Source organism: Entelurus aequoreus, linkage group LG22 (assembly GCF_033978785.1).
Source record: "Entelurus aequoreus isolate RoL-2023_Sb linkage group LG22, RoL_Eaeq_v1.1, whole genome shotgun sequence".
In the NCBI taxonomy this organism is placed as follows: domain Eukaryota; kingdom Metazoa; phylum Chordata; class Actinopteri; order Syngnathiformes; family Syngnathidae; genus Entelurus; species Entelurus aequoreus.
This window is the reverse complement of record NC_084752.1, coordinates 9,643,519-9,715,607: the sequence shown is the minus strand read 5'-3', so window position 1 is coordinate 9,715,607 and position 72,089 is coordinate 9,643,519. Positions and strand designations below refer to the sequence as shown.

The following is a 72,089-nucleotide window of genomic DNA, read 5'->3' as shown; positions in this document are numbered from 1 at the left end:
GTCACTCTTGTTGTAGACCTTGTCAAACGTTCAGAATGCGGAGTATGAATTCCTAAATGAAGACAAAAGGTTAATTCAAGGCGAGTCAGCACTCGGTGACCATGTGACGGGAGGTGTGCTTCAAAGTTGGAAACAAGTGCAGAGGAAACTGAGGGATCTTCTGACTGAAGGTGACCATACTGAAACAAATCCTTGCAGTGAATATGTACGTGAGTACACCTCACCCCCTTGGCACCCGAGTCGACTGCTCGTTCAGGAGGACCCAGGTTTGAACCTTGTTTTGGTGGAATGGAAGCCGAGGCTGGACCAGGAGGTCTACATCTTTAACTGCATTTTTCCTGATGTCATTTTTGATCCATCTTATGTACCCTGGCTGTGTGCAGGACACGCTGGTGTTAGCACCGATCAGGACAAACTGCTGACTCAGCTGCATGCAGAACTCAAAGAAAGTCAACAGATTGTCAAACTACAACAGCAAATTCTGCAGGTACATAATACATATCATCCAATGTCAGTTTTAGGAATAACTGTTTTCCAATAACCTTGCTGTTTTCTAGTAACATGTATTAGTATTCAAATTTTAAATGCAATACAAATAGTCTATTATTATTATTAATCATTACTATTTCAAACTCTGGTACTGTTATTCACAGTAAATTGTGGCACACTGGTATGTAATATGTACAAAACCACCCACACTCTTTTGCTCTGAAGCCACACTGTTGTAACACGTGGCTTGGCATTTTCTTGCTGAAATAAGCAGGGGCGTCCATGATAACGTTGCTTGGATGGCAACATATGTTGCTCCAAAACCTGTATGTACCTTTCAGCATTAATGGTGCCTTCACAGATGTGTAAGTTACCCATGCCTTGGGCACTAATACACCCCCATACCATCACAGATGCTGGCTTTTCAACTTTGCGGCCATAGCAATCCGGATGGTTCTTTTCCTCTTTGGTCCGGAGGACACAACGTCCACAGTTTCCAAAAACAATTGGAAATGTGGACTCGTCAGACCACAGAACACTTTTCCACTTTGCATCAGTCCATCTTAGGTGAAAGTCGGCAGCGTTTCTGGGTGTTGTTGATAAATGGCTTTTGCTTTGCATAGTAGAGTTTTAACTTACAGATGTAGCGACCAACTGGAGTTACTGACAGTGGTTTTCTGAAGTGTTCCTGAGCGATATCCTTTACACACTGGTGTCGCTTTTTAATGCAGTACCGCCTGAGGGATCGAAGGTCCGTAATATCATCGCTTACGTGCAGTGATTTCTCCAGGTTCTCTGAACCTTTTGATGATATTACAGACGGTGAAATCCCTAACTTCCTTGCAATAGCTGCTTGAGAAATGTTGTTTTTAAACTGTTGGACACTTTGCTCACTCATTTGTTGACAAAGTGGTGACCCTCGCCCCATCCTTGTTTGTGAATGACTGAGCATTTCATGGAAGTTGCTTTTATACCCAATCATGGCACCCACCTGTTCCCAATTAGCCTGTTCACCTGTGGGATGTTCCAAATAAGTGTTTGATGAGCATTCCTCAACTTTCTCAATATTTCTTGCCACTTGTGCCAGCTTTTTTGAAACATGTTGCAGGCATCAAATTTCAAATGAGCTAATATTTGCAAAAAAATAACGTTTACCAGTTTGAACATTAAGTATCTTGTCTCTGAAGTCTATTCAATTGAATATAGGTTGAAAATAATTTGCAAATCATTGTGTTCTGATTTTATTTACCATTTACACAACGGTTTTGGGTTTTGTACAACAGATGGTCAGACATATTTCATTTCTACTTAAGGAAGATGCTCATTAATAGTGCTAGCAATAACAAACTATTCTCTGAACCAGTTAGAATATATTGATTACTCAACATGAAAATGTTATTGTAGAGTTGTAATTCAGACTAACACATGTAGACACGCAACTATTAGACTACTGCAACACACTTCTTGTCGGGATCCCCAGCAAGAACATCCAGAAGCTGCAATACATACAGAATAGTGCTGCTAGGATCCTGATGAGGGTGCGGAAATATGACCATATCACACCAACTCTCAAATCCCTTCACTGGCTTCCTGTTCCACTCAGGATTGAATTCAAAGTCTCCCTACGAACCCACCAGTGCCTCCAACTACTCACCCCCAAATCCTCCACACGACACCTCCGCTCCGGACAGGCTAACCTCCTCCAACCTCCGAGGACAAAGCCACGAACAATGGGAGACCGGGCTTTCTGCTCCGCCGCTCCCAGTCTGTGGAACGCTCTCCCTGACCACCTGAGGGCACCACAGACTGTGAATGCTTTTAAAAAAATGCTTAAAAACCCTTCTTTTGAAAAAAAGCCTTTTTTTTTTATATATGCATACTAGTTTTAGCTATTTGGCTGTTCTAGTTTTTTATTTTTGTATTATCTTTATTTTTTTTAATACACTGTAGCACTTTGAGGTTGTTTACTCAATGTAAAGTGCTTTTTACAAATAAAATGTATTATTATTATTATTAGTATTGCTAGTAGGGGTGTCCCATACAACCTTTTTCATTTCCAATATGATACTGATTTTGGAGCCACGAGTGTTGGCTGATATATTAACCCAATATGATATCAGCAGGAAAAATAGTAGTACTATTCGTACTTGGAGTGTGGAATGTTATAAAGGTTTGATCAGTGAAATTAGTCAGAAAAAACACTTATGGCAAAGCTTAATTTGTGTTTGGTGACACATTGCATACCCAGTCACAAACATTACATGATCGACTAATCTCATTCAATGATTCTCAATGCAGTATGGCAATAATTGTTATCCAACGAATAATCCATGACTTTCACAGTGGTGACATGTCATTGTTTATTTGCAGGACAGTCTTCCATCGTTGAACCCGCCCGAGCTGACTGATTCTTACTACTTGGAAGAGTGGGAGCGACTTCAAGCGCGTTGGGCGGAGTTTGAACATCAGAAGCAGACTTTTGAGAGGGAGAGGCAGTCCTTCACTGACGCCGCCATACGCTTAAGCCGTGAAGTAAGTTTTTATTGTAGACAAACGCCTATTTGGTCTATTAAAAAAAATGTTTTTGTGAACAGCGTCTGGACTTTGAGCATCAGAAGGCGTTGATACTGAAGCAACAATATCTAAGTTGCTGCACGCAGGAAGTAAATAAACTTCTCAGTGAGTACACACTTTTAAATACCTTCTGTCCCCATTGTCGAAGACAAACTTGTACTGTATGTTTTCGGACTGTAAGGCGCACTTAAAATTATTTCCTTTTCTCAAAACTCGACAGTGCGCCTTATAACCCGGTGTGCCTAATGTACGGCATGATTATGGTTGTGCTTACCGACCTCGAAGCTATATTATTTGGTACATGGTGAAATAAGTGTGACCAGTAGATGGCAGTCACACAAGAGATACGTGTAGACTGCAATATGACTCAAGTAAACACCCACATTTTGTCAGGACGCGGGGTTTTTCGCAGCTTACTTCCAGATTTGTTCTCCCGGGATGCAATCGGGACAAGGCTTGAAGGTAGGGACATTATTTAATCTTGACTTTCAAAGAGGGACAAACAAAAGGCACAACTTAGCGAAGGAAACAAAAACTAACACTTAGCGTGAACTATGGACATGAAACAAAAACTCGCTAACTGTGGCATGAATAAACAAAACTTACTTGGCAAGGCATGGAACGAGCAGTATGAACAAAGCAAACGCATGAATACAAGCATAAAACTAAGGCATGGTATTTTTTATTTATTTTTGTCATAAAAAAATACAATCATGCGTGCTTACGGACTGTATCCCTGCAGACTGTATTGATCTATATCGATATATAATGTAGGAACCAGAAATATTAATAACAGAAAGAAACAACCCTTTTGTGTGAATGAGTGTTTGATGAGCATTCCTCAACTTTAACAGTATTTATTGTCACCTTTCCCTACTTATTTGTCACGTGTTGCTGGCATCAAATTCTAAAGTTAATGATTATTTGCAAAAAAAAAAAAGTTTATCAGTTTGAACATCAAATATGTTGTCTTTGTAGCATATTCAACTGAATATGGGTTGAAAATGATTTGCAAATCATTGTATTCCGTTTATATTTACATCTAACACAATTTCCCAACTCATATGGAAACGGGGTTTGTAGTATTAATGTGTATGGTCATAATATAATATGCCACATCAATATGGAATGCACTCTCAACAGGTGTAAAAGAGAGTGCATCTCTATCCTCCTCCAAAACCGCACTAAAAGAACACCTCCAGGCAACGTTAATACTTGACTAACACCCTCCCCCTCCACATCCCACCTCCCCGGATTGTAAATAATCAAATGTATATACTTTTTCTTATGCTATCTGAACTCACTATGTTCTCTGCTCGCTGTACATATCCTACCAAGTCAGACCTACACCGTTTCAATGTCCATTTCTCTGATTATGCAATTGTTGATGACTGAAGTGCTGATATCACCCCCCCCCCCCCGCCCCCCCTTCCCGCCCTCTCCACATCCCACCCCCCGGATTGTAAATGTAAATAATTCAATGTATATACTCTGATGATTAACTTGTGTGATGACTGTATTATGATGATAGTATATATGAATTGATTTACTTGGACCCCGACTTAAACAACTTTAAAAACTTATTCGGGTGTTACCATTTAGTGGTCAATTGTACGGAATATGTACTATACTGTGCAATCTACTAATAAAAGTTTCAATCAATCAATTGATGTTTGGCAGTAAAAGTTAAAAAGAGTGTCAGACTCGTACTTTGTTCCTTCATTTTGGACACAAAAATCCTAAATTTGTGTTGACGCAGACCGCAGAGCTGTGATTGGTCAGCTTTTGGAGAGGAAGTTCCCAATCACAGAAGAGGTGTTTACTTGAGTCATATTGCGGTCTACACGTATCTCTTGTGTGACTGCCATCATATTGCAGTCTACATGTCTCTTATGTGTGACTGCCATCTACTGGTCACACTTATCATTTCACCATGTACCAAATAAAAAAGCTTCAAGGTCGTGTTGCGTCGGATCAGCTCTTCCTCCCAGGGAATTGAAGTTACTGGTCAATCAGAAGTTCTTTCGATGACATATATGCTGAGTAAGAAGGACCACCAAGACAGAATAGGAATATTATCAAGTTTTACTAAAGCTGTAGGAGAACCACCTAGACCAATACATTCATATCGGCTACTTTAGTTGATCTGACATTCAAACGGAAAACTCCTTGCACACAAAGAAAGCCCCCCCCCCTCCCTCGCAGCACTGATCAGGAACGAGTGGGGGAGGTATTCACATTCCAAGGTTAAGACACTAAACAGGCATCTGAGGACAAAGAGAAGCTGGTAGAATATACAAAAGAAAAGTACTAGCTGATCCAAACATGGCTATGAATAAAGAAAGAACTCTTAAACATATATGCATTCTCCACAGTCGGCAAGCACAACCAAAATTATTCCGTACATTAGGCGCACCGGGTTATAAGGCGCACTGTCGAGTTTTGAGAAAATGAAAGGATTTTAAGTGCGCCCACATTTTAAGTCCAGCACATTTCCATGTCACACTTTCAAGCCCTACTGGTGGCTCATCTTACCGGAGGTCAGTTTTTCCGCACTTATTTTGTTTTTGGCACTTTTATTTCACAGCAAGTCATCAAAAAACTATTTGCCATTTCTCAGGTTTTGGGGATGAAAGCCTGTCTTGCTGCATCCCCATTTCTCCGTGTTCCAGAGAGCCCAGTCCTGTGACCTGTGATCCTGCCGCAGGCGACGGTCATGGAAGAGACAGATTTTTAACACCCACTACTCCTGAGCTCTATGCTGTCCTCGGTCTGTCCTATCAGTGCAGGTACTTTCTTTCAAAACTACCACATTGGTGGATAAGAACCCATGTAAGTCAATCCCGCTTACGTCTTATCCCTAAAAAGTAGCCGCTTATGTCTCCTACCTTGAAACCCCAAAATTGTTCATTTATGTCATTGTCATAGATCCTGTCTCAGGGCATCCAATCGATCGCAACTGGACTGTTTGGTTTAATAATAGTAATAATACCTGGGATTTATATAGCGCTTTTCTAAGTACTCAAAGTCGCTTTTACATGTTAAAAACCCATCATTCATTCACACCTGGTGGTGGTAAGCTACTTTCGTAGCCACAGCTGCCCTGGGGAAGACTGACGGAAGCGTGGCTGCCAATTTGCGCCTACGGCCCCTCCGACCACCACCTATCATTCATTCAACATTCATTCACCGGTGTGAGTGGCACCGGGGGCAAGGGTGAAGTGTCCCGCCCAAGGACACAACGGCATGGTAAGAGGCGGGGAGCGAACCTGCAACCCTCAGGTTTCTGACACGGGCGCTCTACCCACTACGCCATGCCGCCCCTAGACGTTTGCTTTAGACGTTTAGCCTCTCATCTAAATAGGGTGCATCAGTTCATGCTCATGGACTTAGCTTGGACTGATCTAAGTCTTCAACTTACTTTGGTCAGATCCAGTGTGTCTACTTACAAAGCACTAAAACTAGCTCACAGTGGCTTCCTGTTTAGTCTAAAAAATAAAAATAAAATTCACATGGCGTAATAACTTGTTTTTAGAGATGTCCGACAATATCGGCCTGCCGATAAATGCTTTAAAATGTAATCGGAAATTATCTGTATCATTTTTTTTATTATCGGTATCGTTTTTATTTTTATTTTTTTTATTAAATCAACATAAAAAACACAAGATACACTTACAATTAGTACACCAACCCAAAAAACCTCCCTCCCCCATTTACACTCATTCACACAAAATGGTTGTTTCTTTCTGTTATTAATATTCTGGTTCCTACATTATCCATCCATCCATCCATTTTCTACCGCTTATTCCCTTCGGGGTCGCGGGGGCGCTGGAGCCTATCTCAGCAACAATCGGGCGGAAGGCGGGGTAGTTCCTACATTATATATCAATATATATCAATACAGTCTGCAAGGGATACAGTCCGTAAGCACACATGATTGTGCGTGCTGCTGGTCCACTAATAATACTAACCTTTAACAGTTAATTTGACTCATTTTCATTAATTACTAGTTTCTATGTAACTGTTTTTATATTGTTTTACTTTCTTTTTTATTCAAGAAAATGTTTTTAATTTATTTATCTTATTTGATTTTTTTTAAAAGGACCTTATCTTCACCATACCTGGTTGTCCAAATTAGGCATAATAAAGTGTTAATTCCACTATTGTATATATCGGTATCGGTTGATATCGGTATCGGTAATTAAGAGTTGGACAATATCGGGATATCGGCAAAAAGCCATTATCGGACATCCCTACTTGTATTGGTTAGCCACCTGAAAAAGTTGAAAAAAGTTTCAAAAATGCTTAATCATCATTTTGTTTCTGCTCAAACTGCAAACTATATTTTATTTATCTTGTCCACAATTGCTTATGTTGACATGTCTGCTTGTCCAGGCGATGTCAACATGAGCGTGTTCCATTGTAGTAAGAGCATGTAGAATGACTAATTTAGATAAAACTATACAATTCTATACATTAAGTCACGTGATCACTCAGGTTCTACTGTCAATTTTAATATAAGAATTTTTTTTTTCCTGCTTCTGTAAAATAAACGTGTTTTGTTATCCTCATCAGTGCCAAAGATGAAGAAAGATGTGACGCAAGGCGAACTTGACCTTTGGACTGCTCGTTTTTAAAACTTTTTTAATAAAGCTAATTAAAACATTTTATCTTTTTTCTTTCAATTGTTTTTTTTAATTTTTTTTATTCGCTTGCACTGGAGTCATTAAAAAGAGGGCAATACTTTTTATTTTTTTATTATTTTTTTTAACAAGTTTCAACTTCAAGTAAATAGGTAATTTTAACTAAATGTAATCAGGTTATTTAACTTTGTACTTAGGTCAATTAGGTCATTTTAAAGACATTTACATTTGGTTATTTAACTATACTGCATGTAATTGAGTTATTTAACTATATGTAATTATTCAGGTCATGTGACTACATGTAATTAGGTTCTTTAACTACATGTAGATAATCGGGTCATTTAACTACATGTAGTTGGGTAATTTAACTACATTACTACGTGTTGGGGTGTCGGCCCGGGCCTGCCTTCACGCTCTGCCGCGCCGTCCTTCATGCCCAGTGTTGTAAAGGCAAGTAGTAATGTTAAAAAAACACAACAGACGAAGCAGAAGAACAAAGAAGAGACCGTCATGGCGACGACGTTACATTAAACGTCTTGCTACCCGCTTGGTAACGTACATAAAAGTAATTATATCACTTGTTACTGGTAAAAGTAATGGCTTTTCCAATTATTTGGAACACTGCTTATTAGTGAACCAATTAATGTATAAATAAGACAAAGTCCAATAACGTATTTCATAATTCTGTAAGCTATTTACAAACCCCAAAAGCAGTGAAGTTGGCATGTTGTGTAAATGGTAAATAAAAACAAAATATAATGATTTGCAAATCCTTTTCAACTTATATTCAATTGAATAAACTGCAAAGATAAGATTTAATGCTCAAACTGGTAAACTTTGTTGTTTTTTGCAAATATTAGCTCATTTGGATTTTGATGTCTGCAACATGTTTAAAAAAAGCTGGCACATATGACAAAAAAGAGTGAGAAAGTTGAGGAATGCTCATTAAACACTTATTTGGAACATCCCACAAGTGAACAGGCTAATTGGGAACGGGTGGGTGCCATGGTTGGGTATAAAAGCAGCTTCCATGAAATGCTCAGTCATTCACAAACAAAGATGGGGTGAGGGTCACCACTTTGTCAACAATTGCATGAGCAAATTGTCAAACAGTTTAAGAACATTCCTCAACGAGAGTTTAGGGATTTCACCATCTACCGTCCATAGTATCAAAAAGTTCAGAGAATCTGGAGAAATCACTGCACTTAAGTGGCAAGGCCGTGACCTTCAATCCCTCAAGCGGTACTGCATCAAAAAGCGACATCAGTGTGTAAAGGATATCACCACATGGGCTCAGGAACACTTCAGAAAACCACTGTCCGTAACTACAGTTGGTCGCTACATCTGTAAGTGCAAGTTAAAACTCTACTATGCAAAGCGAAAGCCATTTATCAACAACACCCAGAAACGCTGCCGGCTTCGCTGGGCTCGCGCTCATCTAAGTTGGACTGATGCAAAGTGGAAAAGTGTTCTGTGGTCTGACGAGTCCACATTTCAAATTGTTTTTGAAAACTGTGGTCGTTGTGTCCTCCGGAACAAAGAACCATCCGGATTGTTATAAACCAGGGTTCGGCAACCCAAAATGTTGAAAGAGCCATATTGGACCAAAAATACAAAAACAAATCTGTCTGGAGACGCAAAAAATTAAAAGCCATATTACATACAGATAGTGTGTCATGAGATATAAATTGAATTAAGATGACTTAAATGAAACTAAATGACCTCAAATATACCTACAAATGAGGCATAATGATGCAATATGTACATATAGCTAGCCTAAATAGCATGTTAGCATCAATTAGCTTGCAGTCATGCAGTGACCAAATGTGTCTGATTAGCACTCCACACAAGTCAATAACATCAACAAAACTCACCTTTGTGCATTCATGCACAACGTTAAAAGTTTGGTGGACAAAATGAGACAAAAAAAAGAAGTGGCATAAAACACGTCCTAGAAAGTCGGAGAAAGTTCTACATGTAAACAAACTACGGTGAGTTCAAGGACCGCCAAAATTAGTAGGACAAAACGGCGCTCGCCAAATACTCGAATCAGTGAAGCATGTTTAATATAAACAGTGTGATTTATAACAATTAGGGAGGTTTGTGTCATGTTTGTCCTCCTACAGAAACCATATTATATTTTTTTCCCCCTCATCTTTTTCCATTTTTCATACATTTCGGAAAAGGCTCCAGAGAGCCACTAGGGCGGCGCTAAAGAGCCGCAGAGCCGCGGGTTGCCGACCCCTGTTATAGACGGTGGAAATAATTCCACCTGAAAAGCTTCAAAAATTGGTCTCATCAGTTCCCAAATGTTTACTGAGTGTTGTTAAAAGGAAAGGCCATGTAACACAGTGGTACAAATGCCACTGTGCCAACTTTTTTGCAATGTGTTTCTGCCATTAAATGCTAAATTAATGATTATTTGCACACAAAAAAAAGTTTCTCAGTTTGAACATTAACAAACTTGTCTTTGCAGTCTATTCAATTGAATATAAGTTGAAAAGGATTTGCAGATCATTGTATTCTGTTTTTATTTACCATTTACACAACGTGCCAACTTCACTGGTTTTGGGTTTTGTAATAACTTATGAGTATAATGCAATTTGTAATTCCTACAGCCAGACCTGTGTGTTTATTTCTGTAAATGGCTATAATAATAACAAATTTATTTTTTTGAGGACCTAATGAGCCTCTTTGGATTAATTTATGAGTACAACAATCTCCATTTGTGAAAATGAACCGAATATCAATCCCATCACACTGATGATGGCCACTCCCCTCTCCTCCCAAATGCGCCTAATTGGTATCATTGCTCAAGTGGGCGGAGCTAAGACGGCCGCACACCCGCTCAGGGCGTGTTTCTAATTGGATGAAAGTTGCAGGGGGGCAAACGTGCACGCGTCAGGTGCGTGCTGCGCGTGTTCTTGTTGACGATTGGCTGAGCGCTCACGTCCAATTACCATCAACATGTGTGGCAGCGGCAGTCTCACCTTCACCTTTTAATGGTGCTGTTGGAGGCGCACACGTCTTTGAACGCACCATGGACTCCAACAGAAGTTTCCAGCCCTGGAAAGACTACATGGGATTATCCGATGCAGTTCGGAAGATAATGTGTCAAAACAACGCTGCGCTTACACAACCGGAAGCGTCTCATTTACAACCGGAAGCTTTGAGTGCGTCTTTAAGAGACGTGCAAAGATGGGAACTTCATCCGAGTTGTGTCGCGTCTCCTCCGGCGTCGGGAGCAGAACTTCGTGCACCAGTCGCAGGTCTGCGCGAAAATCTTCCCGACGCTCCTGCAGGCAAGGAAGGAGGGTTAAGAGATCGCAGGATGCACCTGAACACACCTGAGCCGCCATCACCTACACGCATGACGTGCACTTTCTGCAAACACAACGGGGAGTCCCAGGTGGTCTACTCGTCCCACTGGCTGAAGACGCTCTCCGGAGACGTTGCCTGTCCTTACCTGCGCAGGTACGTGTGTCCTCTTTGCGGGGCTTCCGGCGACAAAGCGCACACCAAACGCTTCTGTCCCAAAGTGGACGTCAACTACAAGTCTGTGTACGTCAAGAACAGACGCTGAACTTCTCATGTGTTTTGTTTGTCATCATTTCTGTTATTGTTGTTTCTAACAAGTCAGCAACTGATGGAATAGCAAAACTTCTCTTTTATTGCTTTTAAATCATAAGAAAATAATTACTTGTATTTTTTAAAAACAAACTGTGAAATTTGTGTTTTACTTTCATTCTTGTGTGCAAGTATTTGAAGTAGTTTGCAGTGTTATTCATAGTATTGTATTTATTTGTAGTAGTTTGCAGTGTTATTGTATTTGTAGTGGTTTGCAGTGTTATTGTATTTATTTGTCGTGGTTTGCAGTGTTATACAAAGTATTGTATTTATTTGTAGTAGTTTGCAGTGTTATTGTATTTGTAGTGTCGTGTGCAATGGTCTTATATGTTAAAATGTGTTGTAAATATTTTTTACCAATATAATCTTTTGGCTGGTGTTTGTGTGTTTGGTCTTTGTAAAAAAAACAAAACACTGCAGGTGTCACAAAGCGTGGTGTTTTTAATAACAACAATAAAATTAAAGTAGAGTGGGGGGGGGAGTTAAATGTTGATATTAACAACTATGAGTGCCGTATTTTTAGGAGTATAAGTCGCACCTGCCGAAAATGCATAATAAAGAAGGGAAAAAACATACTCCAACCTCCAAGGACAAAGCTACGAACTATGGGAGACCGGGCTTTCTGCTCCGCTGCTCCCAGTCCGTGGAACGCTCTCCCTGACCACCTGAGGGCACCTCAGACCGTGGATGCTTTTAAAAAAGGCTTAAAAACCCATCTTTTAAAAAAAGCCTTTTTATAGATTTTTATAGATATGCATGCTGGTTCTAGCTGTTGGGCTGTTTCTGGTTTTATATTTTATTTGTTTTTATTTTTTATTATTACTTTTTTTTTTACACTGTGGCACTTTGAGGTTGTTTGCTCAACATAAAGTGCTTTTTTCAAATAAAATCTATTATTATTATTATTATTATATATAAGTCGCACTGGAGTATACGTCACATTTTTTGGGGGGAAATTTATTTGATAAAACCCAACACCAAGAATAGACATTTGAAAGGCAATATAAAATAAATAAAGAATAGTGAACAACAGGCTGAATAAGTGTACGTTATATGAGGCATAAATAACCAACTGAGAACGTGCCTGGTATGTTAGCGTAACATATTATGGTAAGAGTCATTCAAATAACTATAACATATAGAACATGCTGTACGTTTACCAAACAATCTGTCACTGCTAATCGCTAAATCCCATGAAATCTTATACGTCTAGTCCAGTGGTTCTTAACCTGGGTTCGATCGAACCCTAGGGGTTCGGTGAGTCGGCCTCAGGGGTTCGGTGGAGCCTCCGCCGCGGAGGTCAAGACACACCCGACTTATCTTTTAAATAAAAACTTCTCCCTATCGGCGTACTATGGATACCCCCAAACAATGTTCCCTCTAATTTTCCATCTGATTTGCAGGTGTGCAATTTGTTGTGAGGTCATGCACTGTGTTGGTTTTGTTCTTTGAACAAGGTGATGTTCATGCACGGTTCATTTTGTGCACCAGTAAAAAAAACATATAACTTTGTCGTGAATTTGAAAAAAAAAAAAGTATTTATCACTAAAGAAGGGTTCGGTGAATGGGCATATGAAACTGGTGGGGTTTGGTACCTCCAACAAGTTTAAGAACCACTGGTCTAATCTCTTACGTGAATGAGCTAAATAATATTATTTGATATTTTACAGTAAAGTGTTAATAATTTCATACATAAGTCGCACCCCCGGCCAAACTATGGAAAAAACTGTGACTTATAGTCCGAAAAATACGGTAACTGTAATACAAAAGTTTATGGATATAAGTTTAAGTCTCATGTACCGTATTTTCCGGACTATAAGGCGCTCCTAAAATCCTTTAATTTTCTCAAAACTCGACAGTACGCTTTATAACCCGGTGCGCCTAATGTACAGAATAATTCTGGTTTTGCTTGCCGACCTCGAAGGTATTTTATTTGGTACATGGTGTAATAAGTGTGACCAGTAGATGTCAGTCACACACAAGAGATACGTGTAGACTGCAATATGACTTAAGTAAACAACACCAACATTTTATATGTTCCATTGGAAATATAAAACATTACACACGGCGCTCAAAAATCTATCAAAATGTTTTGGTACGACTTTGGTAAGCTATGAAGCTGCACCGCTTGATGAATTGTACTGTGCTTCAACACATGAGTATTATTATGGTATGTGTATAAGGTAAGACATATTATCTGGTGTTTTGTTTCGCACTATTATGCAAAAGTAACTTTTCTTACCTTCTGGTACCTGCTGATCTGTATTTGGGATCTGCATCAGTCCTCAAAAGTTGTGCGCGTCCGCCTTTGTAGTCCGTGCCGACACCATAGTCGATAAGCTTCTTCTTTTTCTCTATCTTCTTGTTATCCTCCGCTGTTGCCATTTCTAATATAAAGTAGTGTAAAGTTCTTATATCTGTCAGTAGACTAGCTGTCAGAGCGCTAGAAACTGTAGTGGGTTTACATAATTCACTCACGGAACTTTAGTTATTAGAGGTTTCCGGTCGGACGTTTTTTCACGGGACACATTTCCGGCATTGCTGTTGCACTAACATATGCAGGAGAAATCATGCAAACTGGAAACAACAGCTGCTTCGCTTGGACTCAAAATCAACACATCAAAAACTAAGTTAATGCGTATTAACAACAAGAACAACTCCCCAATAAACATGGATCATAACCAGATAGAAGAGGTTGCCACCTTTACTTACCTAGGAAGCATTATTGTTGTGGACAGAGGAACGGAGGAGGATGTCAGTGCCAGAATTAGAAAAGCAAGGACCACATTCACTATCCTAAATAAAATCTGGAGAGCAAAAAACATATCACTCAAGACCAAACTGCAAATCTTCAACTCAAATGTCAAATCCACCTTACTCTACAGTTCAGAAATCTGCAAGATCACCGCCAACATACTCAACAAAATACAGACATTCTTCAACCGCTGCCTCCGTTGCCTCCTATGTATCTACTGGCCTAACACCATCTCCAATGCCAACCTGTGGGACCTCACTAGACAAGGCACAATAGAAACACAAATCAGGAGGAGGAAATGGAAATGGATTGGTCACACACTGCGTAGACAATAGCTCAATCACGAAACATGCTCTAACATGGAACCCGCAAGGCAAGAGGAAGAGAGGAAGGCCTAGAGCCACCTGGAGAAGAACCACAGAGCAGGAGATGAAGGCGCAAGGGCTGTCATGGCAACAACTGGAGCGGAGGGCACGAGACCGAAGAGGATGGAGGAGTTTCATCAATGGCCTATGTTCCTCAGGGAATGAGGAGATGCTGCTCCGTTATTGAAGTAAAGTCTGAATGTCATTAAAACAGTTAGCTCCATCTTTTGACACTTCTTCCACTCCCGTCCTTGCACGCTACACGGCTACAACAAAGATGACGGGGAGAAGACGCTGCCGAAGGTGAGCCACGTAAATAAGACCGCCCACAAAACGACGCATCCTGAAAAAACGCTCAGAAAGCTACAAGAAGATGATCTGTAAAACAATCTATGCAACATTTTGACCAAAGAACCACCATTACATGTTATGTAGACCACAAGGAAGTGTTTTACATTTAGAAAAAAATCATAATATGACCCCTTTAATGCGCCTTTTGTTTGAAAAAAGACCTGAATAGACCCACTCATCGGCTGTGCGCCTTTTAACCTGGTGCGCCCTATGGTCCGACAAATACTGTATGTATATATAATTACCCCAAATAACGATGTGAGGAGAGTATAACTATTTTATTTAAAAACTAATATCCAATTGTACCCTGTGATGTTTTAATAACAAGCTTAAACAGCAGAATATTTTACTAAGGTATGAATAACAAACATTTATTCAGTTAGTGTTATAAAGAAATAACCTACATTTAATAATAATAATATAAGCTTCTCAGCGGGGTAACTTCCTGTAGTTCTTCCTGGAACGCCGCATGTTCTCAAGCTCTCGATGAGCGGCCATGACGGTTCGACTGCAAGAGAACATAAAAACGTGTCAGCACAGATTTTTTTCTGATAGCGGCAAAAAAAAAAAGAAAAAGAACACACTTGAGAAAGGAAAGTTCTTTAATGAGTCCACACACGAGTTGTGTTGCGTCTTCTGAACATTCGTCTTCGCCCTCCTTTGCTGCCTCATCCTGTCTGCACACACACACAATATCTTCAAAACACCCGAATACTCTTTAAAACAAAACAAAACAACACTATCTTTAAAACGCACAAATACTCTTAAAAAAAGTACATCTTTAAAACACAAATACTCTTTAAAAAAACAAAAACACTATCTTTAAAATGCACAAATACTCTCAAAAGACAAAACTATGTTTAAAACACACAAATACTATTTAAGAACACAAAACTATTTTTTAAAAACCGAAACCTTTAAAAAATAAAAAAAAAAGATTTTTAACACACAAATACTCTTTAAAAACACAACTATCTTTATGAAACAAAAATGACAAAACGGTTAATATCAAACTAAAGCCTCATACTATTTTCAGAAAGTAAATATTACAATTGTTATACAGTTTTTAAAAATCAAAGTACACATTAAAACTAAAATACAAAATCTTCAAAAAGCAAATGAAAATATTAATTTTACCCTTATTGTCATTTTGTACACAAAAAATATTGGAACAATACCAAAACATGCATCTTATACTTTGAGGCCACGCCTCCTAATTTAAAGGAGTTGTGTTGAACACACTTCTGAAACACAAATATCATCCATTGGAGGAAGTCAAGCTTATTTAAAGTTGTACCGTTCATAGGATTTGTCGAGAGTAGAGCGGCACAATTAATCAAATTTTAATTATGATGAAAATTGTGTCTGCAATATTAACATTTAAAAAAGTAGGCCATACAGCATATCAAATCAAACACTTTCACAGCTGCGGTGGCGAGGAACAATTTGTGGCTTTGTGAAGATGCCCCAGCCCAGATGCGTACAGAGCTCCACACCAAGCCAATGGCCCTGTTTACACTGCACACCAAAACTGATTTGTTTTGCCCTCAAGTGACACATATCGATTTTTTTTGCAAGTCCGAACACTAAAAGTGCTTCAAATATGATCTTTTCGCATCAGATTTAGGCCATATCAGGAGGTAGTCCGAATCAGATTTTTTTAATGTGACTTAAATGGAAACCAGACATGGGCAAGTTACAACTGTTTCCAAATTGTTGTTTTATTAATTTTTTTTTTTTAAGCGTGACCATCAAAACTAAAGCCGCCAATACGATGTGCAGTGCATTTTTCAAATTACTGTGAGTCTTAAACCACTGAGTATTCCAATGGTTGGAATCTTCACTTTTGAATGATATACGGGTTATTACAGTAATCTATGTCACATCTAAGCAGACGAGGCAAGAAGTAGAGTGGGTTTGTTTACAGCAGCCAGCCTGAGACGTGAGTGTCAGGGAGGTCCACAGAAGCAGATTTCAACAACAAAGTTCTGTTTTGCAGAAAAGTGATGTTATATGGATCTGTGGGTGGTTTGTTTGTCCTTTGCGTTCATGTTTTGCTGTGTTTGTTGCATATTTGTTGCACTGGTTCACTGGTTTTGGGTTTTGTATATGTGTGTATATATGTATGTATGTGTGTATATGTGTATGTATGTATATATACATGTATGTATGTTAGGGGTGTGGGAAAAAATCGATTCGTATTCAAATCGCGATTCTCACGTTGAGCGATTCAGTTTCGATTCTCATTTTTCAAAAATCAATACACAGCAATACCATAACAATGCAATCCAATTCCAAAACCAAACCCGACCCAGCAACACTCAGAACTGCAATAAACAGAGCAATTGAGAGGAGACACAAACACGACACAGAACAAACCAAAAGTAGTGAAACAAAAATGAATATTATCAACAACAGTATCAATATTAGTTACAATTTCAACATAGCAGTGATTAAAAATCCCTCATTGACATTATCATTAGACATTTATAAAAAAAAAAAAAAAGAACAATAGTGTCACAGTGGCTTACACTTGCATCGCATCTCATAAGCTTGACAACACACTGTGTCCAATATTTTCACAAAGATAAAATAAGTCATATTTTTGGTTCATTTAATAGTTAAAACAAATTTACATTATTGCAATCAGTTGATAAAACATTGTCCTTTACAATTATAAAAGCTTTTTACAAAAATCTACAACTCTGCTTGCATGTCAGCAGACTGGGGTAGATCCTGCTGAAATCCTATGTATTGAATGAATAGAGAATTGTTTTGAATCGGGAAAATATCGTTTTTGAATCGAGAATCGAAAAAAATCGATTTATAATCGAATCGTGACCCCAAGAATCGATATTGAATCGAATCGTGGGACACCCAAAGATTCGCAGCCCTAATGTATGTGTATATATGGTAAATGGGTTATACTTGTATAGCACTTTTCTACCTTTAAGGTACTCAAAGCGCTTTGACACTATTACCACATTCACCCATTCACACACTGATGGCGGGAGCTGTCATGCAAGGGGCTAACCACCACCCATCAGGAGCAAGGGTTAAGTGTCTTGCTCAAGGACACAACGGCTGTGACTAAGTTGGTAAAAGCTGGGGATCGAACCAGGAACCCTACGGTTGCTGGCACGGCCACTTTCCCAACCGTGCCACGAGATATATATATATATATATATATATATATATATATATATATATATATATATACACACAATGTTGTGAAATTAGTTATTTACATAGATTACATACCTTAATTGTTTTCAAACAGTGACTGTCACACGGCTGTAAAACGGCTGACCAAACAAAACAGAAGTCATCGTCATGGACCCACTAGCTGCGTAAGTTAGCTCTCCAGTCAGCTAAACAGACTCAAAAATTCTAGTGACGTTTTGGTAAATTTACTGAGAAATTTGTCAAACTGAAACAATTCAAAAAGAACACAATTTTAAGTTAATAATACTAACACAGACACTTGTAAACATGTTTACCATATTTGCTATTGCTAACGACGCTAGCTTCATTACATTACAATAGCATGTACAAATATGCATGAAAAAGCTCCTACAGACTTCACACAACGGACGGTTTAGTAAGTATAAATTGTTTAGTTATAAAGTAAAACTTACAAACGTTGCAAAAACGCTATGGACAGTTTTATATCTGGTTTAAGGCATTAAAACAGGAACTACATTTTAAACCCGCAACACCAGCAATGAGCGAACTCTTCCAAAAGATGGTGCCGTAGCACAAGCATTAACACACTTTTTCAGTGTCTCTGCTCGCATTTAATGAAAACTAAAAGTCTGACTTTGTCTGTTTGTCACTTAAATCATTGATTTGTTGTACAATATTCCCTCTGACCCCTGTAGCTACTAGCACGCAATGCAGTTTGTGTCAAGTTTTAACGTTTTTTTGTCTTTTACTGACCAATTTCTCCAACTAAGACCTTGTTTCTTCCGTATTGGAAAACTACATGTGTGAACGAGGAGGAGCAGGGCTCCCCTGTGTGCATGCAGGAGGGAGGGACACGCATTGAATGATCAGTGACATTTCCGCGTCAATCACTTGTCCATTTGGTTAGGGTGTAAGTTTATTTCAAACATGCTATACAGGATGGGCAAACATTTTACTTTAGTTTCATCAAATTTGGATGGATTTATTTTAGGAAAAGAATGCTAATTAAAGGGTTAAAATCAGCATTTACACATGTGCTGCTTTTTTTTTCAGTACTCGCACAACCTATTTTTAGTCGCAAAAGCGACTAAAATGCTCACACTGTACAGCTCTGGCCCTAGAATTTACCCAGAGTGCCTTGCGCGCGTCCGCTATTGTAGTCTGCGCTCTAGTCAATAAGCTCCTTCTTTTTTGCTATCCTCTTGTTGTGGGGCACACATCCTCCGCGGTTGCCATTTCTAATACAAAATAGCATATAGTTTAACTTATAGGTGTCAGTGGACTCGATATGGAAGCGCTAAAAAACAAAGTGGGTTTAATAGATGTAATAAGAAGGGCTATAGGAACCTGCCAGTCAGAGTTTTTATATGTGTGTTGCAGAATAAAGTGAGTAGAAAGTCATACAATATTGCTTATTGAGAATACCACAAATTATTACATTTATATTTATATAAATACATACAAGATGATTAGTGCTTACATGAATGAGATGTTGTTGAGTTGTGTGTCGGAAACAAAATGGTAGTCTTCACGTTCCAGCAGGTGTGTGTTGGTGTTTGCTGTGTTCCTTTTGTTTACATCAGCAGCTTGATGATAAAAATCACACTGTGTGCAAGAGAAAACAATCATTAGTAATTGGTACGCATACATTCATCACTGTCGGGCGTAATAACCAATATACCGTATAATAAGTAATAAAGTAAATCATTTGTGGAAAACAAAAACTAATAAGAATAACTTGACACAGATTGAGGGGTGTGTCACAGACACTGATGTGTGGCTTGGAGGCCCTTCAGGGGACAGTGTTGGCTGTGTATCTATTCACACTGTATACATCTGACTTTTGTTGCCAGATGCAGACCCATGCAGAATATACAATTGGTACTGTTATTGTGGCTTGTTGAGTGGCCGGATCATGGGGGGTTGGACGTTTTGCAACTAGAGTGAGAGGAACAAACGACTGTTTAACATTAGTAAGACCAAGTAGATGGTCCATACCAGGGGTCACCAACGCGGTGCCCGCGGGCACCAGGTAGCCCGTAAGGACCAGAGGAGTAGCCCGCTGGCCTGTTCTAAAAATAGCTCAAATAGCAGCACTTACCAGTGAGCTGCCTCTATTTTTTAAATTGTATTTATTTACTAGCAATCTGGTCTCACTTTGCCCGACATTTTTAATTCTAAGAGAGACAAAACTCAAATAGAATTTGAAAATCCAAGAAAATATTTTAAAGACTTGGTCTTCACTTGTTTAAATAAATTCATTAATTTTTTTACTTTGCTTCTTATAACTTTCAGAAAGACAATTTTAGAGAAAAAAATCCAACCTTAAAAATGATTTTAGGATTTTTAAACACATATACCTATTTACCTTTTAATTTCCTTCCTCTTCTTTCCTGACAATTTAAATCAATGTTCAAGTAAATTTATTTTTTTTTATTGTAAAGAATAATAAATCAATTTTAATTTAATTCTTCATTTTAGCTTCTGTTTTTTCGACGAAGAATATTTGTGAAATATTTCTTCAAACCTACTATGATTAAAATTCAAAACAATTATTCTGGCAAATCTAGAAAATCTGTAGAATCAAATTTAAATCTTATTTCAAAGTCTTTTGAATTTCTTTTAAAATGTTTGTTCTGGAAAATCTAGAAGAAATAATGATTTGTCTTTGTTAGAAATATAGCTTGGTCCAATTTGTTATATATTCTAACAAAGTGCAGATTGGATTTTAACCTATTTAAAACATGTCATCAAAATTCTAAAATTAATCTTAATCAGGAAAAATGACTAATGATGTTCCATAAATAATTTTTTTAATTTTTTCAAAAAGATTCGAGTTAGCTAGTTTTTGTCTTCTTTTTTTCGGTTGAATTTTGAATTTTAGAGAGTCGAAATTGAAGATAAACTATGTTTCAAAATGTAATTGTCATTTTTTTCACGTTTTCTCCTCTTTTAAACCATTCAATTAAGTGTAAATATCATTAATTACTAATAATAACGTAGAGTTAAAGGTAAATTAAGCAAATTGGCTATTTCTGGCAATTTATTTAAGTGTGTATCAAACTGGTAGCCCTTCGCATTAATCAGTACCCAAGAAGTAGCTCTTGGTTTCAAAAAGGTTGGTGACCCCTGGTCCATACCATCCCTGTGTACAGGGAGGTATTTCCTAAATTTGCAAACAAAAACAAAAGGGACAAAATTAGGGCTGTCAAACGATTAACTAAAAAGACAGATAATTCTTATGTTTTTTTAACCTAACTGGACAATTAGTTTGCTTTAATGAACTATTTTTTTAAACAACTCAACACAGAATGGATATTAAAACACTTTTAATGACAATAAACACAATGTAGGAATACAGAATTTGTATTCCTGCTGTAAGAGCACTTGCATTCAGAGGAGGAGTTACACTTTAATATTTAAATACCTGTTTCACCAAATTAAAAACACAAGATTTGAATTGTCATCATGGTTTGATTGTCAAATATGTTTGGTGATGTAAAATATATTTCACTAAATAAATGCTTCTGATATTCTGTACATTGTGTTGATCAAGTTAATGGTATTTATATCGCTGCGAGGCAATTTTTAACCTACTCTATTAATACATTTTAATATTCAGCTTGCTACGCGTAGTAATGCATAGCGCTATTAGTGTGAAGCCCGAAAGGTTTGATTGGTTTCAGAAGAGGTGTTTTTGATATTTTTTGATGTTGTGACACGAATAACCCAATATTCTTGAATTCCTTCCTCAGTGTTCCCTTTCTGCTGAGCTTTTATCCTATCTTACTAAAGCAGTTAGAGTAACAATCTACATTTTATGTTTTCAAGGCACTCAAGTGTAATCTAAATGTGAAGGTGAAGCTATTTTCTTTGCTAGCGGCAAAGCATGCTCTCGCCGATGTCGCGACGATCGAAGATAAAATTGTCTTTGCTTGTCGGGAAAACAAATTGCCATGGCTTTGCATCTGGGATTTCTATAATGTATCCTTTTCAATGTGTATTTATGCTCGCTATTTTTCCACTTGTGGTTCAACAGTAACTGAATGCCATTACATTTTGTTATTGTACGGCATGGAATTTTTTGGGGGGGTCGGACTGGGTTGGACTGGTGGTGGATTGGCTTGGGTGCCGGCTGCGTGCTGGATTGCAGGTAATTTCCTCCCTTACCCAGGGGGGCTGCGTGCTGTTCGCCCTTCTGTAGCGGTCCCCAGCGCAATCTGCGGCTGTTTGGGGCTGAAGCGCCGGGTGTGGTTGGCGGCGCGTAGTGGTGTTTTGGTTAGTCGGAGCGGATGTCTGATGGCTCGTTTGGCTGGGCTGTAGATAGAGTTGGGGTCAGTGGGTTGTTGCGGTTTGCGGTGTCGGTCGTCCTTTTGCTTCGGTTTCGGCGGCCGCAGGTGTTGTGATTGCTGTGGTACCGGCGGTTGGCGTTACTGCGTTGGGTTGGGTTGGAGTGGTCGGGGGGCCGTGATTGGTGCGCTGATGCAATTGTGGGGACTTTTTATTTTGACATATACCACAATAATATCGTACAGTAGGCCTAATAGTTTGATAATATCGTACCGTGAGATTTTGATCAATCAATCAATCAATGTTTATTTATATAGCCCTAAATCACAAGTGTCTCAAAGGGTTGTACAAGCCACAACGACATCCTCGGTACAGAGCCCACATACGGGCAAGGAAAACTCACCCCAGTGGGACGTCAATGTGAATGACTATGAGAAACCTTAGAGAGGACCGCATATGTGGGTAACCCCCCCCCCCCCCCTCTAGGGGAGACCGAAAGCAATGGATGGCGATACCCTTACATCTTTAGTATCAGCCATATACTGACTCTATACTTGCTATCGTTACTGTCGATATGTGTATCAATCGGCCCGCCTTTGTTTACATTCGAGAGCTCCAAGTTGCGGTTAGCATATCCCAGCCCTACAGTGTATAGTGTAGCATGTATAGCTATTCCTCGTCCTCCGGTAACACTTGCAAGAAAACCAACCATGCCGTCATGTGGCACACTGACGCTGTGGCACACATCATGGCTTGAACATTCTTACACTGTAGGGTCTGACTCTTTAGGAAAACAAGCGAGGCAAGATAAGAGTTAAAATTGAAAAATAAAAGTAAGCATTAAAAGCACTAAATCCTACTATGGACTTCAATGGGTTAGGGTCTTCAACATTAGCTGTCCATTGCATTCTACTCACCATGTCATTCTGTCCTGAAGCACCAGAGGGTGTAGCCTCACACACTTCAACACATACTTGGTGAGAGTCAGCAGATGAAAGTTGTGTTTTGCTAGAATCAGCACAAGTCTCATTCCTTTTGTCATACGTTGCTGTGGCAACATCCACATCCCAATTAGTTGATGATACACACACTGCTCCCTGTGGCTTTGCATGGTCAAAATGTTGTTTCTCTTCCTCTGGTGGCTCTGACTGTGAGGCCTCCGTTGAATCAGGACCAGGAACTAAGTCCTGTTTCTGATCTTTGTCCTCCAAACAACTTGGCTTACACAAGGTCTCACTCCCATCAGGAATGCATGAAATGCGGACTTCTGCTTCTGGCCTGTTTAACACACAAAACTATCTGAGCACTTTGATCTTTATGTTAGTCATTACAATTTGTATACATACAGCAATGTTAATATTTGCTTACATGTCCCTTGGCAAGTTTCACTGTAATAATGTGCTTTTGGTAGCCATCCACAAGCTTCTGGTTGAATTTTTGACCACTCCTCTTGACAAAATTGGTGCAGTTCAGCTAATTTTGTTGGTTTTCTGGCATGGATTTGTTTCTTTAGCATTGTCCACACGTTTAAGTCAGGACTTTGGGAAAGCCATTCTAAAACCTTAATTCTAGCCTGATTTAGCCTTTCCTTTACCACTTTTGACGTGTGTTTGGGGTCATTGTCCTGTTGGAACACCCAACTGCGCCCAAGACCCAACCTCCGGGCTGATGATTTTAGGTTGTCCTGAAGAATTTGGAGGTAATCCTCCTTTTTCCTTTACTCTCTGTAAAGCACCAGTTCCATTGGCAGCAAAACAGGCCCAGAGCATAATACTACCACCACCATGCTTGACGGTAGGAATTGGTGTTCCTGGGATTTATGGCCTCACCTTTTCCAAACGTATTGCTGGGTATTGTGGCCAAACAGCTCAATTTTTGTTTCATCTGACATCACATGGAGAAAGATGAGACATTCTGGAGGAAAATTCTGTGGCCAGATGAAACAAAATTTGAGCTGTTTGGCCACAATACCCAGCAATATGTTTGGAGGAGAAAAAGTGAGGCCTGTTTTGCTGCCAATGGAACTGGTGCTTTACAGAGAGTAAATGGGACAATGAAAAAGTAGGATTACCTCCAAATTCTTCAGGACAACCTAAAATCATCAGCTCGGAGGTTGGGTCTTGGGCGCAGTTGGGTGTTCCAACAGGACAATGACCCCAAACACACGTCAAAAGTGGTAAAGGAAGGGCTAAATCAGGCTAGAATTAAGGTTTTAGAATGGTCTTCCCAAAGTCCTGACTTAAACATGTGGACAATGCTGAAGAAACAAGTCCATGTCAGAAAACCAACACATTTAGCTGAACTGCACCAATTTTGTCAAGAGGAGTGGTCAAAAATTCAACCAGAAGCTTGTGGATGGCTACCAAAAGCACCTTACTGTAATGAAACTTGCCAAGGTACTTGTAACCAAATATTAACATTGCTGTATGTATACTTTTGACCCAGCAGATTTGGTCACATTTTCAGTAGACTTATAATAAATTCATAAAAGAACCAAACTTCATGAATGTTTTTTGTGACCAACAAGTATGTGCTCCAATCACTCTATCACAAAAAAATGAAGAGTTGTAGAAATTATTGGAAACTCAAGACAGCCATGCCATTATGTTCTTTACAAGTGTATGTAAACTTTTGACCACGACTGTATATGTGTGCGTGTGTGTGTGTGCGTGTGTGTGTGTACAGTGCAGGCCAAAAGTTTGGACACACCTCTTCTTATTCAATCATTCAATGCTTTTTCTTTATTTTCATGACTATTTACATTGTAGATTGTCACTGAAGGCACCAAAAATATGAATGAACACATGTGGAGTTATATACTTAACAAAAAAAGGTGAAATAACTGAAACCGTGTTTTATATTCTAGTTTCTTCAAATTAGCCAACCTTTGCTCTGATTACTGCTTTGCTCACTCTTGGCATTCTCTCGATGAGCTTCAACCACACCTGTGAAGTGAAAACAAGTTCAGGCGAGTAGTTCTTGAAGCTCATTGAGAGAATGCCAAGAGAGGGCAAAAAAGTAATCAGAGCAAAGGGTGGCTATTTTGAAGAAACTAGAATAGAAAACATGTTTTCAGTTATTTCACCTTTTTTGTTAAGTACTAGTTAAGTAATAGTTTTGATGCCTTCAGTGACAATCTACAATGTAAATAGTCATGAAAATAAAGAAAACATTCAATGAGAAGGTGTGTCTAAACTTTTGGCCTGTACTGTATATATACACACGCATACAAACAAATAGATCAAATAGATAGCCCGGCCCCCAACCAAATTCTTTTAACCCAACATGGCCCAAAAGTTTGGGGACCCCAGGGCTATGCCAACTAACGGTGGGGAGGTATCAGAAGCTAACTACTAACCCACATTTTTGCTCGCAACCCGAAGCAAAAACAAATATGTATACAAAGAATTTGTAAGGTGGGGCACTTGTAAGTCGAGGTACTACTTTACTTTGAAAAAGATGAGCTTGATAACTGCTGAACAAATTTGAATGTGCACTTTGTAGCTCAGCTGTAATTGACGTGCAGTCAGGGAAGGCACAGTCTTCTTAATACAACATCAAAATAATGAAAAAATATAACATAAAACCAACATTTTTTTCCCCATTGGATTGTGTTATGCACAGGGTTTCTACAGGTATCAGCAATTCTAATTTAATATTTTTTAATGCCATTTTTAATGCCACTTAAACAAATTCAATGCCCATGTCCGATTGCTTATGGTTATTTTAATTAGTCAAACGCTTACAATTGTGTGTATACGCACAATTGTAAGCCTTTGACAATAATAATGTTGAATACATTAATTGTTATCTAGTAAATTAGAATTGGCTCGCAATACTGTTTCATCTGAGAATGTATTTTTATTTATTAATTTTACTGTAATAGCATCCAGTGTACTGACTTTGTGCATAGCAGGGGGATTCGGAGAGTCAATAATAGCCAATTAAAAGGTTCTGTCTGTCAATCATCACATTGTACCTTCAATCAAAATTATTAAAGGGGTACTGCATATAACCCCTCTAAACAAACATCCAATGTTGAATTAGTTGATCAATATAATATTGGGTATATTAAAAAAGTATTTTTTTTAAATTGTTAGTCTTTAAAATAAAAATGCATATTCTCTGAAAATGTTTCTTATAATAGCCACGAACTGGAGGATACTTTTTTTTTTTTATCAGGATACGATAAAACAAATAGTTCAAGTTTCATGCAATAATAAATGAATATTAAACTAGGAATGCAAATGACGCATGTGGAGGCAGCACTTTTCTCACCTCCTTTTGTATCCAGTTTGAAAACCAGAGCCGAAGAAAAGAAAGACACAGACAGACGTAGCAATTATTCGATGACCGCAACGTTATTTTGTTTATTTCCATTCATTGTTTGACTGATTTACTATCGGCCAAGTCCTACAATTGTATTAAATTGTTCAATGCCTCTTGACATCGCTTTTAATCCTTCTAATGTCCCGCGGAAACCCTAAATCCAGTAAATGTATTTTCTGTATGATTCCAATATTTTTTCAACATATTCTTAAGTCATTTTCTCAGGGCAGTTGCTACTGAACTGTTCAGTTTGTCTTGGAGGATGTTTGCCTCTTATCTGAGCAGACTTCATCAGTTCATGCACATCAACTTAAGACTTAGTCCTGTTGTTTTTTATCCTGTGAATGACCAACTTGAGCACACACATTTTAAGTTTAAAAAACAAGTCAGTGCCTCACAACCCATGAACCACAACCCACATCACTAATATGAATGTAAACTGTTTACAAACCTGTCACTGGATGCTTGTACTTCTTCCTCCTTTGTTTGTGGGATGTTTGCAGGAGTTGAGGATGCAAGCAAGAATGAAGGTTCAGTGTCAGCTGTAAAGACACATTTTGGCCCTTCTGCTTGCTCTTGTCCACTATGTCCATTTTTTATCTGTAAAAAAGGGCTTTGTTCCTTCTCTTTCAGACCACACATACCCATCCTTCTCTTCTTCTTGGCTGTTTCTCCTGCAGATGTTTCAGTTTGCTCTCTTTTGCTGTCACTCACGATACTTGGGGCTGCTTGCTTAGTCTCTGAATCCCCCTGAAGTCTGTTCTTTGTTGTCTGCCGATCTTCCACAGCACTTCCACTTGTCTCTTCAGAGGTCAGTATCTGGTGCTGATCCGTGCATGTTAGGGACAGTGTCTGGTCACATTCCTCTTTCATTTGTTTTTTCTTTCCGTGCTCGCCGTTGTTCTTTTCATTATCACTCTCCAGTTGAGAACTGTTGACTGTGTTGTGTTGCTGTGCTTCAGAAGCCTCACTCACACTTGATTGTTCAAGCTTGGTGTGAGTGATGATGCCTACTTTGGTGAGAGAAGATTGTCCTGGTGCTTTTATTTGTTCACAAATGATGAAACACTCCTTTAAAGGCAAGTGGGAACACGGTGGTGAAGCAACACTCGCTCTGACGAAATCACACACAACCTGGAAATAAGAGTAAATACTCCTGATACATTGCATTTCAAGAGATAAGGACGTATTTCATGACGACAAATACCTGTGATTGAAAAGAACTGTCAACAACACCACTTGTTGCCTCGAGGGAAAAAAGCTGGGTTGGATCTGTGCTGCCTTGAAAAAAAAAATACAATTCTAAATTTAAAAAAGTGATACAGTAACAAATACAATACATGTACCTTTTCTGTGGGTCGTCGCACTCTCTTCAGTCATCTTCTCTTCTTGAATGTTACCATTGCAAATTAGTCACATTAAGGTACATATAGTAATACAAGCTAATACATTGATTTTTATTTTGTTCTATACTCTAACATTTTTTTAGCTAAATCCATCAATTTTCCACCGCTTGTCCCTTTCGGGGTGGCGGGGGATGCTGGAGTCTATCTCAGCTGCATTCGGGCGGAAGGCGGGGTACACCCTGGACAAGTCGCCACCTCATCGCAGGGCCAACACCTAGTGTGTGTGTGACAATCAGGAGTACTTTAACTTTAACACAGATAGACAACATTCACACACTAAAGCCAATTTAGTGTTGCCAATCAACCCTATCCCCAGGTGCATGTCTTTGGAGGTGGGAGGAAGCCGGAGTACCTGGAGGGAACCCACACAGTCACGGGGAGAACATGCAAACTCCATACAGAAAGATCCCGAGCCCAGGATTGAACTCAGGACCTTCGTATTGTGAGGCAAATGCACTAACCCCTGTACCACCGTGCTAAAAATTGACTGTTTATTTATAACTGTGTATTATAAAATTCAATGTTGTATTGATTTTATTGTTTTTATTGTCTTGTCCTGTGCAGCACTTTGGTCAACCTTCTTTTTTTAAATGTTGATGTGCTATTCAAATAAGGCTGACTGCAAGTAGTAACATACATATACATAAATGAACAAAACTCATTGAATATGATTATGGTTGCTACTTGTTTCCTAACTATATTCTTTTGAATGTTTTCCCTATAAATATTTTTGTTGTTTTTCTTTAATAGACTGTCGTTGTTAATGGGTTTTATAAATAAAGTGGGCATTGTAAGCGGCAAAAGATGGATGGATGGATGGTTTGCTCGCTAGCTTGTCGCCAAAAGTCAATATTTTACGTTAATATAGTCGATACACAATGCTACAAAACTTTAAACAAATATATAGATATACAAATGTAAATCAGCAGATATTTTTTATGTCAATGTAGTGACAGATATTGACTTCAACTTACTCTCAACTTACGTTTAGGCGCCCAATTAAACACCAGCTCAAGGACGAATGGCTCTCTTTTTACGTCAGTAATGGGCGTATTGCGTTCCGCCGTAAAGCGAAATGCTTGTTGCCATGGAGACACAAGGTAGGAAGTAAGTCCCCTGCTTGACGTAATGTCGTTCTTGTTTTGACAGCTAAAAAAAGTCTGTGTTTAACATTAAAGTGTCGTTGCAGTATTTTCACATCGATTCAGGAGCAACGTTTGACAACAACTTATCAAGAGGAATTGTCATTTACACCTCATTGCGTCAAACTGACAAGGTAAATCATCAACTTTCTAACGCACTCACTACATTATAAAAGTGCTACGACTTCCTATAGCATTTAGCCCAAGTCAATATACACCGAATGCTACAGTTAGGAAGACATTTACGATACAGCTTGAATACTTGTAAGTAAACACAACCGTAACATCTCTCATTGTCATTGGCGTTATTGATTAAGAGCCACGATTTATAAGGTGTAAGTCCATGAGCCGCAGCCGAAACCCGCCCCCCCCTCCCCGGGGTCAAGGGGCTGCCCGCGCCAAACAGGTAAGTAACACACTTAAGTATGAAATATGTCCACTCAGCATATATTTCCACAATCTGAGTACCTGCGTCTCAGATGGGGCTGCTGCTTGACCTGACCCCGGAGGGAGGTATGGATGATGACGGCAACAATGAAGATCTTGAGGCAGAGCTTCTGAGTCTGATGGGAGGAGGAGGAGGAATGCAAAGGAAGAGACGTGAAAATAAAGGTGTGTAGTTCATAAATGACCAGTGTTGTAACTAACGCGTTACAAAGTAACACCGTTACTTTCGGCGGTAAATAGTAATCTAACGCGTTATTTTTTATATTCAGTAACTCAGTTACCGTTACTACATGATGCGTTACTGCGTTATTTTACGTAATTTTTTATGTAGTATCGGCTAAAAACTGAGAAGATCTGAGTAAACTTTTTTTTTTTGCAACTAATCATTAACTTTAGAATTTGATGCGAGCAACACGTGACAAAGAAGTTGGGAAAGGTGGCAATAAATACTGATAAAGTTGAGGAATGCTCATCAAACACTTATTTGGAACATCCCACAGGTGAAACAGGCAAATTGGGAACAGGTGGGTTCCATGATTGGGTATAAAAGTAGATTCCATGAAATGCTCAGTCATTCACAAACAAGGATGGGGTGAGGGTCACCACTTTGTCAACAAATGCGTGAGCAAATTGTTGAACAGTTTAAGAAAAACCTTTCTCAACCAGCTATTGCAAGGAATTTAAGGATTTCACCATCCACGGTCCGTAATATCATCAAAGGGTTCAGAGAATCTGGAGAAATCACTGCACGTAAGCAGCTAAGCCCGTGACCTTCGATCCCTCAGGCTGTACTGCATCAACAAGCGACATCAGTGTGTAAAGGATATCACCACATGGGCTCAGGAACACTTCAGAAACCCACTGTCAGTAACTACAGTTGGTCGCTACATCTGTAAGTGCAAGTTAAAACACTCCTATGCAAGGCGAAAACCGTTTATCAACAACACCCAGAAACACAGTCGGCTTCGCTGGGCCTGAGCTCATCTAAGATGGACTGATACAAAGTGTTCTGTGGTCTGACGAGTCCACATTTCAAATTGTTTTTGGAAACTGTGGATGTCGTGTCCTCCGTACCAAAGAGGAAAAAAACCATCCGGATTGTTATAGGCGCAAAGTTGAAAAGCCAGCATGTGTGATGGTATGGGGGTGTATTAGTGCCCAAGACATAGGTAACTTACACATATGTGAAGGCGCCATTAATGCTGAAAGGTACATACAGGTTTTGGAGCAACATATGTTGCCATCCAAGCAACGTTACCACGGATGCCCCTGCTTATTTCAGCAAGACAATGCCAAGCCACGTGTTACATCAACGTGGCTTCATAGTAAAAGAGTGCGGGTACTAGACTGGCCTGCCTGTAGTCCAGACCTGTCTCCCATTGAAAATGTGTGGCGCATTATGAAGCCTAAAATACCACAACGGAGACCCCCGGACTGTTGAACAACTTAAGCTGTACATCAAGCAAGAATGGGAAATAATTCCACCTGAGAAGCTTAAAAAATGTGTCTCCTCAGTTCCCAAACGTTTACTGAGTGTTGTTAAAAGGAAAGGCCATGTAACACAGTGGTGAACATGCCCTTTCCCAACTACTTTGGCACGTATTGCAGCCATGAAATTCTAAGTTAATTATTATTTGCAAAAAAAAATTACGTTTATGAGTTTGAACATCAAAATATCTTGTCTTTGTAGTGCATTCAATTGAATATGGGTTGAAAAGGATTTGCAAATCATTGTATTCCGTTTATATTTACATCTAACACAATTTCCCAACTCATATGGAAACAGGGTTTGTATGTAGACCACATTGCTTTGCAGAGTTCAGTGATGCAAATGCATGTCAAGTTGATCAACAGATTGTATTATTCTCCGGTGCAATAACAGTCCTGAAATGAAGGCTAAAAGGGCATTAAATGGGGCCTTAAAAAAAAAATATATATATACATATAAGTAACTAAGTAGTTACTTTTCACAGTAACACATTACTTTTTGGTGTAAGTAACTGAATTAGTAACTGAGTTACTTTTGAAATAAAGTAACTAGTTACTGGTTTTCAGTAACTAACCCAACACTGTAAATGACCACTAATTGTTGAAACGGACGTTTACCTGTGTTTGACTGTAAGTTCAATGTGTTCAGGTCCTGTTCATATGGCTGACATTGAGCGCATGGCGGCTCTTTGTATGAAAGACCTGGACGAGGAAGACGTGGAGGATGAAGATCTGGATGATGATGAAGATCTGCTGGTAAAACACCAAACTATTAATATCCATAATGAATCAAATGGAGTACATGAATGTGTACAAAACAAGTGCATTGCATTTCAGTAAGGCCGTAGGTTTTAAAAGTGTGCGCTGAGTTTAAAGATAATAAACACATTGTACATATGATACATCACGTTATTGATTTTAAAGATAATGTACACATCATTGTAGGTCTGATGTATCATGTTATTGATCTAACACTCCAGGAATTTCAATGTCATCGCACCAGTTCACGCAAATTCAAACAATCTTCGGATTTCCCCCAATCTTTCTAATCAAGACTTGTCTTTATTTGTTATGTAGACAATTCAAGAACTGTACATAGCACTAAACATTTTGGGTAATGTAGTATATGAACATTTACCAACACACCTATGCGAACATGAAAGTTTTCAAGCGTAAAACAAACACTGAGAATCTGTACAACTTGTGGACAACAGACCAGACCGTAAACCATAATTGAACAAAAAATGTAAATAACATTTTGTTTTATTTTAATAAGTGACAGTAATGGAGTTATATAATGTGCTTCTACTGCCATTTAGTTTTTTCCCAAGTTAGCTTTTGTTGCTGTGATACTAACGGGTGAAACATCAATATTTGTTTTTCAAATTATGTATATAAAATACATTTGTTAAAATCCTGTGCTTTTGGGGATAAAGTTTGCAAAGGACACTTGGTAAGAAGTTTAAAGATTAAAAAATCACAAGCTGACACCACGCTATTGGAAAAAACCCGAACCCTGAACCCTGTGCAGTTCTTTCTCTTGGAGATTAATAAAGTATCCATCCATCCATATAACGTTTTGAAAAAGGTGCCTCCAAAAAAGGCATTTTAGGGCACAACAAACAGCAAAAAAGCCGTTCTAGGAGGGCAACAGATGTGCCAATATGTGCGACCAAGTCAGCTGTGGTATGTACATATGAGGTGTTGCTAAAAAGCAGAGTTACAGGCAAGTCCAATTATAACGTGTAATAATATATATATTGTATTAGGGCTGTAAATATTTAGGCACCACATGTCCTCTGCATTTGACACATCCCCCTGTTCACCCCCTGGGAGGTGAGGGGAGCAGCGAGCAGCAGCGGTGGCCGCGCCCGGGAATAATTTTTGGTGATTTAACCCCCAATTCCAACCCTTGATGCTGAGTGCCAAGCAGGGAGGCAATGGGTCCCATTTTTTTAGTCTTTGGTACGACTCGGGGTTTCAACTCACAACCTACCAATCTCAGGGCGGACACTCTAACCACAACGCCACTGAGCGCAATATATATATATATATATACATATATATATATATATACTGTATATATATACATATATATGTGTATATATATATATATATATATATATATATATATATATATATATATATATATATATATATAAAATTGTATATGTTCGGTTGCAACATAACATGCGTTGTTCACAGGCAGAGTTGAATGAAGTTCTGGAGGATGAGGAAGAAAGCCGCTCTGCCCAAGCTCTTACACCGACTGCTCCCAATGTCCGAGTTGCGTCCCATTCTCATCCTCCTGTCAACTCCAGTGCTGCAACAGGTGCAGAGTCCCGCCTTTTAGAGCGAATAGACATGTATAAGGCCGCCATGGACAACGCCACGGCTGCTGGGGAGATCAGCAAAGTTCGACGATATGAGCGTGGATTCAAGGTTTTCCAACAAAGCTTCTTCTCTTGTGTGGAATACATGGAGTATGCTAATAGTTCCTGTCTTTTCCATCCTCAGACGCTGCAGTCCATGCTCACATCCGTAAGGAAAGGTAAGCCGGTCAATGAGGAGGAGATGCCACCTCCTGTTGCTGTTGGTGGAAAACTCAGTGCTGCAGTGTCTGAATCCATCGAGGAGAAAAAAGTCCCAGAGCCTGTTTTAAAGCCCTTAACTCCACCCAATCAAAAACCTTCACAGGAGGCAGCACCAACAGCTCCTAATACTAAGCCACGCCATCTAGCTTTACCCCAGAATAATACTGCTGCTATTATGCCAGGAAGCCCTTTTATCTCTCCACTCACACCCCAGCAGCCCAATACGAAACACTCAGGTGATCAGTCATGTGATATCAAATCCAATCCTATTAATCAAACAAAAAATTGCACTAATGGGGATGTTTTCTTCTTTTAGATCTTAAACAGGCAGTGTTGTCCCGGCAGAAGGAGTACAAGATGGCTGCCATAGAAGCCAAGCAGAATGGCGACATTAACCTGGCCAAACAGCAATATGTCACTGCCAAGGTAACACAACGTTACAATATGTCAGCCTTATGAATACATACATTATGAATAGGGATGATGCTCGAAACCGGTTTTCCCGGTTGTTCGATAAGAAAAGAACCGAGTCCTCGGACTCGAATCCCTTTTTGAGAACCGCTACCCGTTATCGAGACCACTATAGTAAAGAAAAAGAGTTGGTTCTTTATTCGAATCCCTGGGAACGAATCCCGTCCCGACAAGAAATGCCCCGTAGGACATTACAAGAAATGACGTCACGTAGTTCAGTCATTTGTCACGGTGGGGTGCAGCGTGCTGCGGTTCGTTCTCCCGGGACGCAAAACTGACGGCTCCGGACGAAAGCGTGCAGGTAGGAGATGATTTATTTCTCATAAATCATACACATTACAACAAACAGGAACGAAACAAAAGGAAAGCGTGCCATTCGCACGAGAAACTAAAGCAAAAACTTACTTAGCACAGGAATACTAGAAGCTAAGGTAACTTAGCACAGGAATCATGCGCTCGAAAACAAGAAAGCCAACGTAACTGTTGCAAATGCAAACAATGAAGCCACGACGAGTGACCGGAAAAGGCAGGCTTAAATAGAGTCTCTGATGAGCAACAGGTGCGCGTACAAGGCAGGTGAAAATCATAAGTAACCATGGTGACTAAAACAAACCCCCGAAGTGCACAAAACAACTAAGGAAGTCCAAAACTAACAGAACATAACTAAACAAAACATGATCCGACAAATATATACATCTTTTACTGACCTTTTTATAAAAAAATATCTGTGAATTAGTATATACAACAGTTTTGTAATATGTACTTAATTGATTCAGTCATTATTAATATACTGAGATGAAGAATATCTTATTTTCAATTAGGTTGAAAGTATTTCTCATAATTCTTCTTTTTTGTACTTTGTAAGCACTATTCTTTTGAACAACCTCTTAAACTGGATCATATCAGTACAATGTTTAACTTCTTTACTTAATCCATTCCATCATTTAATTCCCCATCATTTTAGCTGTTTGCAATTTTACCAAATCATCGAACTTTAATATTTTTGACTCAATAAATAAAGTGTTTGTATGTTCTCTATATCCAACATTATGTATCAGTCTAATTGATCTTTTTTGTAACGGTTAACGAATGTAGCGCACATTTGTAGTTATTTCCCCACATTTCTGCACAATAACTCAGATATGGTAATACTACAGTAGCGAGCAGTAGAGAATGTGAAGTGATTTGTTAAACCAAATAGTGTGTTTTTTTTTTCCATATACGAATCAGTTCGATAAGAGGATTCGATAATAGGCTCGAACTCGATAATTTCTTATCAAACATCATCCCTAGTTATGAATACAAGTGTTGTACTTTATGAATTAGGGTTGTACAGTATACCCGTACTTGTATAGTACCGCGATACTAATAAATAATATTCGGTACTATACCGCCTCTAAAAAGTACCCCCACCCACCCTCCCGCCCTTCTTTTACGGTCATGACGCCGCGTCGTCTTCATGTCGTGACATTGCTGGTTTTACGAGCAGAGGAGTATGTTCTGCAACACACAATCACGGAGTACTTACAAGCAGACAATGTGTGTAGACAGAAAAGGGAGAATGGATGCGTTTTGGCTTAAAAACTAACGATAAAGGTGAAGTTACAACACTGAGACGCTCTCAGGAAGAGGTGCTTTAAGACATGGCTAGTTAGCTAGCGGCTAAAGTGCAGCCGCAGTCTGCAGTGTTTTAGCTACTTCTAAATCACTAATCCTAATAAACAAAAAAAGTAGGTTTCTTACAAGTATCATCCATGCAGTACGAGGAATAGCTAAACATGCTTCACTACACACCGTAGGAGAATACAATAGCTCACTGGCATCACAATGTAAACAAATGTCATGGGTGGATCTACACCTGACATCCACTGTAATGATACCAAGTACGGGAGCGTATATCTAGTCGATACCACTATGATTACATCCATATTTTTTAGCATCACAATCTTTTTTCGTTTTTTAAAATTTATATTATGTTTATAAACTCAGGAAATACGTCCCTGGACACATGCGGACTTTGAATATGACCATTGTATGATCCTGTAACTACTTGCTATCGGATCGATACCCAAATTTGTGGTATCATCCAAAATTAATGTAAAGTATCCTAACAACAGAAGAATAAGTGATTATTACATTTTAACAGAAGTGTAGATATATTAAAAGAGAAAGTAAGCAGATATTAACAGTAAATGAACAAGTAGATTAATAATTCATTTTCTACCACTTGTCCGTAATAATTTTGACAAAATAATAGAATGGAAAATGACACAATATGTTACTGCATATGTCAGCAGCTAAATTAGGAGCCTTTGTTTGCTTATTTACTAATAAAAGATAATTTGTCTCATGTGTTTACTATTTTATTTAAGGACAAAATGTTTAACAAACAGTGAATTTGACTTGGTAGACTGTGTTCTCTTTGTTCGGATTAAAGGAGTTTAAAGGGGCTCTCATCATGTTACACACATATTTAGAAGGTCATAAACAAAGTTTTATACTCTAGCTATGCTTAAATATTTAAAATGTATAATTAATAATTAATTCACACTTAGGTTGAAACCAACTACGATCAATAAATGAAAGTTTACTGTGTGTTATTTGCAGAAGCTGGATTCCTTGCTGGAGGCCATAGACAAAGATGAGCCAGTAGACCTCAGCTTGCTCCCTGCACCACCTGGTTAGTGTGTCTTTATCTTTTTATATGTCCAGTTTGTCCACTTAAATATTCATATTCATACTATATTGATCTTTTATTGCAACTTTCACTCATGTTGAGGTCTTTATCGTGACCTATGTTGCCTATTCTTTTGCAGGGTCTGGAGTAGAAGAGAAAGTACTTCCTTCCTTTAAAGCAGCACCTCCTGCTGCTCCTGCACCCACACAGTTGCCATCAGCTGGTACTCGCCTTGTTTGTTTTTCTGACTGCTTATCTTTTTGTTGGGAAGCTGAAGTTTTAAGCGCACGTGTGTGTGTGTTTGTGTGCATCCGTGCGTGCGTGCGTGCCTTGCACAGATCTCCAGGCTCCAAGCAGTGTCGGAGAAGCCTTGCAGCAGAGGTTGGACATATACAAGTCAGCAGCTGACAGCGCTAAAAGCAAAGGAGAAGACCGTAAAGCTCGCATGCATCAGCGCATCGTAAAGGTACTTCTTGTCAAACCACTTGAATTAATCCTTCAAAATGATTTTCAGTGAAATTCGCACTTCATAAACTCCATATTACTCCATAAATAGTGTGCGTGTGTGTGTGTGTGTGTGTGTGTGTGTGTGTGTGTGTGTGTGTGTGTGTGTGTATAGAGTATACAGTATATATATTAAGGCTGTCAAAAGATAAAATTATTGGACATGTTATTAAAAATGTAATACATTTAGAAAATATAAGAATCCATCCATCCATCCATTTTCTACCGCTTGTCCCGTTCGGGGTCGCAGGGTGCTGGAGCCTATCTCAGCTGCATTCGGGCAGGAGGCGGGGTACACCCTGGACAAGTCGCCACCTCATCGCAGGGCCAACACAGATAGACAGACAAGATCCACACTCACATTCGCACATTAGGGCCAATTTAGTGTTGCCAATCAACCTATCCCCAGATGCATGTCTTTGGAGGAAGCCAGAGTACCCGGAGGAAACCCGCGCAGTCACGGGGAGAACATGCAAACTCCACACAGAAAGATCCCGAGCCCAGGATTGAACCATTCCTACCATCAAGCATGGTGGTGGTAGGATTATCCTCTGGGCCAGTTTTGCTGCCAATGGAACTGGTGCTTTACTGAGAGTAAATGGGACAATGAAAAAGGAGGATTACCTCCAAATTCTTCAGGACAAGCTAAAATCATCAGCCCGGAGGTTGGGACTTGGGCGCAGTTGGGTGTTCCAGCAGGACAATGACCCCAAACACACATCAAAAGTGGTAAAGGAATGGCTAAATCAGGCTACAATTAAGGTTTTAGAATGGCCTTCCCAAAGTCCTGACTTAAACGTGTGGACAATGCTGAAGAAACAAGTCCATATCAGAAAACCAACAAATTTAGCTGAATTGCACCAATTTTGTCAAGAGGAGTGGTCAAACATTCAACCAGAAGCTTGTGGATGGCTACCAAAAGCGTCTTATTGCAGTGAAACTTGCCAAGGGACATGAAACCAAATATTAAAATTGCTGTATGTATAATTTTGACCCAGCAGATTTGGTCACATTTTCAGTAGACCCATAATAAATTCATAAAAGAACCAAACTTCATGAATGTTTTTGTGACCAACAAGTATGTGCTCCAATCACTCTATCACAAAAAAATAAGAGTTGTAGAAATTATTGGAAACTCAAGACAGTCATGACATTTTGTTCTTTACAAGAGTATGTAAACTTTTGACCACGACTGTATATATATGCAGAATATATGGTAGTGCCACTTATCAGCTTTTCTTTCACTAGCAATACCAGGATTCCATTAAAGCGCACAAGGCTGGGCGACCTGTCAGCTTGTCTGACCTACCTGTACCGCCAGGTACATTTGTGATGGCATACATTTTTCATAGTTTTGTGATTGTATACCAATGATATTGTGTGGATGACTTATGTTGTTCTTTTAGGCTGCCCTCCATTGCAGGGCTCAGAGAGAGAGCAGCAGAACTTTTTGGGTGTGCTGGAAACCGCAGTGAAGATAGCTAACGAGGATCCAGATGTAGAAGAGAACAATCCCAGAGAGTCTGCCAAGGTAAAAAAAAAACATATAATAATAAAACATAGTGTATGCACATAACATATACAGTCATGGATTTTGATTAGATTTCCATTAGATTTTTGCCAATGTGTTTTGGTGGAAATGTATTTTTGTTTTTGAATGTTATTGTGAAAACATGTTTGAATGTTATTGATCAATCAGTCTCCCTTACCACACTCATGTATTATGATAGATTGATGTGTATTATTATTAGTTCTGTCAATCGGTTACATTTTTAAATCAGATTTCACACTTTTGCGTTTTGATTAGTCACAGTTAATTCCCTGCTTGCATCATTTAAATTAACTTTATATTAACCTTAATTTTATAGTGAAAATATTATACATACATTTTTTTTAAATGTTTTACTTAAATTAATGTTTTACTTAAATGTACGTCATTTATTTGGTCAAAACCGTTTTATATTAAGTAACGTCTGAGTTTATTTTCAACAGTCTCCTCACTCATCTCACTCATGCAGTGACATATACGTTGACCTCATCACCGACCGAAAAAACCCCACACATGGTGAAGGAGCTTGTGCGCCTAAAATGTGTGATTATTCTGCGTTTAAACATGATTAATACAGTCATGTTTTGTCATAAATCGCATGAGTTATAAAATTAACTTTGACAACCCTAATTTTTTCTTTTTTTTACAATTTTTAGAGTTATCATTACATCCAGTTTCTATTGTTATCCTAATATGCCTACGGGAGGGGTGCCTTTTAGGTCGATGGCGAACTACCAGTCGATTATGGAAGGTGTGTCAGTCGATCGCCAGCCAAAAATAATAAATCTTAAAATTAGCGATCATCAATCTTCACTATTACGTCACTTGATTGACATTACCAGCGTCCAAGGATGTTGTAAGATGACTCTGGCTGCTGTGACCGGCAGGAAAGCGAGAGACACTCTTGCGCCGTACCTGCTGTCAAAAGCCTAAAGACCGACTGCACAGTTCTTTCCATCCATCCGTCTTCTTCCGCTTATCCGAGGACGGGTCGCGGGTGCAGCAGCCTAAGCAGAGAAGCAGACTTCCTTCTCCCCACCCACTTCATCCAGCTCCTCCCAGGGGATCCCGAGGCGTTTCCAGGCCAGCTGGGAGACATAGACCCCACAACTTTTTTGTGGCCTCCTGCCGGTCGGACGTGCACTAAACACCTCCCCAGGGAAGTGTTCGGGGGGGGGCATTCTGACCAGCTGCCCGAACCACCTCATCTGGCTCCTCTCAATGTGGAGGAGCAGCGGCTTTACTCTGAGCTCCTCCCGAATGACAGAGCTTCTCACTCTATCTCTAAGAGAGAGCCCCACCACCCGACTGAGGAAGCTAATTTCGGCCGCTTGTACCCGTGATCTTGTCCTTTGTGTCATAACCCAAAGCTCATGACCATAGGTGAGGATGGGAACCTAGATCGACCGGTAAATTGATAGCTTTGCCTTCTTGCTCAGCTCCTTCTTCACCACGACAGATCGATACAGGGTCCGCATTACTGCAGACGCCGCCCTGGTCCGCCTGTCGATCTCATAATACACTCTTCACTCACTCGTGAACAAGACTCAGAGTTACTTGAACTCCTCCACTTGGGGCATGATCTCCTCCGCAACCCGGAGATGGCTCTCCACCCTTTTCCAGGCAAGAACCATGGACTCTAACTCAGAGGTGCTGATTCTCATCCCAGTGGCTTCACACTCAGCCAGGTGAAGCCAGCAGGACCACATCATCTGCAAAAAGCAGAGTCCTAATCCTACAGCCACCAAACCAGATCCCCTCAACGCCTTGACTGCGCGTAGAAATTCTGTCCATAATAGTTATGAACAGAACCAAAGACAAAGGGCAGCCCTGGCGGAGTCCACCCTCACTGGGAACGGGTTTGTCTTACTGCCGGCAATGTGAGCCAAGCTCTGACACCGATCATACAGGAAATGGACTGCCACCATCAGGCAGTCCGATACCCCAAACTTTCTTTGCACTCCCCAAAGGACCTCTCGAGGGACACGGTCGCATGCCTTCTCCAAGTCCACAAAGCACATGTAGACTGGTTGGGCAAACTCCCATGCACCCTCAAGGATTCTGCCGAGAATATAGAGCTTTTCCACAGTTCCACAACCACACTGCACCTCCTGAATCCAAGGTTCGACTTTCTTGCTTAGCCTCCTCAACAGTACACCTGAATAGACATTTACAAGAAGGCTGAGGAGTGTAATCCCATGATAGTTGGAACACACCCTCCTGTTCCCCTTCTTAAAGAGAGGAACCACCACCCCAGTCTGCCAATTCCAGAGGCACCGCCCCCGATATCCACGCAATGTTCCAGAGTCTTATCCCCACTCCTGGGGCCCTGCCACCAAGGAGAACCTCAGCCCCAAAAAGATTTTGCTGGCTGTGCTTCCTCATAGGAAGACGTGTAGGTGGGATTGAGGAGGTCTTCGAAGTACTCCCTCCACCGATCCACAACATCCCAAGTTGAGGTCAGCAGAACACCATCCCCATCGTACACGGTGTTGACAGTGGACTGCTTCCTCCCTATGAGGCGGCGAATGGTGGTCCAGAATCGCTTCGAAGCCATCGGGAAGTTGTTTTGTGTGGCTTCCCTGAACTCCTCCAATGTCCGTGTTTTTGCCTCCGCGACCGCCGAAGCTGCACACCGCTTGGCCTGTATATACTTGTCTGCTGCCTCCGGAGTCGCATGAGCCAAAAGGACCTGATGACAGAAGACATGGCTGCTGTTTCAGCCTCCATCCTTTCCATCATCACTTGATTTCCTGCCCATGTGTCGGGTCTTCTTCCTCCATCAAATCATCCAGGTCTTTATTAGGATGCTTCCTTTTTTTCTGTGTAAAATATGTTGATATTAACACATAAGGTCTTTCCTGTAGTGCAGCTACAGGTCTTCCCGGGCGTCCAGAATTTGGTAGAGTTTTGTATTTTAATCACGCAAAAAGTTAGTTTCGTGATGGAGGTGAATTCACTGCGTTTACGAGAAATAACTCAGCCCACTTCATTATGCAGTTAGTTCGGCAAGCTGCCCCAGCATTGTTTTGGAGTTGGAATTTAACCAAAAAAATTCAGAAGTGGGCGGCAACTTTTGATACTGCGGCAATGGGAAACGAAAGCTTTGAAATCCTACTCCAAACGAGCTCTGAAATCGCTGCAGTGGAAAAGGGGTAGAAATAAATAGATTACCGGTAATTGTGGAAGTTATCAGCACTACTGTGAATCTTGTCTGATTCCAATCAATACAAGTTATCAGAATCAGGGGATACATCAACTTATATTCTTGTCTTCATGAAAGAAGGGACTCTTTATGCGGTACATGCTTGTATTTTTAGTAAACACCTTAACATGTTAACAAAAAACATCTGTTTCATAAATAAATATAAATTATATGTACAGCACAGGCCAAACGTTTGGACACACCTTCTCATTTCAATGTGTTTTCTTTATTTTAATGACTATTTACATTGTAGATTGTCACTGAAGGCATCAAAACTATAACACCTGTGAAGTGAAAACACTTTCAGCACTGAAGCTCATCGAGAGAATGCCAAGAATGTGCAAAACAGTAATCAGAGCAAAGGGTGGCTATTTTGAAGAAACTAGAATATAAAACATGTTTTCAGTTATTTCACCTTTTTTTGTTAAGTACATAACTCCACATGTGTTCATTCATAGTTTTGATGCCTTTGGTGACAATCTACAATGTAAATAGTCATGAAAATAAAGAAAACCCATTGAATGAGAAAGTGTGTCCAAACTTTTGGCCTGTACTGTATATATCAAGATGAGGTAGATCACCTTGACTTGGTCATTTTAAAAGTAGCTCGTCTGCTAAAAAAGTGTGGGCACTTCTGGTCTATGGTAATAATAATAATAATCATAATCATAATCATAATCATAATCATAATAATAATATTTGTCTTTAGACCTCTGTGCACACATCTGCCCAGAAGGCCAAGTCTCCAACCCCAGGTGGCTCCACAACTCTCAAACTAGGAGGCAAAGGTGTGTTGAGTGTAAGCACAGCCATGCTACTTAAAAGGGAACTGCACTTTTTTGGGGAATAATGCCTGTCATTCACAATTCTTATGTGAGATAAGAACACATATGTCTTCCTTTTTTTCTACACTGTAACTCGTAAATAAATGCTAGCAAGAGGTGACTAACAATGTAGGAAATGGGGATTCGATCTATTCCGCCTATAAAACTGTAAAAAAACATCCAAAAACCTCCACCAACGTTTTCTATACATGCTGTAAGTATGTATGTACTGTCCGTAGATTCATAATAACATGTCATGGAATGGAATGATATTTGTCATTGCACAAGTACAACAACATTTTGTTTTCAGCACAAACCCATTCAAGATTAGACAATGTACAGGGTTACAGAACAAGAACGCTGATGGGATGCCACTCATGGCGCCCCGTAAAATGTGGGGAAAAGGTAGACACTGGGGGAGGATGAGTAAAAAAAAAAGTATTTCTCAGACTGGGCTCCTTTTGAGAAGGCCCTGTCTGGAGTGAAAAAAAAACTTCATAGCAAAGCACATATATATGTTATACAACTCGAGACTTGCAACGACGGGTAAGGCCCAAAGCTGCCAGCCACTAGGGCGCTGCTTCATGTTCCAACATACCACGTGGGGTGAGGCGCAGGCGTAGAGTAGGGGCGCGGTGCGGTGTGTTTGTGCATATGTCCATTGTTCAGGGTGTAATCTGGTTGTGTCTTTCGACCTGGAGTCTCTCTCTGCAGGCGTTTACCAGCAAAGTTCAACTCCCAGGTGTTATTGTAGGAGGGAGAGATGTCCGAGCGGCTATCACTGTGATGTCCTTCAGGGGATGTTTTCAGAACAGCCTTCGTCTGTTGAGAGCAGCGTCAAGGCCATTTGAGGGAGTCGAATCGTAGTTAAGGATTGTTGTGTTCCAAGAGAGCAGACATTTCAATGTCTTGTCTGATCTAATCAATCAATAGATAAATTTTTGATGTTGTCCAACTTACGATTCTCTTCAAAAATCGCCACAGTCTGTGTTCCCACAGCCCAACAGATGCCTTCCAATGTAACGGGCAGCCTTTCGGCTTCTTGAACAGTTGCCATCGTCTCCCGAATTTGATGATACACCAAAGCAATGTCCAGCCCAATTAGCAGATGCCCTGCAATTACAGTTCCAAATAGATAGATGTCTTCCACGTTCTCGACTGTAAGCACTGAGAGGCACAAGATTCTCAATCTCCCGCACAAATCTCTCACGTTTCCTGCAGCGATCGTTCTGTCAGGGCAGCCAAGCTCCCCAACCTCTTTTCCTTGTCGAGAAGATTTTGTCAATTGAGTCGAGAGTCCAGCTTATAAATTCCATGTTTAGATGTTTAGATTTTGGAGGACAGCGCAGAAAAAGAGGCTCTTGAAAGTATAGACAAGACAGAGAGGCAAGCGGGAAGAAACATGCGACCGCCTCCATTGAGTGCCAAATAGGAAAAGTTTACGTATTTTGGTCATTTTACGGCAGCACTTGTTTAGCTTCTTTAGCACGTCACAACATGTAAATGGAGTTGGCGGTTTTTGGATGCTTTTTTGAGGGCTTTATGGGTGCAATAGATGACTCCTATTAGCTACATTGTTGGCTGTCTCATACGAGACGTATAATTAAAATTTGAACGCATAAAAAAAGGGAAAAACATACAGTATGTGTTTTTGTCTCACATAAGGATTGTGAATGATAAGCAAAATTCAAAAAAAAAGTGCAGTTCTCTAAGATTTTCACTTACTTTTCTCCTCATTATACCTCAGCACAACAGCAAGTGGATTTCTTGTTGCTACGGCGACAGGCTTTTTTACGTGCAGCGCTACGCTCCAAGCAGATGAAGGTAATTTGTAGTGGTGTTTTTCTTGTTTGGCTTTTGGGTTTTTCTTTTTTACATTAAAATGACGTCTTGATCTTATATCTTTTAGGACATGACGGCAGCAGCGCAGCACCTCAGACACGCTAAAGGACTCGACCCCATGGTCGACGCCGCCAAGTCTGGCCTTCCTGTTGATATTACCAAGGTTATAAATACATACACCACTAACATTAATATACGTATATTATTATTATATTTACAACTAATGAAAGCAAATATAACAAGGAGCCCTTCAAAATCATTTTTGTTTGTGTAAAAAGGGGAGATTAAGTGATCTACTTATGTTGTCTAACTCTAGAAAATATCCCACGTTATTTTTTTTCATTTGCTGTCACCATTTGTGATATTAGTAATGCATCTGTGCGACTCAGAATCACAATGTAGTTACAAAAATAATAGTATTCCTGTTCCTAGGTTAGTTTGCCTTTCTTCCATGTCAAGATGTCACCGCTACTCGTATTCCTTTATCGTGGGTTATTGGTTACAGACTCGACCGCGATAATTGAATTTGCGTGAAATAAGAATATTTATTTATAAATGTAATATTTTAAAAGCATAACAATTTTTTTTATATACCCTCTATACAGTGCATCCGGAAAGTAAATTGTTGCTTCCTGTCAATTAAAGAAGACGTACAGAAAAAGGCTCTGCTTTTGCAGCTGAGGTTTTTCATAAATGTGAAGATTTTTTGGCCACTGATTTCTGATCACAGCCACAGGAGAGTTACCTGGTATCTTCGCACTGATTTTGGTCCAGTGAGAAGCATTGATTCACTGAAAAGATTATCAGAATCAGAATTGTTTTTATTGCCATTGTTTGAGAACAGGTTCACAAACTAAGAATGTTTCTTACATTCCGTAACCTGTATAACAAGCAAGCTTTAGCGACATATGTTCTTGTAAGAGCAAACACTGAGGAACTCTTTTTCTAGCGTACCGTATTTTTCGGACTATAAGTCGCTCCGGAGTATAAGTCGCACCGGCCGAAAATGCATAATAAAGAAGGAAAAAAACATATATAAGTCGCACTGGAGTATAAGTCGCATTTTTGGGGAAATGTATTTGATAAAACCCAACACCAAGAATAGACATTTGAAAGGCAATTTAAAATAAATAAAGAATAGTAAACACCAGGCTGAATAAGTGTACGTTATATGATGCATAAATAACCAACTGAGAAGGTGCCTGGTATGTTAACGTAACATATTATGGTAAGAGTCATTCAAATAACTATAACATATAGAACATGCTATACGTTTACCAAACAATCTGTCACTCCTAATCGCTAAATCCCATGAAATCTTATACGTCTAGTCTTTTACGTGAATGAGCTAAATAATATTATTTGATATTTTACGGTAATGTATTACTAATTTCACACAGTACCAATCGATCCACGGACCGGTAACGGGCCACGGCCCGGTGGTTGGGGACCACTGATATATTGTACTGTGATACATATATGACATACTGTACAGTAACATAGACTTAAATAACCATTGATCTGTGAAAATACTGCAACTTGTTTGATGATTATGAGGATGATTATGATCTGTAGCACAGTATACATATATATTTTCAGATTGTTTAACCATGTTTATGCTTAAGTGTTTTATTTAGGTCAAAAAAGATACAATGTGCTTAAAAATGCATATTTTAGAGTGATAACATGCAACATTCAGATATGATACTGGGGAAGTGTACAAATATGTTTTTAATAAATATATTTAGAAACAATGTGATAGACTAAAACTGCAAAAAAAAAAGTGGCGATGTAGGACTGTAGTTAAATGATAAATGATAAATGGGTTATACTTGTATAGCGCTTTTCTACCTTCAAGGTACTCAAAGCGCTTTGACACTATTTCCACATTCACCCATTCACACACACATTCACACACTGATGGCGGGAGCTGCCATGCAAGGCGCTAACCAGCACCCATCAGGAGCAAGGGTGAAGTGTCTTGCCCAAGGACACAACGGACGTGACTAGGATGGTAGAAGGTGGGGATTGAACCCCAGTAACCAGCAACCCTCCGATTGCTGGCACGGCCACTCTACCAACTTCGCCACGCCGTCCCCTAGTTCTATATTGTTTGTTTGAAAATCTGAAAACTTGTTCAGTTGTTTTAGGATATTTGTGCTCCTCTCAGATTCCCAACAGCCCAATCAGCGAAGAAGACTACTCGTTGGCCCGCTCGCGTGCATCTCCACTTTCTCCTCGCACCAGCGAGCAGTACCAAGGCCTCATGGATCTTTTGCGCAAGCAGCACGAAGTAAAATTCACCTCTTTTTTTCCAGCATTCATGCCAACATGCTTTATATTTCACTTACATTCCAACTTTAACTGCAGAAATGTGTGAGCTCCTCACTGCAGTTCACACACGTGGGCAACGTTGCAGAGGCTCTCAAGTAAGAACATATTCTTATCACACTTTATACCTTCCCTTCTACCTGTCTTTGTTGGAAACGTGTATGTATTTATTTACCACAACACGAAACTTGTGTGCTTGGTTGAAGACGTCCCCCTACCTTATTTCACAATACATGGTGGAACGCCTCAAAAGGCAAACACATTGGAATTCCACCAAAATATGGAAACGTGCCTCTAAATTGACAGTCATCCAAATTACTTTGTTTCAGTTTTATTATAAACTTGTTGTACCTGCAGCATTAATATAGTAATAATGATTGTTTTGACATTGGAGGAACATGAAAATCAGCCAGCAAGCCACAACATATTGTGTTGGACTTTCCCATGTCATGTGACCAAAAAGATAAGCAAATTATTTGTCACACAGCTTTTGGGGTTAACGCCTGAGTCTCACAACTACAACACGCTTGTGTGGGTGCTTTCCTATTAATCCCCTTTCCTCTCACAGTACAAAATCACAAATGTTGTGTTAATTGCACAATAAAAAATCATGCATGGAATGTTAATTGTATAGTAAAGCCATGCATGTTCTGTTAATTGTATAATAAAACCATGCACGTTATGTTAATTGTATAATAACATCATACATGTTATGTTAATTGCATAATAAAACCATGCACGTTATGTTAATTGTATAGTATAACGAAAACATATACTTTAGAACTTGTATAATACAATCATGCATGCTATGTTGGCGGTATAGTAAAATAAGGCATGTTAATTGTATAATATCATATACTGTATATTATGTTAATTGTAGGGCTGTAACGGTACACAAAAATTTCGGTTCGGTACGTACCTCGGTTTAGAGGTCATGGTTCGGTTAATTTTCGGTACTGTAAGAAAACAACAAAATATAAAATTTTGGGTTATGTATTTACCAAATTTGCAAAATCTTCCACCAAAAATATTTTTCTTAGTGGAATATTTGATGTGAAGTAATCGGAACCTTGGATAGGTCAATAATTCATAATAACATTGATTTTGATTCAATATTATGTTTTGAGCAATGACAGTTTGAAAGAAAAAAAAACAGCTTTGTTTTATTAGTCAACATTGCAACTTTTTCTAAATTACATTTCACCTTTAAGCTTTTTTATTTCACTTTTGTTATGTTTTTGTTTATTTTAATAGTATTTTTAGAATGTGCCGTGGGCCTTTAAAACATTAGCTAGGGACGCAAATGGCCTCCGGGGCACACTTTTGACACCCCTGCTATAGATAATAAAAAAATAAATCTGATAAATCTATCGATAAAAAGCAGAGCCTGGCGACGCATGCGCGTTTATCCTAACTCTCTCGCTCTCTTTGTCTCTGCCCCTCCCTCACGAATTCTGCTGCGCACCTTCACAATTTGTTTTGTTTTTAACCCCTTCTTAACCCTGAACGTACATTGAAAATACACGCAACCCTAACTCAAAATGCCGGACATTTGAGGCATTTAAGAAACTCTGCCAGGACAGCCTCGCAAAAGAAGACTTGTCCGGTGAAAAGAGAACGTATGGTCAGTCTATCGTAGCCCGGTCGTTGCTAGCATGCCGTGTGTTGTGCCTCGGTGTGCATTGTTTACACAACGTGCGGTACGCTACTTAATATGTCTATGTGGAAACTCGTTTGGTACACCACCGAACCGAACCGAAACCCCCGTACCGAAACGGTTCAATACAAATACACATACCGTTACACCCCTAGTTAATTGTACAATAAAACCATGCATGTTATGTTAACTGTATAGTATAATACAATCATGCATACCTTAAAGGAAAAGAGACTAAGAAACAGCTTCTATCCATGGGCTGTAACCATAATCACCCCTATCATTCAACTGTGAAGCCAATCCAGGACTGATGCTCCTGTGCTGCTAAACTGTATTTTCTTGTTTTTTTTTAAAACAATGACACTAAAAAACTTAATTCATTCATTCATGTTATTTGTATAGTAAAATATAACCATGCATGTTATGTTAATTGTTTAATAACATCATAAATATTATGTTAATTGTTTAGTGTGATTTAAAAAAGAAATAGCATTTTATGTTCATTGTATGATAATATCATGCATGTTATGTCAATTATATAGTGTAATAAAAATATATTTGTTATTTTAATTGTAAAAATAAAATCATGTTATAAAGTTTGATAACAACATATACGTTATGTTAATTACAGACTGTAAATTGTCCGTGAGTGTTGAATGCTTGTTTGTATATACAGTATTTGCCCGTTAATTGGCTGTGACTGACGTACAATTCCAATGGAACACATGAATACGATCAAAGAACTTCTGAAAGTTGTAATATACAGTATCATAAAGTCCTACTCATAAAACCGAGCATAATGATAAAATACATACATGTTTTGAAGGTCATGTCATATGTGGGTTTGATTGTTGATTGTTTATCCTTTGAATACACACATGCTTTTTAGACCAGCAGGCTATTTTATAAATGTTGTTTGTTTTTCTTTAGGTGTGAGAAACTTATGGAAGAGTCTTGGAAGAACATTGAAATATTAAAGAATGCTCATGCTAAAGGCCAACCAATCCCAAAGTGCCACACGCAGGAAAAGATCCTCAGTGTCGCAAAGTCAGTACACATTTCTTAATCTAACAGACTTTTTTTAATAGACACTTTTTTCATTCTAACATAGAAAACAAACTTTTTATTAAGAAATACACAGTTTTTATTGTAACATTGAAAACAAACGTTTTACGGGAAAAAACTTATTCCAACATAGAAAACATAAACTTTCTATTAAGATATACATTTTTTAATCCAAAAAAACCCAAATACACACTTCTTACTCTAATGTAGAAAACATGGAATTTTGTTAAATAAATACACACTTCTTATTTAAACATACTTTTTTTGTTAAATAATGCACACTTCTTATTCTACAAAACTCAAAACCAGTGAAGTTGGCACGTTGTGTAAATCATAAATAAAAACAGAATACAATGATTTGCAAATCTTTTTCAACCTATATTCAATTGAATAGACTGCAAAGACAAGATACGTTCGAACTGGTAAACTTTATTTTTTGCAAATATTAGCTCATTTGGAATTTGATGCCTGCAACATGTTTCAAAAAAACTAATAAAAGTGGCAAAAAAGACTGAGAAAGTTAAGGAATGTTCATCAAACAGTTATTTGGAACATCCCACAGGTGAACAGGCTAATTGGGAACAGGTGGGTGCCATGATTGGTTGTAAAAGCAGCTTCCATGAAATGCTCAGTCATTCACAAACAAGGATGGGGCGAGGGTCATCACTTTGGAGCAAAATATGTTGCCATGATCCAAGCAACATGTTTTTCATGGACGCCCCTGCTTATTTCAGCAAGACAATGCCAGGCCGCGTGTTACAACAGCGTGGCTTCGTAGTAAAAGAGTGCGGGTACTAGACTGGCCTGCCTGTAGTCCAGACCTGTCTCCCATTTAAAATATGTGGCGCATTATGAAGCTTAAAATACGACAACGGAGACCCCGGACTGTTGAACAACTTAAGATGCACATCAAGCAAAAATGGGAAATAATTCCACGTGAAGAGCTTAAAAGATTGGTCTCCTCAGTTCCCAAACGTTTACTGAGTGTAAGGAAAGGCCATGTAACACAGTGGTAAAAATGCCCCTGTGCCAACTTTTTTGCAATGTGTTGCTGCCATTAAATTCTAAGTTAGTGTATTTGCAAAAAAAAATTCAGTTTCCCAGTTCGAATAATAAATATCTTGTCTTTGCAGTCTATTCAATTGAATATAAGTTGAAAAGGATTTGCAAATCATTGTATTCTGTTTCTTTTTACGATTTACACAACGTGCCAACTTCACTGGTTTTGGGTTTTGTAACAGGAAACAAACTTTTTATTAAGAAATACACACTTATTATCCGAACATAAAAAACAAACTATTAAAAAATTATACACTTTTTGTCCTAACATAAAAAAACTAATTTTTTGTTAAAATTATACACTTATTCTAACCGACTTGTGTGTGTGTGTGTGTAGGAACTACCCCTCTTTGGCTCCCAATGAAATGATACTGTACATCATCAGAGCCACAAACCTACCTGTCCCGTCAGGTATTAATATTTGCATTGATGAATATTTGTAACAATTGTTAATGCAGGAGTATGACACACATCCACCTGTGTGCAGGTGTGTCACCCAGTGATCTGGATACCAGTGTGAAATTTGATTTTCCTTTTCCCAGTGCGGTACGATGCTGTGACACACAACACTTGGTTGACGTGCGAACTGTCTACTTGAGAATGCTATTTATTCCTTTCCTTTGCGCAGGAGGAGGCGCAGAGGGACAAAACCAACACGGTGAAAAGCACCAGCAGTCCAGAATTTAAAGAGCAGTTCAGACTTAACATCAACAGAACACATCGAGGATTTAAACGAGTCATCCAGTCCAAAGGCATCAAATTTGAAGTCGTCCAGAAGGGGTCAGACTCTATTTGATTTCACTGAATGACTTTAATATCACTCAATGATGTCATGATGTTGATATCACTGAATTATGTCATTATGTATATCTCACTGAAAGATGCCATGATGTTTCCATTATGTTGGGATCATTGGGTGACGTTGGTATGACTGAATGATGCCATGATGTTGATATCACTGTGTGTATGTTTACAGGGGCCTCTTTAAAACTGACAAGATTTTGGGCACAGCTCAACTCAAGCTGGAGGGCCTAGAAAACCACTGTGACATCAGAGAGATAATTGAGGTACAAACTTAGGGCCTGATCTACTAAGATCCAAATAACACACACTAAACAGCGTGTAAAACTACAACATTGTGTGTATTATTAGCAGGAGTTGAGATATTATTTTTGCATTTTCTCCCCTCTCCAGTATTATGGGCGTTCTGATGATCAACATATATTCTACATATTCATGAAGACAGACAAGCTAAATGAATTGTGCTCCGTATTTTGCTCCTATAAAAGTGGAACTTCACTTTTTGGGGAATTTTGGAATATTTCAAAATACCGAGCTCCATTGTTTTACGAGTTAAAATGCAGAAAAAAAGAAATACGTGTGTTTGTCTCACATACGATTATGAATCATAGGCCATATTTTAAAAAAGGGCAGTTTAAGAGACGCAATCCTCTGTTAATGACCTTAGTACCACATTTTTCGGACTATAAGGCGCACTTAAACCCGGTGCGCCTAATGTACGGAATAATTCTGGTTGTGTTTACCGACCTCGAAGCAATTTTATTTGGTACATGGTGTAATGATAAGTGTGACCAGTAGATGGTAGTCACACATAAGAGATACGCGTAGACTGCAATATGACGCCAGTAAACAACAAAACATTAAAAATGTTCCATTGAAAATAAAGAATATTACACACGGCACTCAAAAATCTGTCATACTGTTTTAGTATGACTTTGAAGCCGCACTGCTTGATGGATTGTCGGCCCATTACGGTTACCGTAGTCAGAGATACAAGTATTACTATGGTGTGGGTGTATAAGGACTGCACAATGGCACCCATTAGCAGACATTATCTGGCGTTTTTGTTTCACATTATGCAAAACCAACTTTTCTTACCTTCTGGTACCTGCTGATGTGTATTGGAGATCTGCATAAGTCCTGAGCATTTGCGCACGTCCGCCACTGTAGTCCTTGACGATCCCAAAGTCGATAAGCTTCTTCGTTTTCACTATCTTCTTGTTATGGGACATTCATCCTCTGCTGTTGCCATTTCTAATATAAAGTAGCGGAAAGTTCTAACTTATATCTCGCTGCTATGGAAGCGCTAAAAACTACCAGTGTAGTGGGTTTACATTATTCACCCACGGAACTTTAGTTATTAGAGAGTTCCAGTCGGACGGTTTTTCACGGGACACATTTCCAGCATTGTTGTTGCACTAGTGAGCCATGGATGAGAAGATGCTGCTCCGTTATTGATTTAAGTAAAGTCTGAATGTCATTAAAACAGTTAGCTCCATCTTTTGACCCCCCGTCCTTGCACGCTACAACAAAGATGACGGGGCGAAGACGCTGTCGAAGGTGAGCCACGTAAATAAGACCACCCACAAAATGGCGCATCCTGAAGCGACTGTCAGAAATCGACTTGAAGATGGTCTGTAAAACATAATCTATGCAACATTTTGACCAAAGAACCACCATCACATGTTATGTAGACCACAAGGAAGTGTTTTACATTTAGAAAAAAGTCATATGACGACCCCTTTAATGCGCCTTATAATCCGTCCGGTGTGCCCTAAGGTCCAGAAATTACGTTATATCAACTTTGTGTGCGCAATAAAGTTTGCATTTGTTCTAGTACACACAAACTTATTGTTTACATGTGCACATTTCATGTGTTTGTCTGCCTGTGTGTGTGTGTGCGTGCGTGCGTGTTTTTCAGGTGATGGATGGACGTAAGGCCACAGGTGGCAAGTTGGATGTGAGGGTGAAGATCAGAGAGCCCATATCTGGGGTGGATGTCCAAGCAGTGACTGAGAAGTGGTTGGTCCTTGAAGCGGTCTCATCACTCTCGCCTCCAGACAGAAGACAGCGGGTGAGTGACATGTGGAAAAGTTGTCACCGCTTAACACTTCACACTGCATTCTTTAATAGATTGGTTTTATTTTACATTTTAACCAATAAAAGTATCAAATAATTTCTTCCAACGATGCTGGAACCAGTACTTACAAAATGATACAAGTAATAAAGTAGTAAAATCCAAAACACATTTCTAACACTTCTGGGAATCAGTTGCAAGTATGCATTCATTTCAGGTTGTAATAATAATAATAATAATAATGGATTAGATTTGATATCACGCTTTTCTATTGTTAGATACTCAAAGCGCTCACAGAGAAGTGGGAACCCATTATTCATTCACACCTGGTGTGGTAAGCTACATTTGCTGCCTTGGGTATGTTGCCGTAGTCAGCAAATAGTCTTCGCCATTGAATTGAATGTGCCAGTTTTGCCTTTTGTTGAGTCCTCCAAAGTATTTATACTGTAAATATTGTACTCATTGCACTCCAGCTGTTTGATTGTAACCTGCATCTTCATTGTAGTTTTCATGAACAAATTTTGAGGTGTTAAAATCACCATGTAAAATCACAAGTGCCAATCGGTAGCGTGTACAGTATTTGGTATATCCAAATTATATTTATTAGCATTGAGCTAGGACATTTGTTTAAATGCATTGTTTTTGTGTCACAGATAAGTTATTTAGTATTTCATGTAAGTCATATCGACATATTTTACTTCTGTATTTTACAGCGTTTTGAAGGAAAGCCTACGTAAAAGCTCTCAAATGATCTGTCTGCTAAGCTCGCAAGAAGAGATGTCAGCAGGAGCAAAATAGACTATTGTAGTTCTTAGGGGTGTAACGGTACGTGTATTTGTATTGAACCGTTTCCACACGGACATATTAAGTAGCGTAACGCACGTTGTGTAAACAATGCACACCGAGGCACAACGCACAGCATGCTAGCAGCTAACGGGTTACAATAGACTGACCATACGTCCTCTTTTCACCGGACATGTCCTCTTTTGCGGAGCTGTCAGGGCGGAGTTTCTTAAATGCCTCAAATGTCCGGCATTTTGAGTTAGGGTTGTGTGTATTTTCAATGTACGTTCAGGGTTAAGAAGGGGTTAAAAACAAAACAAATTGTGTGCGCTGCAGCATTGGTGAGGGAGGGGCAGAGACAGAGAGCGAGAGAGTTATGATAAACGCGCATGCGTCGCCAGGCTCTGCTTTTTATCCATAGATTTATCAGATTACATTTTTTATTATCTATAGCAGGGGTGTCAAAAGTGTGCCATTTGCGGCCCACAGCTAATGTTTTAAAGGCCCACGGCACATTCTAAAAATACTATTAAAATAAACAAAAACATAACAAAAAAAAAAAGCTTAAAGGTTAAATGTAATTTAGAAAAAGTTGCAATGTTGACTAATAAAACAAAGCTGTTTTTTTTTCTTTCAAACTGTCATTGCTCAAAACATAATATTGAATCAAAATCAATGTTATTATGAATTATTGACCTATCCAAGGTTCCGATTACTTCACATCAAATATTCCACTAAGAAAAATATTTTTGGTGGAAGATTTTGCAAATTTGGTAAATAAATAACCCCAAAATTTATATTTTGTTGTTTTCTTACTGTACCGAAAATTAACCGAACCGTGACCTCTAAACCGGGGTATGTACCGAACCGAAATTTTTGTGTACCGTTACACCCTTATTATTTAGGGAAAGTAAATGAAACATGACTTTTATCTTTAATTATGATCATGATTTCTGGTTATATTAGGCCAGCAGAAAAGGCCTTGCTGTTCCTAACAGCACACCACTGTGTGTTTGTCTTCCACAGTCCAAGTGTGTGCGTCAGTATGTGTTTGTGTTTGCATGATTCAGGCGCCATCTCCTCGATCCAAAGCCAAACATGAAGCCAGCAGCGGTAGCAGCAGGAGCAGTCAGGCCAACAACTCGTACAAACTGCACAGCTTCAGCCTGCTCAACTACGACAAGGAGCGCTTGGAGAGAAAGGTGTGTTTGCATCATGCGTGTCACATCTTCAAGGGTCACGGCGGATGTTTCTCTCAGATTACCGAGTACAAGAAGAACAGACGAGACCCTCCAAGTGATGTTCTTCATCAGTACAAGGATGTCACACACAGGCTGCAGTGGCAAAAGGCGGAGCTGGAGGGAGCCTCTTCTGCTCTGCTCATAGGTAACGTAAACTTCTTAATCCTATGGAAACGACTCGACACACCTTTTGTGTTCTCCGTGTACAGAGTATGAAAAAGTGCTGCAGCGCTTCACCCAAGGACTCGCTGACTCTGTGAAGAAATTCTCAAGTCAAGGCAACAGAGTGAGTGCCAGGTTTGACAGCTGTTCAAACACAATTCATACTTAAAAAGTGTATAGTACTTAAAGTACTACAGTAATAATGGAGGTCTCCATCCTTTCGCTCTTCCTAGGATGCTGCCAAGGATGCTCTTAACAGGTTTAGGATGGTAGAAAACGAGGTGAGGCTTCTTGTGTAGGACATGCAGTACAGGCCAAAAGTTTGGACACACCTTCTCATTCAATGAGTTTTCTTTAATTTCATGACTATTTACTTTGTAGATTTTCACTGAAGGCATCAAAACTATGAATGAGCACATGTGGAGTTATGTACTTAACAAAAAAAGGTGAAATAACTGAAAACATGTTTTATATTCTAATTTCTTCAAAATAGCCACCCTTTGGTCTGATTACTGCTTTGCACCTTCTCAGTGGCCTAGTGGTTAGAGTGTCCGCCCTGAGATCGGTAGGTTGTGAGTTCAAACCCCGGCCGAGTCATACCAAAGACTATAAAAATGGGACACATTACCTCCCTGCTTGGCACTCAGCATCAAGGGTTGGAATTCGGGGTTAAATCACCAAAATGATTCCCGGGCACGGCACCGCTGCTGCCCACTGCTCCCCTCACCTCCCAGGGGGTGATCAAGGGGATGGGTCAAATGCAGAGGACACATTTCACCACAATCATGTGACAATCATTGGAACTTTAACTTAACACACTCTTGGCATTCTCTCGATGAGCTTCAAGAGGTAGTCACCTGAAATGATTTTCACTTCACAGGTGTGCCTTTTCAGGGTTGATTAGTGGAATTTCTTGCATTGTCAATGGGGTTGGGACCATCAGTTGTGTTGTGAATGAGGTGTGTCCAAACTTTTGGCCTGTACTGTATAATACCTTCTTTTGATGGCAACCGCAACATCGACTTATTTGTCTTCATTGGAACTAATCATTCAGAAACATCAGTTTACTTTGAATGGACATTTTACTAATAAACCAGAAGAAAATACCTTCTTGAAGATGGACTGTGCAACCATTTCAGGTGACTACCTCTTGAAGCTCATCGAGAGAATGCCAAGAGTGTGCGAAAAAGTAATCAGCAAAGGGTGGCTATTTTGAAGAAACATAGAATATAAAACATGTTTTCAGTTATTTCACATTTTTTTGTTAAACACATAAATTCACGTGTTCGTTCGTAGTTTTGATGCCTTCAGTGACAATCTACAATGTAAATAGTCATGAAAAGAAAAACGCATTGAATGAGAATGTGTGTCCAAACTTTTGGCCTGTACTGTATGTGTATAAAATACTAATGTGTGTTTGTGTGTGTTTGATTCTTCAGTTGGAATCGCTGCAAAGGAAACGTGCTGGATAAGAAGACTAGTGGTTCAAGGAATTGGCTGCAGTACTGTTATCTTTTTTACTTATACACGCACACACACAGACACTAACACTTTCGTACTCATCAGACCATACATGACTGTGCTGCTCATGTCAATCATAAATCTTATTAGGACCTAACATTCAGAGAAAAAAACAACAATAGTCAGTTGATATTGGATATCAATCCGATACCAGCAAAAAAAAAAAAAAAAATCAAGTATGGGATCTTATGTGCCTGCATATAAAATAAGTGTAATACCGTATTTTACGGACTATAGAGCGCACCGGGATATAAGCTGCACCGAATACATTTTAGAAAAATAAATGCTGATCATTCCTACCAGCTGATGTCTGCTGGTGTAAGGTAATGCATCACAGTAAATATACAATAGTGTAGTATTCTATGACTTGTAGTACACCCTCAGTAAAGTACAAGCTGACTCAATCCATAACTAACAAAAATGTGTGTACTTCTCAACCGTTCAAAGTTAATCCATGTGGACGTGCAGTATTGATGCAGAAAAAGTGTTTCTTGGCTACTTTGCTGTTAGTCCATCACAACTCCTAAAACACCATTGAGTACATTCCTTTTAAAGTAAGTTCATATGTCAGGAATTTAACCCCCAAGATAATTAAGGTCAATCTGTATATTTAGTAAAGGAAAATCAAACTTGCTCATGTGGATTTGAATAAAGATGTTTTGCTGATGTAACAAACATGTTTAACCACATCGCCTCCAAACACATAATGCCTCTTCTTGTTGTCATGGTGACTAGCTCATCAGCATTCAGTGTGGAATTGGGATAGTTTACATTTTTCATTCATTCTCCTTTTAAGGTAATTAATGAGACTTCACAATTGATAGACATATTTATATTTACCTTGGGGTATTCAACCAATCAATGTTGTATTGTGTTCTTTCATGTCAGGGCAATCAGAGTAATATGTATTCAGAAATAGAGCATGGAATGCTCAATGTATATTAATGATTATTTGTGCAGTTAAAGTGAGAATGAATGACCAGCCTCATCTTTATTTTCTTGTTATGGCCATGCTTGGTGTTCTTGTCAATAAATGCTGAATGCTTTCTGTAAGTGTTAGTCACTGCACACTCTATACATGTTTTTCACATTGTTTTATATTCAAAATGATCTTCTCACAGCCATGCAGTTATTTTCATTACTAAGAATATAACGTATTTTCCGGACCCTAGGGCGCACCGGATTATAAGGCGCACTGCCGATTAGCGGGTCTAGTCAGGTCTATTTTCATACAAAAGGCACACCAGATTATAGGGCGCATTAAAGGGGTCATATATATATATATTTTTTTCTAAATTGAAAACACTTCCTTGTGGTTCTTTGGTCAAAACGTTGCATAGATGATGTTTTATAGATCATCTTCAAGCCGCTTTCTGACAGTCGCTTCAGGATGCGCCGTTTTTTGGGCGGTCTTATTTACGTGGCTCACCTTCGACAGTCTTTTCTCCGTCATCTTTGGTGTAGTGTGCAAGGACAGGAGTGGAAGAAGTGTCAAAAGATGAAGTTAACTGTTTTAATGACATTCAGACTTTACTTCAATCAATAACAGAGCAGCATCTCCTCATCCGTGGCTCAATAATACAACAACAACGCCGGAAATGTGTCCCATGAAAAACCGTCCGACCGGAACTCTCTAATAACTAAAGTTCCTTGGGTGAATAATGTAAACTCACTACACCGGTATGTTTTAGCGCTTTCGTGGCGAGTTTACTGACAGATATAATAAAAAACTTTACGCTACTTTATGAATGTCCATAACAAGAAGACAGAGAAAAAGAAGAAGCTTATCAATTACGGCATCGGCACAGACTACAAAGGCGCACACTCGCAAATTTTGAGTACTTATGCAGATCCCAAATACACATCGGCAGGTACCAGAAGGTAAGAAAAGTTTCTTTTGCATAATATTGCGAAACAAAACGCCAGATAATGTCTTGCCTTATACACAAACCATATTAATACTCGTATGTTGAATCACAGTACAATCCATCAAGCGGTGTGGCTTCATTGCTTACCAAAGTTATATATATACAGTGTATTTTAATATAAGAACACAGGATAATGCAGTGCCCCCCATTTCCCACCATGACTAATTAGTCTATAAAATTGTTACAACTATACCTCTGCATAACATTGTAAGCTTATCAATAATCGTCTTCCACCGTGGTTACAGTGAAGCCAAGTGCTCCATATGCTTTATCATATTCTGGTTCCCCGAGGTCACACGCACACCCCCTGGCATCACACCGTGCCCCCCTATTTGAGAAGGACTGCGATAATACAACATAAAAATACAATGCAATGTAATATATAAATACAGTATATTGTAATATAAAATGACAGTGTATTGTAACATAAAAACATTATCATGTATAACAAAATACAGTTTGTGATAGAACAATAAAGAACAATGCAAAATGAAAATACAGGATGATGTAATATAAAACATTACAAAATAATATAAAAATACAGAATCATGCAATACAAAATACAGTTTAATTTAATGGTACAACAATAAGGCAATATGAAAATCCAAGATTAGATATTTTAAAAATACAATTAACTGTAACATAAATGTATGATATATTGTAGTATATGAATAGAATTTAATGCAATACAAAAACAATATAATATAAAAATATAGTATATTGTAATATAAGGTTCAAGGTTTTATTCGTCACATGCAGAGTACACCACAGTGAAATGCTTTTTTCCATGCTCTTCAGATATTGCGTACAGTGGGATCCAAACACTAGTTGCTGAATCTAATACACTAAATACAAAAAATACAAAAATTTGAATAGCTCTGATGTACATTAATTACAAGACAATAAGTTGCACAATAAGTCCCAGTAGTTATGGTAGAAGTATCAGTACAAGTAAAAGTACAGTAGTCACATACAGTACCAGTGCAATGTCAAATAGTATAACAGTATATACAGTAATAAATATTAAGGTGTCTACAGTTCTTTTGGTAGTTGAGTAGTGACAGTAGTATGAACAAAGGTAATGGAACAGTATGACTTCTTTATACTCTTGTTTTTACATTATTTACAGTCATTGAATGAAGAGTCTTGTAGTCCGGTAATTACCGTGGTAAGTAAAGTGATTCTTGTGCGTGCGGTTTTGTGCAATTGTGATAAGTGTTAATCAGCAGTGCAGTTGAGCAGTCTGATGGCTTGGGGATAGAAGCTCCTCCTGAGTCTCTTCGTGTTGGCCATGGGACTCCGGTAGCACTTGCCTGACTGCAGCAGTGAGAAGAGGCAGTTGCTTGGGTGGCTAGAGTCCCTCACTATCCTCTTGGCCTTGGATCTACACCGCCTGGTGTAGATGTTGCAGATGGTTGGGAGCACATGGTGCGCTCGGCTGATCTGGCCACTCTCTGCAGTCTGTTGCGGTCGTGTTGCGGTGCTATTCCCAAACCAGGAGGTGATGTTTCCAGTCATGACACTCTCTGTTGTGCATGAGTAGAAGTTTCTGAGGATCTTGTGGTTTAGCTTGAACATCCTGAGTCTCCTGAGGAAGTAGAGACGCTGTCGTACCTTTTTCACCACGTTCTCTATGTGTGTGGTCCAGGACATGTCTTCTGATATTGTCACTCCGAGGTATTTGAAGTTGGTCACTCTCTCGACCGGCGTCCCGTCTATGCTGAGTGGACTGTAGTTCCTTGCCCCAAATCTCCTAAAATCCACTATGATCTCCTTGGTCTTGTTGACGTTCAGGGCGAGGTGGTTCTCCTGACACCACAGTGCCAGGTTCTTCACTTCACTCAGGTAGGCCGTCTCATCGTTACCAGGGATCAGGCCCACCACAGCTGTGTCGTCAGCAAATTTCACAATGGAGTTGGTGGTGTTTTTAGCCACACAGTCATGTGTGTAGAGCAGTGGTTCTTAACCTTGTTTGAGGTACCGAACCCCACCAGTTTCATATGCGCATTCACCGAACCATTCTTTGGTGAAAAATTAAAAAAAAAAAAAATTCAAATTCAAAACAAAGTTATGTTTTTTTAGTGGTGCACAAAATTAACCGTGCAGGAACATCACCTTGTTCAAAGAACAAAACCAACACAGTACATGAACTCACAACAAATTACACACCTCCAAATCAGATGGAAAATTAGAGGGAATATTGTTTGGGGGTATCCAAAGTACGCCGATAGGGAGAAGTTTTTTATTTACACGATGAGTCGGGTGTGTCTTGACCTCCGTCGAACCCCTGAGGCCAATTCACCGAACCCCTAGGGTTCGATCGAACCCAGGTTAAGAACCACTGGTGTAGAGTAAATAGAGGAGGGGGCTCAAAACACAGCCCTGGGGGGCACCGGTGTTGAGGATGATGGGTGATGAGGTGCAGTTCCCTGCTCTCACCACTTGTGGTCTGCCTGTCAGGAAATCCAGGACCCACTGACAGAGGGTTGAGTTCAAGCCCAGGTCCTTGAGCTTGATGACGAGTTTGGATGGGACTATGGTGTTGAATGCTGAACTGTAGTCTATGAACAGCATTCTCACATAGTTCCCCTGCCTTTTGTCCAGGTGTGTCGTGGCGGTATGCAATACGTGTGCGATTGCATCGTCGGTTGACCTGTTTGGGCGGTATGCAAATTGCAGGGGGTCTATAGTGGGGAGGAGGGAGGAGCATATGTGGTCTAAAATACATACATAAAAAATAAAACTACAATACATTGAAATGTATAAATTACTTTCAAAATGAACGCGTTAACTCATGTGATTCATCACAAAAAATTATCGCATTAATCATGACATTTATTTTGACCATACAAGCTCTTTCACTTGAACTGCTACACGGTCAGTAATCTGATGAATGCATTCGTCAATACAAAAATGAGTGAGGACACTCTGACTGGCGTGTCACTTCAAAATATATTCTGCAAGAAATTTAGATTATACTGTTACCAAGTTTTGTGCAAATAAATGTGTATTCAAGTAAAACTGTTTAAAACATTCCTGGATGACATTCTGACAATAAAATATTGAGGTCTTTTCTTAAGCAAATTGTAAATATGCAAGAGAAGTAATCACCTCTGAATTAAAAAAAATAATTTGACAGCCTTAATATGAATATAGTATTATTTAATATGAAGCAGTATATTCTAATAGAAAAATACAGAATAATGCATTCTAAGAATACAGTACAATGTCATCTAAAAAATATAGTACAACGTAATAGAACAATACATGAGAATGTATTTAATAAAAAATACAGTATAATGTAGTATACAATACAGTATCATATACAAAAATAAAAGGAAAGAGTTTGAAAGCACCTCCTTTAAAAGGGGTTTGTCTTGCATCCACAAACAGTGGAACAGACCCTTCCATAGCTTCAGCAGCTCTTCACTCGTAAACCCATCTGTCGCCTTCTGTGACCTGACGTCGATATCGTCGAAAGGTGCTCACTGAACCGGAGGTCCGCTACTACCTAAGACAGATCGTCTCAGGACTGAAGTACCTGCACGAACAAGAGATTCTGCACAGGTACCTAAAACTTGGTCATTTTTTTTGTAAGCGAGTCATAGGAAATTTTTTGTTTTTATTCAGTCATTGGTGGAGCTAAGGATAATATTTGAATATTATTTTTAATATTGTTTTTAATATTGTTGTGCAGCACTTTGGACACATTTTGGTTGTTTAAATGTGCTATATAAATAAAGTGGATTGGATTGGATTGAAAATAGTATAATGATGTAACAGAACAATACAAGTATAATGTAATATTAGATCAGTGGTTCTTAACCTGGGTTCGATCGAACCCTAGGGGTTCGGTGAGTCGGGCTCAGGGGTTCGGTGGAGGTCAAAACACACCCGACTCATCGTGTAAATAAAAACTTCTCCTATCGGCGTGTTACGGATACGGCAACCGCAGAAGTCACACTGATTTGCAGGTGTGTAATTTGTTGTGAGTTCATGCACTGTGTTGGTTTTTGTTCTTTGAACAAGGTGATGTTCATGCACGGTTCATTTTGTGCACCAGTAATAAAACATGGTGACAATTTAGTATGGGGAACATATTCACCATTATTTAGTTGCTTATGAACATACAAATTAGTAACAAATTGGCTCTTAACTAGTCATTATTAAGTACTTATTAATGCCTTATTCGGCATGGCCTTATTATAACCCTAACCCTCTAACCCTAACCCTTTTTTGATTGAAACTTTTATTAGTAGATTGCACAGTATAGTACATATTCCGTACAATTGACCACTAAATGGTAACACCCCAATAAGTTTTTCAACTTGTTTAAGTCGGAGTCCCTAACCAAAAAACTGTAAATTAAGTCTTTGTAACTTACCCCAGATCACACCTCACTCCTACCCACTTTTTCAAAGTGGGCTGGCTCAGGGTGGAGGACAGAGTAAAACAACTTGCACTGAGCCTAGTCTATAAAATCCGCTACACCTCCCTGATACCGAAGTACATGTCAAACTACTTCCTTAACGTAAATGACCGCCATAACACAACACCAGGGGGAGCTCCACTAACCACGTTAAACCCAGATTCCGATCTAACAAAGGTCTTAACTCATTCTCTTTCTATGCCACATCAATGTGGAATGCGCTCCCAACAGGTGTAAAAGAAAGGGCATCTCTATCCTCCTTCAAAACCGCAATAAAAGTACACCTCCTGGCAACTTCAACCCTAAACTAACACCCTCCCCGGATTGTTAATAATCAAATGTAAATAATCAAATGTAGATACTTTTTCTTATGCCTTCTGATCTCTTTTTCTTATGCCTTCTGATCTCTCTCTCTCTCTCTCTCTCTCTCTCTCTCTCTCTCTCTCTCTCTCTCTCTCTCTCTCTCTCTCTCTCTCTCTCTCTCTCTCTCTCTCTCTCTCTCTCTCTCTCTCTCTCTCTCTCTCTCTCTCTCTCTCTCTCTCTCTCTCTCTCTCTCTCTCTCTCTCTCTCTCTCTCTCTCTCTCTCTCTCTCTGTCAGTCAATTTCTTTGTTCTCAATTGTTGATGACTGAACTGATGATAACAACCTAACCCCTCCACACCCTGGATTGTAAATAATTCAATGTATATACCCTGATGATTATCTTGTGTGATGACTGTATTATGATGATAGTAGATCATGAATCAATTTAAGTGGACCCCGACTTAAACAAGTTTAAAAACTTATTTGGGTGTTATCAATTGTACGGAATATGTACTTCACTGTGCAACCTAAAAGTCTCAATCAATCAGAATATGTTCCCCATACTAAAGTGTTACCAAAAACACATAACTTTGTCTTGAATTTGAACAAAAAAAACAATTTTATTTTTCACTAAAGAAGGGTTCGGTGAATGCGCATATGAAACTGATGGGGTTCGGTACCTCCAACAAGGTTAAGAACTAGAGATGTCCGATAATATCGGTCTGCCGATATTATCGGCCGATAAATGCGTTAAAATGTAATATCGGAAATTATCGGTATCGTTTTTTTTAATTATCAGTATCGTTTTTTTGTTTGTTTGTTTTTTATTAAATCCACATAAAAAACACAAGATACACTTACAATTAGTGCACCAACCCAAAAAACCCCCCTCCCCCATTTACCCTCATTCACACTCATTCACACAAAAGGGTTGTTTCTTTCTGTTATTAATATTCTGGTTCCTACATTATATATCAATATATATCAATACAGTCTGCAAGGGATACAGTCCGTAAGCACACATGATTGTGCGTGCTGCTGGTCCACTAATAATACTAACCTTTAACAGTTAATTTTACAAATTTTCATTAATTACTAGTTTCTATGTAACTGTTTTTATATTGTTTTACTTTCTTTTTTATTCAAGAAAATGTTTTTAATTTATTTATCTTATTTTATTTGATTCATTTTTTTAAAAAGTACCTTATCTTCACCATACCTGGTTGTCCAAATTAGGCATAATAATGTGTTAATTCCACGACTGTATATATCGGTTGATATCGATATCGGCATCGGTTGATATCGGTATCGGTAATTAAAGAGTTGGACAATATCGGCATATTGGATATCGGCAAAAAGACATTATCGGACATCCCTATTAAGAACCACTGTATTAGATACAGTATAATTTAATATAAAATACAGTATAATGTATAAAATTACGAGTATAATGGCATATTAAAGTATAAATGGTATAATAAAAGGAAAATTGATCTGCAGTTATGTGAATAAGTGATTAAAAATGACAAAAGAGAAGGGGGATGGTTATATTGCAGTGCAGCGTTGGATGGGCGGGGCTAAAGAGGCGAAGACTTCCGGCTTGGTGGACACGTGGTTCCGTGTCTGTCTGCCTGTCAGAGTGTGATAATATTTCACCTTTTTTTATTCCTTTTTAAAACACTTTATTCTGGCGGCGTTTTTGTTCTTTTAGCTACTTCACAAGATTAACTGCTGCCCGCAAGTGTGTGTGTTTTTTTTTTATGGTGTAAGTGTGTTTCTATGTGTGTGTGAGAGAGAAGTAGACAAGAGTAGGACAAGTAGCTACCCGCTCGTTCCGCGCTCTCCTCCCCGACATCCCGCCTCGTCGTGTCGGTCATGACGCTGGAATCGATCCGCTATCGGAGTGGGTCTCTTCAGATCCTGAACCAGCTGCTGCTGCCTCATCAGACGGTGTTTGATGACATCCGGTCCGTCCAGGACGCCTACGAGGCCATCAAGTCCATGAAGGTAACGTCTCTGCGGACTCCTTTGTGTTCCCGCCACTGTCACGTGGGGCCTTCATTTTTGTTTTCACGCACCTGCAGCAGCCGATATTAAATACAATATCGTCGAATTGACGTAAGGTTGCTATTAAACGGACCCCTCCTTCTTTCTGGGGTGGTGATAATGTATTAATTAATTATTCATGTTCTTGCCAGGCTTTTTGTTCTCCTTTTTGCTTCTGTTCTGCACTCGGTGACATATTCACTTACATTTTTTTAATATGAATTATTATTATTTTAATTTGGCTCTTTTTGTCCTACAGTTACATTTAGCTTGCTTAGTATGCACATAAAAAAGTGTGTCAAAAATGACTGTGACTAACCCATCAAAATGGCAAAAGATTCATGTTCCAGGCAGAACGGTGGCAATAAGAAGGTCCTGGGTTCTGTGTGGAGTTTGCATGTTCTCCCTGTGACTGCATGGGTTCCACCCGGCTACTCAGGCTTCCTCCCAATCCACTTTATTTATATAGCACAGTGTTTTTCAACCACAGTCTGGTGTGCCGTGGGAGATTATTTAATTTCACCTATTTGGGGTAAAAAAGTAATTATAGTCTGCAAATGATGTGTTGTTGTTGAGTGTCGGTGCTGTCTAGAGTTCGGCAGAGTAACCGTGTAATACTCTTCCATATCAGTAGGTGGCAGCCGGTAGCTAATTGCTTTGTAGATGTCGGAAACAGCGGGAGGCAGCGTGCAGGTAAAAAGGTATCTAATGCTTAAACCAGAAATAAACAAAAGGTGAGTGCCCCTAAGAAAAGGCATTGAAGCTTAGGGAAGGCTATGCAGAACTGAACTGGCTACAAAAGTAAACAAAAACAGAATGCTGGACGACAGCAAAGACTTACTGTGGAGCAGAGACGCCGTCCACAAATGTACATCCGAACATGACATGACAATCGACAATGTCCCCACAAAGAAGGATAAACACAACTGAAATATTCTTCATTGCTAAAACAAAGTAGATGCGGGAAATAGCGCTCAAAGGAAGACATGAAACCGCTACAGGAAAATACCAAAAAAAGAGAAAAAGCCACCAAAATAGGAGCGCAAGACGTAAAACACTACACACAGGAAAACAGCAAAAAAAAGTCCAAATAAGTCAGGGCGTGATGTGACAGGTGGTGACAGTACAGCTACTTTGAGACAAGAGCTATAGTGATGCATGCTTGGTTATGGTTTAAAGTCCATCCATCCATTTTCTACTGCTTATTTCCTTCGGGGTCGCGGGGGGCGCTGGAGCCTATCTCAGCTACAATCGGGCGGAAGGCGGCGTACACCATGGACAAGTCGCCACCTCATCGCAGGGCCAACACAGATAGACAGACAACATTCACACTCACATTCACACACTAGGGCCAATTTTAGTGTTGCCAATCAACCTATCCCCAACAATTGCGACAACGACTTTTTACTGTCAACTGAGTTTCGTTTTTTAGTGATTTCTGCTGGTGGTGTGCCTCTGGATTTTTTCAACACAAAAAATGTGCCTTGGCTCAAAAAAGGTTGAAAAACACTGGTCTAGAGCTCGGCAGAGTAACCGTGTAATACTCTTCGATATCAGTAGGTGGCAGCCGGTAGCTAATTGCAATGTAGATGTCGGAAACAGCGGGAGGCAGCGTGCAGGTAAAAAGGTATCTAATGCTTAAACCAAAAATAAACAAAAGGTGAGTGCCCCTAAGAAAAGGCATTGAAGCTTAGGGAAGGCTATGCAGAACGAAACTTAAACTGAACTGGCTACAAAAGTAAACAAAAACAGAATGCTGGACGACAGCAAAGACTTACTGTGGAGCAGAGACGGCGTCCACAAATGTACATCCGAACATGACATGACAATCGACAATGTCCCCACAAAGAAGGATAAACACAACTGAAATATTCTTCATTGCTAAAACAAAGTAGATGCGGGAAATAGCGCTCAAAGGAAGTCATGAAACTGCTACAGGAAAATACCAAAAAAAGAGAAAAAGCCACCAAAATAGGAGCGCAAGACAAGAAGTAAAACACTACACACAGGAAAACAGCAAAAAAAAGTCCAAATAAGTCAGGGTGTGATGTGACAGGTGGTGACAGTACAGCTACTTTGAGACAAGAGCTATAGTGAATGAATGAATGAATGATCTTTATTTGTCATTGTGCGTGTACAGGTACAGGTCCAACGAAATTGAGGTTGCTTCCCTGAGGTGCTTTGCATTAAAAAAAAAGAAGAAAACCACACAATATACAGAAACAACACAATATGCAATATACAATATGGCCTAAGACCATAGTGATGCATGCTTGGTTATGGTTTAAAGTCCATCCATCCATTTTCTACCGCTTATTCCCTTCGGGGTCGCGGGGGGCGCTGGAGCCTATCTCAGCTACAATCGGGCGGAAGGCGGGGTACACCCTGGACAAGTCGCCACCTCATCGCAGGGCCAACACAATAGACAGACAACATTCACACTCACATTCACACACTAGGGCCAATTTTAGTGTTGCCAATCAACCTATCCCCAACAATTGCGACAACAACTTTTTACTGTCAACTGAGTTTCGTTTTTTAGTGATTTCTGCTGGTGGTGTGCCTCTGGATTTTTTCAACACAAAAAATGTGCCTTGGCTCAAAAAAGGTTGAAAAACACTGATATAGCACAGTGGTTTTTAACCTTGTTGGAGGTACCGAACCCCATCAGTTTCATATGCGCATTCACCGAACCCTTCTTTAGTGAAAAATAAAATGTTTTTTTTTTAAAATTCAAGACAAAGTTATGTTTTTTTTTACTGGTGCACAAAATGAACTGTGCATGAACATCACCTTGTTCAAAGAACAAAACCAACACAGTGCATGAACTCACAACAAATAACACACCTGCAAATCAGTGTGACTTCTGCTGTTGCCTTTGAGAGACCAGTTCGGATATGCCTGGCTTCACCTTGGCCAGGGGTCGGCAACCTTTACCACTCAAAGAGCCATTTTGACCCGTTTCACAAAATAAAGAAAACAATGGGAGCCACAAAACTCTTTTGAAATTTAAAATGAAATAACACTGCATACAAAGTTTTTTTTTGCTTTGTGCTATGTCAGTGGTTCTTAACCTGGGTTTGATCGAACCCTAGGTGAGTCGGGCTCAGGGGTTCGGTGGAGGTCAAAACACACCCGACTCATCGTGTAAATAAAAACTTTTCCCTATCTGCATATTACGGATACGGCAACAGCAGAAGTCAGACTGATTTGGAGGTGTGTAATTTGTTGTGAGTTTATGCACTGTGTTGGTTTTGTTGTTTGAACAAGGTGATGTTCATGCACGGTTCATTTTGTGCACCAGTAAAAAAACATGGTAATACTTTAGTATGGGAACATATTCACCATTAATTAGTTGCTTATTAACATGCAAATTAGTAACATATTGGCTCTTAACTAGTCATTATTAAGTACTTATTAATGCCTTATTTGACATGGCCTTATTATAACCCTAACCCTCTAACCTTAACCCTAACCAAATAACTCTAAATTAAGTCTTTGTTACTTAGAATATGTTCCCCTAGTGTCCAAAAAACTCTAAATTAAGTCTTTGTTACTTAGAATATGTTCCCCATACTTTGTCTTGAATTTGAAAAAAAACATTTTATTTTTCACTATAGAAGGGTTTGGTGAATGCGCATATGAAACTGGTGGGGTTCGGTACCTCCAACAAGGTTTAGAACCACTGAGTTAGAGTAAGTGCGTTGTTTAAAATAAATAAATAAATAAAAAGTCAACATAAAAAAAAAAGTATGCGATGGGGGTTATTAGCGCCCCCGTGCATCATCTATTGCAATGACAGGAAAGTAAAAGTGATTGAAAATGTGGCTATAATACTCCCTAAATTTGTTTTATCTACCTCTTGTTCATGTTTATATTCTCTTGTTCCTTTTTCTCCTGGGTAAGGTATTGTCTTTATACAAACATTTAGATATTACAGAACGTGACGTAGCAGGAGCTCCGTCGTAAAATATTGCAAGTCTAGAAGTGGCGTAGTCTTCGCGAATGCGTGGACTGATCGTGTCTTCCGGTATCGATCGAGTAGTGACACACCCAGCAGAAAATTGGAGTCCGTAAACCGTACATTTATCTTTTTGTGTTTACTCAACTTTTGACTGTGATATTTTTTTTATACATTACAGCAGGGGTCACCAACGCGGTGCCCGCGGGCACCAGGTAGCCCGTGAGGACCAGATGAGTAGCCCGCTGGCCTGTTCTAAAAATAGCTCAAATAGCAGCACTTACCAGTGAGCTGCCTCTATTTTTTAAATTGTATTTATTTACTAGCAATCTGGTCTCACTTTGCCCGACATTTTTAATCCTAAGAGAGACAAAACTCAAATAGAATTTGAAAATCCAAGAAAATATTTTAAAGACTTGGTCTTCACTTGTTTAAATAAATTCATACATTTTTTAACTTTGCTTCTTATAACTTTCAGAAAGACAATTTTAGAGAAAAAATCCAACCTTAAAAATGATTTTAGGATTTTTAAACACATATACCTATTTACCTTTTAATTTCCTTCCTCTTCTTTCCTGACAATTTAAATCAATGTTCAAGTAAATTTATTTTTTTATTGTAAAGAATAATAAATACATTTTAATTTAATTCTTCATTTTAGCTTCTGTTTTTTCGACGAAGAATATTTGTGAAATATTTCTTCAAACCTACTATGATTAAAATTCAAAACAATTATTCTGGCAAATCTAGAAATCTGTAGAATCAAATTTAAATCTTATTTCAAAGTCTTTTGAATTTCTTTTAAAATGTTTGTTCTGGAAAATCTAGAAGAAATAATGATTTGTCTTTGTTAGAAATATAGCTTGGTCAAATTTGTTATATATTCTAACAAAGTGCAGATTGGATTTTAACCTATTTAAAACATGTCATCAAAATTCTAAAACTAATCTTAATCAGGAAAAATTACTAATGATGTTACATAAATAATTTTTGTAATTTTTTCAAAAGATTCGAGTTAGCTAGTTTTTCTCTTCTTTTTTTCGGTTGAATTTTGAATTTTAGAGAGTCGAAATTGAAGATAAACTATGTTTCAAAATTTAATTGTCATTTTTTTTCGTGTTTTCTCCTCTTTTAAACCATTCAATTAAGTGTAAATATCATTAATTACTAATAATAACATAGAGTTAAAGGTAAATTGAGCAAATTGGCTATTTCTGGCAATTTATTTAAGTGTGTATCAAACTGGTAGCCCTTCGCATTAATCAGTACCCAAGAAGTAGCTCTTGGTTTCAAAAAGGTTGGTGACCCCTGCATTACAGCAACTAATTTAGGAAACTAAATATTAGCATGTGTCTAAGTGATAGGATGAATTTCTATCCATCTGTGTTTACCAATAATAGTGCAAATAGCTGAAGCTGCACATAGGGCAAACACATAGCCAAGTAACATACACCTTTCAGAACCAAGAAGACTGTACCATAAATACTCTGCCACACACATATATGGTCAAAAGTTCCAAGATAGGTACACATCAGTTAAGTCGGACAACCCAGTATATAAGGGTTCCAGGATAAGACAGCCATGTCTGTCTTTCCATGTCATGCATTTTTGTTTAATATCTGTGTGGTGTCACCATCAATGTAATTGCAGCAATGACCTGAGCTCAATATACAAAACCCAAAACCAGTGAAGTTGGCACGTTGTGTAATTCGTAAATAAAAACAGAATACAATGATTTACAAATCCTTTTCAAGTTATATTCAATTGAATAAAATGACAACATATTTAATGTTCGAACTGAGAAAATTATTATTTTTTGCAAATAATCATTAACTTAGAATTTAATGGCAGCAGCACATTGCAAAGAAGTTGGCACAGGGGCATTTTTACCACTGTGTTACATGGCCTTTCCTTTTAACGACACAGTAAACGTTTGGGAACTGAGGAGACCGATTTTTGAAGCTTTT

At 39.0% G+C, this 72,089-nt stretch overlaps 5 protein-coding genes and 1 long non-coding RNA gene across 19 annotated transcripts in view; 4 read left to right on the top strand and 2 right to left on the bottom strand.

The window, feature by feature from the left end:
• Nucleotides 1–7,742, top strand: part of si:ch211-286b5.4 (afadin- and alpha-actinin-binding protein) — a 16,417-nt gene extending 8,675 nt beyond the window's left edge. For all 3 annotated transcript variants that reach the window (XM_062032486.1, XM_062032488.1, XM_062032487.1), the window contains 6 exons: nt 17–170; nt 384–487; nt 2,860–3,021; nt 3,084–3,168; nt 5,684–5,852; nt 7,639–7,742. In XM_062032486.1, the coding sequence (XP_061888470.1) occupies nt 17–170; nt 384–487; nt 2,860–3,021; nt 3,084–3,168; nt 5,684–5,852; nt 7,639–7,678 (714 nt within the window). In that variant the 3' untranslated portion in view covers nt 7,679–7,742. The remainder of the gene's footprint in view (nt 1–16; nt 171–383; nt 488–2,859; nt 3,022–3,083; nt 3,169–5,683; nt 5,853–7,638) is intronic.
• Nucleotides 7,743–10,587: 2,845 nt separating this feature from the next.
• On the top strand, nt 10,588–11,663 carry nanos3 (nanos homolog 3). Its single transcript, XM_062032499.1, has one exon. The coding sequence runs from the start codon at nt 10,747–10,749 to the stop codon at nt 11,287–11,289; it is 543 nt and encodes a 180-aa protein (XP_061888483.1). The 5' UTR covers nt 10,588–10,746; the 3' UTR covers nt 11,290–11,663.
• A 3,404-nt stretch (nt 11,664–15,067) lies between these two features.
• On the bottom strand, nt 15,068–29,051 carry LOC133639823 (uncharacterized). Its single transcript, XM_062033458.1, has 8 exons — nt 29,001–29,051; nt 27,956–27,997; nt 27,817–27,890; nt 27,061–27,743; nt 23,198–23,558; nt 19,471–19,595; nt 15,389–15,481; nt 15,068–15,312 (listed from the first exon to the last, which is right to left on the bottom strand). Exons 2-8 carry the CDS (start codon nt 27,987–27,989, stop codon nt 15,234–15,236), a joined length of 1,449 nt encoding a protein of 482 aa, XP_061889442.1. The 5' UTR covers nt 27,990–27,997; nt 29,001–29,051; the 3' UTR covers nt 15,068–15,233.
• Nucleotides 29,045–58,508, top strand: cc2d1a (coiled-coil and C2 domain containing 1A). 11 transcript variants are annotated; one of them, XM_062033445.1, is made up of 29 exons: nt 29,045–29,115; nt 29,205–29,291; nt 29,491–29,563; nt 29,637–29,769; nt 31,742–31,848; nt 33,298–33,534; nt 33,610–33,922; nt 34,003–34,112; nt 36,765–36,837; nt 36,974–37,057; nt 37,173–37,300; nt 38,587–38,659; nt 38,745–38,869; nt 42,802–42,880; nt 44,664–44,740; nt 44,826–44,921; nt 46,929–47,051; nt 47,129–47,187; nt 49,677–49,793; nt 51,208–51,281; nt 51,358–51,416; nt 51,499–51,650; nt 51,847–51,937; nt 53,593–53,745; nt 55,602–55,733; nt 55,791–55,917; nt 55,982–56,058; nt 56,168–56,215; nt 57,374–58,508. In XM_062033445.1, exons 1-29 carry the CDS (start codon nt 29,060–29,062, stop codon nt 57,404–57,406), a joined length of 3,096 nt encoding a protein of 1,031 aa, XP_061889429.1. In that variant the 5' UTR covers nt 29,045–29,059; the 3' UTR covers nt 57,407–58,508. The 11 variants fall into 11 exon arrangements, with proteins under 11 accessions (XP_061889429.1, XP_061889436.1, XP_061889437.1 ...); XM_062033452.1 differs by having other exon boundaries at nt 29,077–29,122; nt 29,475–29,563; XM_062033453.1 differs by having other exon boundaries at nt 29,087–29,115; nt 29,475–29,563.
• Nucleotides 58,509–62,641: 4,133 nt separating this feature from the next.
• On the bottom strand, nt 62,642–66,169 carry LOC133639844 (uncharacterized). Of its 2 annotated transcripts, none has more exons than XR_009823866.1 (2): nt 65,941–66,169; nt 62,642–62,954 (listed from the first exon to the last, which is right to left on the bottom strand). It is a non-coding gene; the product is annotated as an uncharacterized LOC133639844 (long non-coding RNA). The 2 variants fall into 2 exon arrangements; XR_009823865.1 differs by having other exon boundaries at nt 62,642–62,924.
• mri1 (methylthioribose-1-phosphate isomerase 1) overlaps nt 65,709–72,089 on the top strand; it is a 20,006-nt gene continuing 13,625 nt past the window's right edge. The window contains exon 1 of the mRNA XM_062033494.1: nt 65,709–66,122. Coding sequence (XP_061889478.1) covers nt 65,991–66,122 — 132 coding nt within the window. The 5' untranslated portion in view covers nt 65,709–65,990. The remainder of the gene's footprint in view (nt 66,123–72,089) is intronic.

Bases quoted from the DNA above. Each gene is read 5' to 3' on its own strand.
- LOC133639823 (XM_062033458.1), bottom strand. From the start codon at position 27,989: ATGACTGAAGAGAGTGCGACGACCCACAGAAAAG. The intron at 27,744-27,816 runs GTATTTGTCGTC...TCTTATTTCCAG, and splicing joins ACAGTTCTTTTCAATCACAG to GTTGTGTGTGATTTCGTCAG. The intron at 23,559-27,060 runs GTTTGTAAACAG...TGTGTTAAACAG, and splicing joins GTACAAGCATCCAGTGACAG to GCCAGAAGCAGAAGTCCGCA.
- nanos3 (XM_062032499.1), top strand. From the start codon at position 10,747: ATGGACTCCAACAGAAGTTTCCAGCCCTGGAAAGACTACATGGGATTA.
- cc2d1a (XM_062033445.1), top strand. From the start codon at position 29,060: ATGGGCGTATTGCGTTCCGCCGTAAAGCGAAATGCTTGTTGCCATGGA. The intron at 29,292-29,490 runs GTAAATCATCAA...ACGATTTATAAG, and splicing joins CATTGCGTCAAACTGACAAG to GTGTAAGTCCATGAGCCGCA. The intron at 33,923-34,002 runs GTGATCAGTCAT...TTCTTCTTTTAG, and splicing joins GCCCAATACGAAACACTCAG to ATCTTAAACAGGCAGTGTTG.